The 72089-nt window shown below is 39.6% G+C and overlaps 3 protein-coding genes and 1 pseudogene across 5 annotated transcripts in view; 2 read left to right on the forward strand and 2 right to left on the reverse strand.

The window, feature by feature from the left end:
• LOC126595167 (histone-lysine N-methyltransferase, H3 lysine-9 specific SUVH4-like) overlaps nt 1-1664 on the reverse strand; it is a 5591-nt gene extending 3927 nt beyond the window's left edge. Inside the window, exons 1-5 of the mRNA XM_050261546.1 lie at nt 1497-1664; nt 985-1406; nt 489-518; nt 133-213; nt 1-16 (exon numbers count right to left, since the gene is read on the reverse strand). The exon at nt 1-16 is cut by the window's left edge and continues 41 nt beyond it. Coding sequence (XP_050117503.1) covers nt 1-16; nt 133-213; nt 489-518; nt 985-1380 — 523 coding nt within the window. The 5' untranslated portion in view covers nt 1381-1406; nt 1497-1664. The remainder of the gene's footprint in view (nt 17-132; nt 214-488; nt 519-984; nt 1407-1496) is intronic.
• Nucleotides 1665-24044: 22380 nt separating this feature from the next.
• On the forward strand, nt 24045-31239 carry LOC126596358 (protein MEI2-like 4). 3 transcript variants are annotated; one of them, XM_050262914.1, is made up of 15 exons: nt 24045-24623; nt 25118-25190; nt 25341-25386; nt 26456-26770; nt 27092-27519; nt 27619-27777; nt 27941-28057; nt 28143-28294; nt 28420-28517; nt 28593-29009; nt 29105-29777; nt 29881-29965; nt 30068-30136; nt 30214-30393; nt 30519-31239. In XM_050262914.1, the coding sequence occupies exons 2-15, from the start codon at nt 25131-25133 to the stop codon at nt 30681-30683; spliced, it is 2964 nt and encodes a 987-aa protein (XP_050118871.1). In that variant the 5' UTR covers nt 24045-24623; nt 25118-25130; the 3' UTR covers nt 30684-31239. The 3 variants fall into 3 exon arrangements, with proteins under 3 accessions (XP_050118871.1, XP_050118872.1, XP_050118873.1); XM_050262915.1 differs by having other exon boundaries at nt 28605-29009; XM_050262916.1 differs by having other exon boundaries at nt 28626-29009.
• A 252-nt stretch (nt 31240-31491) lies between these two features.
• On the reverse strand, nt 31492-34705 carry LOC126596359 (OVARIAN TUMOR DOMAIN-containing deubiquitinating enzyme 1-like). Its single transcript, XM_050262917.1, has 9 exons — nt 34509-34705; nt 33986-34156; nt 33836-33901; nt 33660-33743; nt 33422-33544; nt 32601-32653; nt 32435-32484; nt 32256-32356; nt 31492-32081 (listed from the first exon to the last, which is right to left on the reverse strand). The coding sequence occupies exons 2-9, from the start codon at nt 34151-34153 to the stop codon at nt 31818-31820; spliced, it is 909 nt and encodes a 302-aa protein (XP_050118874.1). The 5' UTR covers nt 34154-34156; nt 34509-34705; the 3' UTR covers nt 31492-31817.
• Nucleotides 34706-45455: 10750 nt separating this feature from the next.
• Nucleotides 45456-45562, forward strand: LOC126598267 (small nucleolar RNA R71; annotated as a pseudogene).
• The last annotated feature ends 26527 nt before the right edge of the window (nt 45563-72089 follow it).

Raw genomic sequence — 72089 nt, forward strand, 5'->3', positions numbered from 1 at the left:
TAGGTTCATCATCATTCTGAACAGATTTTTAAATATGATAGTGTGATCAGTGGTGTCTAACTCAGGTACTACACTTAATAGATAATCATGTGCCGAATCCAAATATATGACCTAAATTAACTCTTAAGGTACCTTCTTATCAGTTTTCTTGGAAGGACTCATCGAAGGCCCTTTGGGAGGTTTTTTGGAAGGACTCTTGATAGGACTCCCAGTCTGCAAATGATTGTCAAACTAAAAGTAAATGATAATCACAAATGCCAAGATCTCTAACTATACCTGTTTTTGCCTTTTTACAAAATGATAATGAAAAATTGAAAGGAACATTCTTCCTGCAGATAAGAAACATTGAAGCATCCAATAGACATGCCATAAGGTTCATACAGCTTATTTCCTCTTGACCCTCGCTATCATTACCAGTTACATGCATAAGTTATTCCTTCACTCTGCAATGTAATATGGAAAAAAAAAAAAAAAAAAAAAAAACTAACCTCAGGCTTACAACATCTTTTCTCCTCTTCCTGCAGAAAAGCAACAAACTTTGTAAGTTAAGAATCTTAATTGTGGAAGTACTTGAAGCGAACTTGCATTGTCAATTTTCGAAAAATAACCCAAATAAAATTCACTCATAAAAAGTAGATTTTCAATGAGTCCACCTTTTAAATTGCATATAATCATCAAGTCAAAATCCATTACAATACAACATCAACATTTTAGAGGCCCTTTAAACAGGGCACCCTCCCCCCCTAAAACAGAGCTCAAAAGATATCTTCTTGAACTCAATCCATATAGTATCAAACTTCGAAAATGTTGTTTAACAGTAAATAGGAAATGCGGATTAGGCCACTTAAGGCCGTGTGCCGGCCCCCTTGTACCCAAGTTCGAATCCCCATTCCAGTGAATCGACTAGTTCAGAATATCATCGTTAAAAAACTAAATAAGGCTCAATAATCAAATGACATTGATCACATTTTATGAAGATCATACCTGAACATGGTGAAGGTAATGCAAATTGAAAGCTCGGAGTGTCTCCCTCACGCGAGCAGTGTAGCTCACACCGTTCTCATCAGTCAAAGGAAAATCAGCAGCTGTATACCAACTCCAATCCACACAATCCTTGCTCTCGCCACTCTCCAGTGTCACTTTGCTCTCGCTGCTCTCCATTGTCACTTCTCCCTTGCTCGGTTCAGCTTCAGGCTTAGAACTCTGCACTGGCGGTTTAGGGGGTTTCGCAACCTTGGTCTTCTTGGTCCTGATGACGCCGTCCTTGGTCTCATCAGCCATCCGCTTCGGACTCCCGTAAAAAGGCCGTTTCTCCGCCGGAACGTTCTGCAGCCGGGGGCTAACCCTGCGATGAGCGGCGGAATCGTTCAGTTCACCCATCGATTTGCTATTTCCACCCCAAAAACCTGCAACAAAAATACAGAAAATAGTGATTAAAAATTAGGAATCAAGATTTCGGGACGAGAGGAGAGTGAGCTCGACGGCGAGAATCGTACCGATCGGACGACGGAGCGATTTGGAGTGGAACGATAAACTCGGGGAAGACAGAGAGTTCGGAGGGAAGGAGAATACTCGGGGCTCGAGACGTCGTCGCTAGGGTTTTGAAAAGAAAGACGTTGTGGGAGTGCACAGACCGATAGTGGGAAGTTTAAAAAACGATACAGGCGGGAAACTGAAAGGTTAACAGTCATTAGAGATGTAGTTCTGCAATTAGTGGGAAACGATCTGTCGTTTTACTTCTAAGCTTTACCAAGATTGCTACAGTTGACGTTTGTTTGGTGATGATTACAGGCTCGTTTGATAACATTTGATTTTTTTGTGTCTACTTCAAACGGTCGGGGGAGGGTTTAAAAATTTGAAATGCAGTGGGTTGATAATATATATTTTAACCAATATGATAGTCTACCACTTGCACGTTTATTACATATTATGTATTCATTATTTTTGAAACCGACACTAATGAAATTTATTAAGCCACTATCACCACTACCAATACCATTATTGCAAATGCCACAATCACAACTGCCCAATACCCACGAGAAATTTTTATGTATGTTGAGCATCAAATGTTATAATACAATTAGTTGAAAACTTCAAAAAAAAAAATTCCAACTAATTGTATTCTGACACTAAGTGTCCTTTTCAGTATCCACTATCACCACCTTATTAGTGGTGGTGTCCAAATTAAATAGGTGTCGTGGGTACAGGTTTGCTAAATTTAACCCCTAAAGAAAATAACCCCCATAAGCATATTCTATTAAATTAATTGTTTTTACAATACAATGTGTATCATTTAAACTTCACAAGTTTGTGCTGATGACCATTTAATTATGAATTGTAGGCATTTAATTGTACTTTTGTGGAGGAAAATTTGAATTGAAGTTTATAAATAATTATCTTTCATGTCGACACGACACTTCATGTACACACATTCGGTTAGCAATGCTGGTATAAGCTACATCACAAACAAGTTATTTATTACATTCAACATATCGACACAATAAACCTATTTATTTCCGTTGCCACCAAAATTAGCACCCTTAATTAATGGTTTTCCGTATTAACAACTAAACCAACTAGCATCAACTTTGATAGGGATTTATCTTTGATGGTCAAAGTCACCAAGTAGTCCGATTATTTTTTTTTAAATCTTCACCGTTTAATTTCTTAAAGTTAATCTTCATTGTTTATTTTTTGAACTACTCAGTAGTCGCGGACTATAAAACAAAGATTGCTTAGATAGAATAACAAAGTGTACAAACCAATCTTAATTGCAATAATCCACTCTTTAATACTGCTTCTGTCCCAATAGATTAGTGTGTGCTTAATTAAGCTATGCATACAGATTTGCAGATTGCAGATTAGTGTGTTCTTCTGTCCCACAAGACTCTCTGAGCAGTCAAAATCTATGATTGCACCCGCATCCTGATGTCTTTCATTAATCATTCTTTCTAGTTTATGCTTTCTTTTTCTTAATCTTAAGATTTGTTTGATCACTTAATTAATTGTTTAATGCCTTGCTTCCGGCGGACAGTTTATGTTCCTTAATTGTAGTCTAATCTCCAGACAAAGCATATCGCATTCTTGCTGTCCCGGTTTAAGTAGTGATGCAATTGCAAGTAGGCCGATCATCTTAGGAATAGAGATAACATCCCTGCCCTGCTGTACGCCGATAGACTACGTTGAATATATATAGGATAATTTACACTGAATTGTAACCAACTGAATTTGAGTACGAAATTTTAAGTGCAACGACAAATACTCTTAACCAACTGAATTGTAAGTCACTTGCATACATATGATATTTTCAAAAGCCGGCTTATTGCAGTACTTTATTTGAAATATGTGAACATAAAACTAAAGAATGGCTATAAGGCACAGAATGGTGACATGTTCAATTTAAAGTGTCGCTCAATTTAATGAATTTGTGAAAGCAAAAAATGTAGGTAGCTCATTTTATAAGAGAAATTTCAATAAGGTTGTCATATTAGGGAAACTTCACATCATGTCAGAGTTGGACCAAATTACAAGGGTCCTCGTATTTTTGTGAAATATGTTATAAATGACGTGATAAGATATCTTTTTGTATGTAAAACTTTAATTCCAAATGTTAGAATCATTATTCAATAATCCAATTAAAATGAGAAGTGACACATACATCCCAAAAATAGTACTAGTACATGCAATGACGGATTTAGGAATTTTCCTTCGGAGGTGATGGTGACACTTCTAAAATAAACTGTAAATGATACTCCATAACCCCACCATTTGCTTAAGGAAAAAGTTCATCATTGTTGTTTAGCTTTTTCATCGATCGCACTACTCATTGACATGTTAATTTGGAAAAAAAAATAAAAAATCAGTTACAATGTAATACAAACTTTATGAGTTTTCATTGTGTGTGTTTTTCCTTACATATATATTTCTTCTACATCTCCCCCATTGATATATTCTTCTAAATCTATTTCTCTCTTAGACTTCCCCTATAATTCTAATACAAAATGTAAAACAAAAAACAAAATAGACATGTCAAACAAGTTTTTTTTTTACTGTAAAAAAAGGAAACCCTAGCCGCCTCCTTTTCTCTCTCTCGTAGAGATCCCCCAAATTCCTCATCTCTTCGCCGCCGACTCCTTCCTTTGGTTGGGGTCAGCAGGCAGTCCTCTTTTCTCTTCTTCATTTTCCTTTTCTTCTCCTTTCATTATGCCTGTGACCTGCCCTTCCGCTGTCTATGGCTGTCGGATTGTGAGGTCAAGACTCTTTTTCCAGTGTCCTTCGCCGTTTACCAACTCTTATTTATTTTCATCCTACATCTTGCCCTCTTTTCAAACCCAAATTTCAAATCTTCAGTCATTTTCTCTCACATCAATTTCTCCGATTTCCCTTTCCTTCCCTTGGCACCTCCACCTTCAACCTCTCCATCACTTCCCCTTTATTCCTACCAAAAATCAGATCTTCGAGTTTTGGACTCGATTTGGGATGTAGATCTCTACCTCACTGTCCCTTGTTTTACCGGCATGCCGGAAAATTTGGGCGAAGTGTTATGCGGCCTCCGTCGTAGTAAGGGTGTTTTACACATCCCCTTGGCCCTCCTCCCCCACGTATTGTGTCTACTTGGTTCTCTTCTTGCAGGTGTGGTGGTTGGTGGTACAGATCTACATGGCTCGGTCGGTTACGGTACTCTGAGATTTGATTTTTGTTATGGAATTTGTCTTTCTTTATGGGTTACTTTGGTTGTGCTGGACTATTTGCGGATCCACCTTTTGTTTGGTTCCTACATGGTGGTCACTCCGATGGTTGCTGGCGAGAGTATGGCGGCGGCGAGCTGCTACTCCTAGATGGAGATTAGGTTTTCTTTTTGTCGTTTGTTCTCTGTTCTAGGATTTTGTCGGTGTGGGTTGGGCCTCCCATTGTTTTTATCTTGGGCCGTTGGTTGGCTTTGTAATCTGTATTATCTTTAATGAATTATGAGTCTCTGACTCTTTTCCTTCATTTATCTCATATGAGCCTGTGAACACGGAAAATTCCTGAAACGAAAGAGACAAGAACAACGTGCACAAACAAATATTTGTATTTGATGATTTTGGGTTACAATCTCTCTCTATTTTGATCCTTTGATTCGATCTCCGTAAGGTGTTGATTTGTGGATGTTTCGTTGATCCAAGGACCGTCGAGGCTTGATTTTGGATGAACTGTTGGAAGTTTCTTCAAGGAGCCGTTGAGGCTTGATCTTGAGGATGAGTGTTTCTTCAAGGGCCGTTGAGGCTTGATCTTGAAGAACAGTGATGAACGGATCTTTAAGGGCTTTTAGGCTTGATCCTGAAGAACGGTTGGATGTATGGATTTGTCGACGTTTGTTGATCCAAAGGGTCGTTGGGGCTTGATCTTAGGATGAACGGATGATGAACGATGGTGCTTTCTTCAAGGGCCGTCGGGGCTTGATCTTGAATTGGTGGAAGTTCTTCAAGGGCCTTTGGGGCTTGATCTTGAATTGGTGGATTGTTGATCCAAGGGCCGTCGGGGCTTGATCTTGGAAGAACGATAAACGAAGAACGAAGAACACTTTCTTCAAGGGCCGTCGGGGCTTGATCTTGAATTGGTGGATGATTGTTGATCCAAAGGGCCGTTTGGACTTGATCTTAGGATGAACGATGAACGAAGAACGAATAACGAAGAGAGCTTTCTTGATTCTTCGGGAACCTGGATGCTTGAGAGCTTCGGAGTTTCAGAGCTTCAGAGCTTCAAGAATTTTGCCTAATGATTTTGGTTCCCCCCAAATGAATGAATTAGCCTTCTATTTATAGAATTTTCCAAGGCCTAATTTTGAATATAATATTCCAGATGAAATAATTCGTTTCTGCCAGATGTTGACACGTGTTCTGTTTGATGACTTTTCCAACTTATTTCGATTTTTTGTTTAGACACACGCTACGTGTAAAATTTATGTAATACATGAGCGTTGAAACTTTGATTTATCGGTCAACATTTATTTACCAAAATTTCGATGTCTACAAATGCTCCCACTTCAAGGCGCGTCGTATACATGTGTTTGTCACGTGTAGGAGATGCGTTTTGAAGTCCCTTACTGTAGATGTCGATCCAAGGGCCATCGAGGCTTGATCTTGAATTGGGCTGGAGATTTCTTCAAGGGCCGTTGAGGCTTGTTCTTGGACTTTGTTTGAGATTTCTTCAAGGGCCGTTTGAGGCTTGTTCTTGAACTTTTGTTTGAAATTTCTTCAAGGGCCGTTGAGGCTTGATCTTGAAGGTTGAAATTGGACCACAAAGAGCTTCATGTGGTAGATGATCTTTGGCTTTGGTAGTGGATGAATCGGCACGTATTTGTTTTTGCGCTTTGTTGACTTTCCACAGCTTTGATCTTGAACTGGGTTGGAGGATTTTCTGGATTCCTCCAATTGTTGATTTTCCACAGCTTATTCTTGAACTAGGTTTTGATTCAAGAGTGGTAGACACTTGATCTTGAATCGGACTTGTGATTTCCTCAAAGGCCGTCGAGGCTTGATCTTGAATTTGGCTGGAAACTTCTTCAAAGGCCGTTAAGGCTTGATTCTTGAAGGTTGACTCGAACACATGACAAGCAGGCACAAGGTGAAGGTGACGACTTGTTGCTCTGTTCAATCTTTCTAATTCACACCTGAGCAGTTTGGTCAACGGTATGATCTTCAAGATTGATGGGCTCTTCTTCCAGTTGGTGACTTGATCTTTAAGGATTTGATTCAAGGGTGGTGAAACGGCACATGCAGTCCACAACGCCTAGTAAGTCGACCCAAAAATTTGAGGGTCAAAACGAGTTCACCGTCCAAAGTGATTGCAACCCTGATGATATGAGATACTTTTGATTTTGAAGAAGTAGCGGATGAATCAGCACGTGCTTTGTTGCACTTGTCTCCACATGCTTCAAGGTATCATTTTCATTTCCTTTATCTGTTCCTCAGGAAGATGTGGCATCTTCTCGAGTTCCTCATCTCAGACTCCTTCTGCTGAGTTGACTGTGCAGGCTGCATTCTTCTTTGCTTGTTTCTTCTGCACGTTGTCTCCACATGCTGCAAGGTATCATTTTCACTTGCCTTATCTGTTCTTCAGGCAGATGTGGCAGCTTCTTTGGAAGTACAGCAGCAGTGGGAGACGAGTACTCGAAAGCAGTGCTAAGTAGGCAATCAGGGAAGGGTTCCAAGCAGTCGGTTCCTTACCCGAGTTTGAGTGGAGGTTCCGGCATATTGTTTTCTTTATCCTTGTCTTTGCAGGTAAGAACAAGGACAAAGGAAAGGACAGGGAGAAAGCATGATATGAGATACTCTTTCTTTCTACCCTGTTGATATGAGATACTTTTGCTTTGGTGTCATTTGTTTGCAGAGGTACCCCAAGGAATAAGAAACACTAAGTAACTCGAGAGGCTTCGTTGGGAAGGCATTCTCGGAGATGAAGAAAGGTTCTGTATGTCTGCCTTGTTATGGAAGGTGAAGGTGGACAGTTATAGGAAGTATCTTTAATACCTGTAGATGTACTATTCTTTCACTCGTGTCGACAACTATTGAGTGATTGATCAGTATGGCTTCACGTGCTTTCTTCTTCATCAGAAATGTTCGACAAATTGTCCGTAATTTCTGCCAAGCTGAGTGTGCATATGACAGGTGTTGACGAGGCTAAACAAGACTGGCGCCTCTTCGATATATGGGATCGGCGCTTCGACAAATTACCCGTGATTTCCGCAAAGCTGAGTTTGCGCATGACGGGTGCTGACGAGGCTGAAAAAGACTGGCGCCTCTTCGATATCTGGGATTGGCGCTTTAACAAATTGCCCGTGATTTCCGCAAAGCTGAGTTTGCGTGTGACGGGTGCTAACGCGTCTGGAAAAGCAAGATGCTTCTCCAATTTCTGAGCTTGCCTCCTCGATTTTTGAATTGGCCTCTTCGAATTCTGAGATCGCTTCTTCAATCTCTGAAATCCCGTTGAGTGTTGATTTTTATAGAGGCACGCAGTTCGTTTCAAAGCACACTTGAATTTTTTTTTGCTTGTAGAAAACTCCCTTCATGCACTTCTAAGATCTTGATTTTGTCCGACTTCTTATTTCTTCAACACCTTTGAAAATGTCTGGACCCTCCGACCGTCGTTTTGATTTGAACCTTGGTGAAGAGGCAGCCCCGCCTTCTCCAGATAACATATGGCGCCCATCCTTCATATCCCCTACTGGTCCTCTTACCGTTGGGGATTCGATAATGAAGAATGATATGACCACTGCGGTGGTGGCCCGGAACCTTGTCACTCCCAAAGATAACAGACTACTTTCCAAGCGGTCTGATGAGTTGGCTGTTAAGGATTCTCTGGCTCTCAGTGTGCAGTGTGCAGGTTCTGTGTCTAATATGGCCCAACGCCTATTTGCTCGAACCCGTCAAGTTGAATCATTGGCGGCTGAGGTGATGAGTCTCAAACAGGAGATTAGAGGGCTTAAGCATGAGAATAAACAGTTGCACAGGCTTGCACATAGCTATGCTACAAACATGAAGAGGAAGATTAACCAGATGCAGGAATCTGATGGTCAGATTTTACTTGATCATCAAAGGTTTGTGGGTTTGTTCCAACAGCATTTGCCTTCGTCTTCTGGGGCTGTACCGCGTAATGAAGCTCCAAATGATCAACCTCTGGTGCCTCCTCCTCCTGGGGTTCTGCCGACTGCTGAAACTTCTCCTAAGCAACCTTTGTGAAGGCTCCCTCCTGTAAATTTGATTTGACCTCTTTTTTTTAGGTATGTATAATGCAAATTTATGAAAAATTTCCAGAAAAAATAAATAAAATGAATTTTATTTCTCTTAATGCATTTGTTTTTTTTTTGTTTTTTTGTTTTTTTGTATGCATACATATATTATGCGCGCACACACACACATATGTATATATATATATATATATATAATTATTTTTCACGTGGACTGATCCATCATTCCAAATCCCTTTCCCTTTTTTTTTTTGCATGGTGCTGGCCACCAAGAATCTACTCTGTCCATTTATTTATTTATTTTTTTTTTATTATTATTTTTTATTTATTTTTTTTTCGTCTTCTTTCGGTGCCACTACCTTTCTTTACAATTTTTTCTTTCTTTCTGCACACAGTGCCCATGCACCACCAAAAACTTTTGATCTACCATGGGGATGTTCCCCATCTTTGATCCACCATCCCCTTTTGTTATTATATATATTTTTTATATAAATTTGGATGATGGGTGAGGAATTTGCAGGGAAGGACGAAGACGGACGGGAAGCAAGGAGGCCGAGAAGATGGTGCTTCGAGCTTCACGACCGGCTAGTCGTTTGACGACGGTCGTTGAAGTTCTTTGCTATCATGGTGACCATAGTGACGAGCTCGAGAGAGGCCAGGCGCTGCGGTGGAAGATGGGCAGAGAGGGCGGATAATCCAAGAGAATAACAGTGTAGTCTTGAAGGAGTTGTGGTGTTTTGGATGCTGAAGAACCAATTTCTATGTTTTGGCGACCTCGTGTTTAATGGCAGATTCCATTCCATGCCTCAAGTCCTGCGAAGACCTCATTCCTATGGCAGAGGACCTCAAAATCGTACAGAAATGCGTCGATGTCGCCACTTCCAAGGTACTTAACTGTTAATCACGCAGTTTTACGGTCTAATAATATTATTTCGCTCGTAATTTTGTGATTAATTGTTGATTACATATCTCAATCGTAGCAAAATTTCTAAGTCGATCGCCGACTAATTGGTGGACAGAGGAATTGTCGATTTTGGACATTGAGTTCTTCGGCAGAGTTATCTCCGCGATGAAGCTGCGCTGCGGGAAATCATTGACCGTTTTCTAGCGCTATCATAACTTATGCTGAGAAATGGCTCCGAGATATCGTCCAAGACCGCTCTGGACCAGCTGCAAAATTGGCCGCTTCAGACGACTCCGATCTGCGACTCCAACAACGGGAGCTTCTGGAATCGATCGTCGCGATCTTACCGGCTGAGAAAGCTACTATACCGATCAACTTCTTCTGCTGCCTTCTCAGATCTGCTACTTTCGTCAAGGCATCGAACACGTGCAAGACCGAGCTCGAGAGGCGGATCTTGTCCGTCCTGGAGCACGTGACCGTCGACGACCTCCTGGTGCTGTCGTTCACCTACGACGGCGGGAGGCTGTTCGATCTCAAGAGCGTGAAGATGATTATTTTCGGGTTCGTGGAGAATGAGAAGAGCGTCGCGATCTTCAACGCCGATGATTTCAGGGAGGTTTGCTCTGGACCTATCCGGAGAGATCCAACGGGTTGTAGTGGATTGTGTCAGAGGGCTGAGAAATCCCATCTTCTTGAGCCGACCCCATGATCATTTCGAGCTGCTCGAGTTTCTCCGCCACGTCGACCATATCGTCGAACCGAACCTTGTACCCCAAAACGGCAAGCAGCTCATCCGTGTCGATTTTGGACATTGGGCGAGGGAAGGGCATTGACGGAATTCAATTTGGAGAAGAAAGATGGGAATAACCGAGCTTGAGGCAGAGATGGCGGAGGTGAACTGGTGGTGGAGGCCACCTTGCTCCGGGTGTGCGCACCATGTGCAGCAAATGGGGTTTGGTGGAGTGAGGCAGCAGAGCTGATGCTGCGGAGGGAGCGGGGACGAGGATCTGGGAGATCTTGTGGTGTTTCTAGGCTGCCATCGGCGGAAGCGCTTGAGGCTGCGGGTCAAGTACAGGTCGAATTGTGGTGCACGCAAGAGGTCTCGGGACATGTTCTGGCTCAGCCTCTGCAGCTTCTTCTACATCCCCAACAGTCATCCGCATACAGCAGCACTTACTCATCTTTCCAAACTTCTTCTCTTATGCGAGCTCCATCGCCTTTGCCTGCCTTCGAGGTCCAGGAACTTCCTAGTCGCCATTCTCCTGCTCGAGATCCCTATTGCTGTCGCTTCCGTGCTTTGGCAGTTGAAGATTCTGGAATCATTCGAATTGAGATTTGAGGAATTCATTCTGCAATTTAAGCTCTACGACTGTCTGGACGAGCTGATTGTGAGTGTCGCCTGAGTTAATCAAATCGTCCCTGCCCTTGATGAAGAGAAAGAGACAGAGATGATGACAGTGAGAAATTTGGCGAAATGCTGCTACGGGAGTGGAATTGATGACAACACTGGGCTGGCCCGTGGCATGTGGTGAGTTGCAAGTTGAAGGCACGAATGAAGGAGAAAAAGCCAATTGGGCTTTGAGAGCCGGGCCTGGGCCTGAAGGGAAAAGACCTAACAAGATTCTCTTGGAACTGATGATGTTGTTGGTGATGGAGATTTGCAGACTCCGTAATTTATTTATTTATTTTTTTGAAGAAATTGTAAAAATAATTTTTTTTATTTATTTTTTCGAGAAACTGTAAAAAAAATTTATACAAAGAAAATTGCAATTTTTTTATTTTACATGTGCTCCCTGCATTCATGGATTTCCTTGTTGTTTTGACGGATTACGCATGTTCACAATTGGTGGCAGCTTCTTGTGAATTTACAATTAACGATGAAGTGGGCAGGATGTAGGTGTAACTGTCCAAAAGACTGCAGCGGGGATTTGCTGTGTAGTGCCTTTGATCACAATTTTCCTCGACGGTGACATTGATGTGCACATTGACCTTGCTGCTTGCCGTTGCTGCTTAGAGCTGATGGGCAGAAGGGGAGAGCTGCATAAATGGCGGAGTCGCTGGAGCTTGAGGCAGAATGTAAGGCGTCGAGCTTCATGATCGGCTAGTCGTTTAACGTCGGTTATTGAAGTTCTTCGTCGATTTTGATCATGGTGGCCAGAATGCACTGCCGTTGCTGCTTGGAGCTCGTTCCAATATGTCACTTATACCGTGTGGGGTTTTGCAAAAGACTGCAGCGAGTTTATGCTGTGTAGTGCCTTTTGTTACAACTTTCCTCGGAGGTGACGTCACCGTGCACACCGACCATGCCGCCTGCCAACTCATTCATTCGGTTGAGGAGGGATCAAGTCATGACGTAGTTCAAATGAACGATGGATTGCTTTTGGCGGTGATTTTGATGTTGATTTTGCCGTACACAATTTATGCTCTTGGGGCCAGGAGCGTTGGTGTTGCCTTTTATGCTCGTGCAGACCAGGAGCGTTGTGCCATGCAGTTTAGGCTCGTGCAGGCAATGAGTTTTGTGTCTTGCAGTTTAGGCTTTTGCAGACAAGGAGCTTTGGTTCGTGCAGTTTAGGCTTGTGCGAACAAGGAGCATTGGTTCGTGCAGTTTTAGGCTCGTGCGAACAAGGAGCATTGGTTTGTGCAGTTTAGGCTCGTGCGAACAAGGAGCATTGGTGAATTTGTCAAGCAATTTTGGAGAGGCGTTCCTCACAATCTTCATAGCAAGGAGCCTTGACTGAGTGATTGAAGAAGTCTTCGAGCAAGAAATCGCGCATTGTGATGGGGACGGACGATCTTCGTGTCAAAGTTTCATCATCTTCAACACGTTCACGTTGCTTTGAAGGTTGACAAGAGCTGCTTTGCCCCTTTTCCGATTGGCGGACTTGTGGAGGAGACGTATGCTTCTTGTGCAATTTTTTAGGAGTGACCTGAGTCCATCCTTTAACTTTGCTTGTCTTGGAGGATGCCCCCAGCGGTTGAGGTAAAAACCTTGAGTTGGAAGAGCCAGAAGTGATGGTGGTATAGTTTGACTTCACAACATCGTCAAGATCTAGCTCGATGATTCCTTTCTGAGCCAGCTTCATGATGAGATCTTTCAGCACGAAGCATTTTTCTGTCGGATGACTGATAAAGCGGTGGAATTTACAGTATCTTGGACTGTCGGTACGATTCATCTCTTCCGGTCGTCTGCACTCAGGCAAACCGATCACCTTCTTGTCCAACAGGTCATCCAGCATGGCAACCACATCAGAGTCGGGGAATGGATAAGTCTTCTCCTCAAGCTCCTTCAAAGTGCGTCTACGCATCTCTTGATCACGAAAAGCTTCGGTTTGAATCGCCTTGCCTCGTGTAGGGATTTTGACGGGAGTTGTGTTGACCGTCATTGCTTCCTTGGTGGATTTCCACTCAGCCTTCTCCACCTTTGTCTCAAGAACTTTGTCAATCTTGTAGTCAGAGATCGTTTCTTTCTTCCCATGATGGGCGATGCTTAACTCCATGTCATGGGCGCGAGTGGCCAATTCCTCGAAGGTCCGTGGTTTAATGCCTTGAAGGATGTATTGCAAACCCCATTGCATGCCTTGGATGCACATCTCGATTGAAGAGGTTTCCGAGAGCCTGTCTTTACAGTAGAGGCTTAGAGTGCGCCATCTGTTGATGTAGTCAATGATTGGCTCGTCCTTCCACTGCTTTGTGCTCGTTAGCTCTAGCATGCTCACAGTGCGGCGGGTGCTATAGAAGCGGTTGAGGAATTCCTGCTCTAATTACTCCCAGCTGTTGATGGACTCAGGCTCTAGGTCCGTGTACCACTCAAAGGCGTTTCCTTTCAGCGAGCGCACAAACTGCTTGACGAGGTAGTCTCATTCGGTCCCTGCGTTGTTGCAAGTTTCAACAAAGTGGGCAACGTGTTGTTTCGGGTTTCCCTTTCTATCAAATTAAATGAACTTTGGCGGTTGATAACCTCTCGGCATCTTTAAGGCGTCGATCTTCTTTGAATACGGCTTCGAGTACAACCCGGAGGTATTTGAGCTCCCTTCGTACTGTGCCTTGATGGTGTTGGTGATCATCTCTTGCAGCTGCTGGATAGAAAGAGATCCCATGAATGCCGCTGCTTGGTCTAGCTCCGGCTTCGCATCGATTCTTTCCACCGTAAGCTTATCTTCTGGGTTAGGGTTCTCGCCGTCCTATGGCTCCAGTCGGCTGACAAGTGCAGCGATTTGCAAGTCTTTTTCTTCCACAGTTTGGGTTAACCTTGCGATTGCTTCATTCATTTGAGCCAGCTGCTCATCGATTGAAGTTGCTCCAATGGTCATGACTTGCATGGCTGAACTGCCGCTCGAATCGGTATCGGAGAGCATAGATTCGGAGTATTTCCTTGGACTTTCGCCCCTTGGTGCCCTTGGTGAGGTTAAGGTGATCAAAGGCTCGTGCCTTGGGTGCTCTTGTTCCCTTGGCAGAGTTGATGTAGAGGTGAAAGAGGCGGCAGAATTAGCTCTTGCCTTGCTTCGAGTCGTGATGCCTAAAGTGACACCACTTGCGACGAGGACGCTCTTGTTCTTTGCGCCAGTTGCGGGAACAGTTTGAGCCTTCCTTGATGCCATTAATTTTGGAAGTGTGCTCGAATTTCTTGAACGGAGAAAGAGATGAAAGGTAGAGATTGTCCCACTGGGTGTGCCAATTTGTGAACACGGAAAATTCCTGAAACGAAAGAGACAAGAACAACGTGCACAAACAAATATTTGTATTTGATGATTTTGGGTTACAATCTCTCTCTATTTTGATCCTCTGATTCGATCTCCGTAAGGTGTTGATTTGTGGATGTTTCGTTGATCCAAGGACCGTCGATGCTTGATTTTGGATGAACTGTTGGAAGTTTCTTCAATGAGCCATTGGGGCTTGATCTTGAGGATGAGTGTTTCTTCAAGGGCCGTTGAGGCTTGATCTTGAAGAACAGTGATGAACGGATCTTCAAGGGCTTTTAGGCTTGATCCTGAAGAACGGTTGGATGTATGGATTTGTCGACGTTTGTTGATCCAAAGGGTCGTTGGGGCTTGATCTTAGGATGAACGGATGATGAACGATGGTGCTTTCTTCAAGGGCCGTCGGGGCTTGATCTTGAATTGGTGGAAGTTCTTCAAGAGCCTTTGGGGCTTGATCTTGAATTGGTGGATTGTTGATCCAAGGGCCGTCGGGGCTTGATCTTGGAAGAATGATAAACGAAGAACGAAGAACACTTTCTTCAAGGGCCGTCGGGGCTTGATCTTGAATTGGTGGATGATTGTTGATCCAAAGGGCCGTTTGGACTTGATCTTAGGATGAACGATGAACGAAGAACGAATAACGAAGAGAGCTTTCTTGATTCTTCGGGAACCTGGATGCTTGAGAGCTTCGGAGTTTCAGAGCTTCAGAGCTTCAAGAATTTTGCCTAATGATTTTGGTTCCCCCCAAATGAATGAATTAGCCTTCTATTTATAGAAATTTCCAAGGCCTAATTTTGAATATAATATTCCAGATAAAATAAGTCGTTTCTGCCAGGTGTTGACACGTGTCCTGTTTGATGACTTTTCCAACTTATTTCGATTTTTTGTTTAGACACACGCTACGTGTAAAATTTATGTAATACATGAGCGTTGAAACTTTGATTTATCGGTTAACATTTATTTACCGAAATTTCGATGTCTACAGAGCCATAATGTAAACACGTGCTGTACAAAAATATTTGTTGAAAACAGTTATAAGAAATAAAATACTAAGCATTACATTGCACATGATTAAAACATTAATACTTAAGATAAAAAAAATAACATAAAAGAGCGACAATATCCTTGTCGTTATTTGATATGTAACTTGGTAAATCATCTATTCGGTGTTTGAAAATTACAAGCCAAACAATGAAAAGCAAGAACTATTTTTCGCATCATATTGTCCTTCAAAGACCCCTAAAACCATCTTGTCCTTCAAAGACCCCTAAAACAAGCATTATTTATCAAGGAACTATATGAAGTGGATGGTTCTAGAATGACGGTTTTGGTCCACCGTTTATTTTAAAAAATAACGTTTTAAAGACTTTCACTTCATGCATTAAAAGATCCTAATAATATGAGTATTTATAGACAATTACAAATAAATTAGATTTTGATATGCCTTTCCGTCGGTTTTAGTTTTCAACGAGAAAAAATGCTACATTTAGAGGGCTTAGAAAGGCAAGATGAAGCAAAAAAATGGTTCTAGATTTCATTGCATGATGTGCAATTCTCAAACATCGAACCGATAATTTATCAAGTTACATACTAAAAATCGACAACGCAAAAACCTTCGCCGCCGCAAGGGAGCATGCACGACGTCTGCCATTTGAGGTGCAAGAGAAGGACTGGAGACTATTTTGACTAGGGAGAAATGCTGCAAAAGCGAGAGGCATATATCGCCCTCATATTTCTCTGACGGTGATAGCTTTTGAGTTTTGACTGGTGTGAGGAATGTGATAGAGCGAGAGTGGGCTTTTATACCCAATGACATGGCTTTGATATGGAAAGTATTTGGTATGATTTTTTTAAATTCTTTGAATTTTCCCCACCTTTTCATTTGGTACTCCATAGATGGTTTAAGCTCATATGGAAATGCCACGTTCCGAATCTTTATTTCACCAACCAAAAATGGAGAGATAAGGATGAGGAAGAAATTTACAAGCGTTTTTCCTTTTAGTTTGTTTGGGTATACGGGTGGTAGAAAGCTACTCCTAGTTTAATTTGAAGCTTGGTATATTTTATTATAAACTAGTTTATTTGTATAAGTTTGATACATTTGTTGTTAATAAACCGCTTGGTCGGCCCTATAGGCGGTGGTAGCCCTTATAAAAAAACTGCAAACCATACGTTTGCGCCATAAGATCTCTTTAATGAGAATCGAACCTAAGATCTTTTTACAAGTGAAGAAGAATACTAATAGGCCTAATACTAAGTGACGATGTGATATACACTTTTGATTATATGGAAAGTTAATAACACTTGCCTTCGTAATATTAACAAAATAAAGAAAGAAAGAAAAAGAATGTAATCTATGAATTTATGTAGAAAAAGAAAGTAATAAAGAAAGAATGTGAAAGTAATTTACGGATTTATGTTGAAAATGAAAGAAATCTACGAATTTATGTAAAAAGGAAAAGTAATGATGAAAGAAAGGAAAGTAATCCACATATTTATGTGAAAAGGGTTACTGTCCACGAATTTATATGTGAAAAGCAAAAAAACAATCCAATGACATTCAAAATATGTATTGGTCACTACACACAAAAATAAAAAAATAAAAAAAAATAAAAATACAAAATTCAAATCTCCATCTCCAACCCATTTTATGAAACATCATACGATATCTCTACGTAGGCGCTTTCTTTGCTGCAGAATGTATGATCTGATATGAAACTTATTCAACATTTGGGCATTCGTACAAAGGAAATCAAGACTACTGCTTAAGAATTTAACAACAGAATTTGCATATATATAATGAATTCTTCATCCATATTGCTTTTAAGTTTCAACCATGCTCTTCATCCACCGTCTTAGACTAAGATTGTATAAACACCGAACGTAACAATATGATGTAAAACCATTTTGTGAATGACGATAAATTATGCCGAGAATAATTGAGGGAATATTGACTTGGCAATCAAGTTAATGAAATCTCTAAGACTCTCGGTACCTTAAGGAAATAAACATATTGGAGTCTTAATTACATGCGATCAATTATGGACCTTTATTAAGTAAATACAAGGAATAAGAGTCATGATGGGACTCTAATTGATTAGATCTGATTTGGGTTGATATCCTTTCCGATAATAGGGAGGAATTGGTTGAAACCCTAGCTATATTACCAAGAAACAGTCCCTGCTTCCATAACAATTGAAACTCACGAAAACTACAAGCCTATTTCGATAGTAGAGTTCATTGAGAGGTACGGGAAGTAGAAGACTACTTTTGTACAGTCAACCTACCCTTCTCATGACACCGAAAAATGTAACTCATGAGTTTTTAAAAAACTTCAATAAGGCTGTCATATCATAACAACTATCATATCATGTGGGACTAGTATAGAGTTCGGGTGGACAAAATTATAAGAATTCTCATACTTTCGTGAGAAATGTTTTATGAATGACATAGTTAACTATCCATATCTAAGTTTTTGTAAAGTGTTTGAAATTGTCATCACAATAATCTAATGTAGAAATATGACTCATTAAATTAATAATGTACACTGGCTATAATATATATAGGCTTTGACAAAATCAATATGTGGAAGGAATTCTAAATTAAATACAAATAGAATAGTACATTCTATAAATATGAGAGAATTCCGATTTAATTAATTCTACTCTAACATCCAATTAAGATGACAAATGACACATATATCCCAAAAATAGTACGTTCGATATATCCTCTAAAACCTAACTAGGTTTTGCTTCATAGTACTCTTAAGAGCGGAATGAAAAAACAACATATTTGAATGCAGCCTTTGTGTAGCACTAGTACGTGAGTGCATTTGGGTAATTATAAGGATGATGACAATTTTATTCACATGGAAAGCCAAGGAGTGACCGGAACTGTTGAGAAGTGTCCTTATCCTTTCCTGCTTAATTAAAAGTCATGAATTGTGTGCAGCTGCACGCGTACGTATGTTAACCCCCCCCCAGCAGCCACCTGCTACCCAAGAAATCAAGAAAGAAAGATCGAGTTACAACAAACTCACATGCATGAATATATTGCAATTAAGCTGTCAATAAATTATATATGTGTAGCGGGACAGCAAACTAAGCTCATCTGAGATAGCTAGCTTTGTAGATGCTGGCCACTGCACCAGCAAGAAAGGAGCTGCTGTCGTGTTTATTTGGTACTGACTTGGTACCTTTTTTTACTTTGGAGAGAGAGAGACCCGAAGCCGATACACCATTTCATGGTTTAGGGTTGCTTTTGCTAGTTACATATAGCAGTTAGAGGCGATGAATTAGTTGTGTAGCGGTATTGGGTGCAGTGTGCTCAGAGATTAGGGTTTGTACCCTTCAGATTGTTTTAGTTTAATTTTATGCCTAATTCGCTTGTAGCACTAGTACGTGAGTGCTTTTGGCTAATTATAAGGACGATGACAATTTTATGCACATGGAAAGCCAAGGAGTGACCGGAACTGTTGATCAATGCAGTGTCCTTCATCAAACGTGGTTGCCCTTGCCCTTTCCTGCTTGAAAGTCATGACTTGTGTGCAGCTTCATGCGTACGCACGTTAACCCGCCAGCAGCCACCTGCTACCCCAAAAAACCAAGAAAAGGAAAGATCGAGTTACAACTTACATGCTTGAATATATTGCAGTTAAGCTGTCAATATATTATATATGTGTAATGGACAGCAAATTAAGATCACGAAACTTATATACCACGACCTAGCTCATCTGAGAACTGCTGTCGTGTTTATCAGGTACTGACTTGGTACCTTTTAATTTACTATGGAGAAAGAGACCCTAAGCTGGTACACCATTTCATGGTGTAGGGTTGCTTTTGGATAGTTACATTATATAGCAGTTAGAGGCGATGAATTTCAAGTTGTGTAGCGGCATGTGCTCAGAGAGTAGGGTTTGAAGCCTAGTTCGCCTGTAAATTAGAGTTAAATGTGTGTAGTGAGTTCCATTTGACTCAATGTATACCGCTACACTTTTCTGTCACTTGTTGTTGCTCTTTGATGTATTTCAGAATCAGAGTGTGACAGATATATATATATATATATATATATAAACAAGTGGAATTTCATCATTTGTGCTCACAACTACGGGGAGCAACAAGTATATATAGGTGCACCACCTTGCACCATGCAATTGCAAACCATAAAAAAACCAGAACCGTGGTGAGCTGACCCCCGAACTCAGTGACTGTTCAGGGATAACTTGAGTGTTGATCTTCCGAACTTTGGTGAATGTCCATAAATGACTTGGGTGCTGCCCCTTTAAAGGTTGGAGTTGCCCTTCAATTGTTTGATAAAATTCATTAGAGAGGTGTTGCCCCCTTTACAGTATAGTTCTAATATTATTTACCTCTGGCTTGTTTGTTAATTGTGATTACAATTGTAGGTAGAAAAAAAGAACCAAGTAAAAAATTATCCAAAAATGCAAAGTAAATGAAATGGTGATCTTAGAGAATAACAAAGTTAGAGTGTTCAAGATAAGTGTGTTTTTTTTGTTAAGAATTCATATGGGAGCAGCCTTGGAACATGTTAGTTACCCACGCAAGTGAGGTGTTAATAGGTGTGCAGTATGTCTTTCCGAATGATTTCAGACCCACCAAGACTCTATGAAATAACGATATGCATGCTATTTCTGTTAAAAAAAATTGCACGATACGCACACTATTCTTATTGATCCCCCTAATATTATTTCCTGTTCCTCCATTGACACATGCATCTGAGTAGTGAGCTGTAACGGCTGATCAAGTCTATGACCGGGTCAAGAGGACCACATACATACAAATGAGGAAGTACTCATGCTGATCTCGTGTAGCAAAGTTGTGGTCGTCAATGTACCTACAACTGTACATATCCATTTACAAGACAACATCACTATCGGAATTTACAAAAATTACGATTTGAGATACTATCGTAATTTACAAAAATGAGAATTTAAATGGGAATTACAACGTAAAGAGGAAACTATACTTCTTTGGTCCACTGACCCAACTTAGAACAACCGACTCTCTATGTACTTTATACAATCAAAAGAATTTACCAACTCACAAATATGTATTCATCTAAAAAAAAAAATTCTTGCGCTTTTCCGACGAGCATGAAAGGTTCTTGGTTTTTGATTATGATTTTTAAATATAGTTTATAATTTGATGCCTTTTGTTAAACGGGACATTCCACTTTACTTTGGAATTAACTAATAATTAAAGAAAATATATTTTGGTACCAATTTTAGAGTTAGATATTGTTCATTCTTTTAACTGCTCCTAATTCGTATTTTAATTTTTTTCTTCAACCTCCATCACAAGTTTAACTGTGTTAAACTAATCTATGTTGTAAGTGCTGTATATATCAGTACTGTATATATATTAGTATGAATTTATATATCACTAATTCAATCAAAGTACCCATTAATATATCACTAATTGAAGAAGTCACGATAACTACATGGCATGCTAATGTTAGATGAAGTCAACAGTTGGATACCACCAACGTTTCTTGAGGAGTTGTGCTGTGCTTAGAAGTCTTATCTCCTTGTTTGTAGGATTTCATTTTGAATTATTATTGTAACTAAAGCTGCGTGTAATCTCTGTAGATTTCAGTTTTGTATTTTTTGAATTGTAAACTTCCTTTTAAGTAGGGTTTTCAAACCCTGTTTGTAATCTGAAAGAGATTGTAAATGTATGCACCCCACGATTGAATGGGTATGCAATTGAAGTGAAACTACCTGTGTCTCCTAGTTTTACAGCTAATCCCACATAGAAGGCCCTGCTTGATCATGAGAGTGCCACTGCAACTGAAGATTTTCTCTCTCTGGAATGCTAATCCCACGGTAAAAGTCCTTCCGATCCTACATTGAAGACGTCACGATAACTACATCGCATGCTAATCATACTTTCTTCAGGAGCTCTTTAGTAATTTCCCATCAACGAAATGATAGGCAAACGCATATATGGACACGCGTCCATCAGAGCAGAGGGGTGACGTTTTCTGTTTGTACTATAATGGCCACTTAACTGCCAATGCCATTATGCCTGCCGCCATTTTATCAGGTAAAGCGAATCCTGATTGCATTTTGCGAAAAGAAAACAAATACAGTAACATAATCTGATAATATTTTTTTTCATTTGAAAGTGAGAGATATTAAGTTTGAATCTCGTGAATAGCGAATTCGATACCGATTCAAGCTGCTCATGAATTAGTTGAACTCCTCATCGTCCTCTTAGTGTAAAAATATTGATATACTGAAAAATATGCAGCCAGTAGTAGCTGGACGCGTGTCTGTTAAATCGTAAAGTACCTTTCTCGTCCACAAAACCCGAAATAACAGCGTGTTTCATGTTGTAGGAGATTAGTTTTTCCCCATGACGGTCACGGTTTAAACCGCGCACGCATCTCCAGGCGAGGGAAGGAGCGTTTCCCGTTTCCGTTTGCTACCAAACGCAACCAGAAGTGGATGCAATGGACCACATTGGATACACCTATTTATATTTGTGACGGTTTTCTTTCGATTATGAGTTGATCAATACATATGATAATATAAAATTAATAGAGATAAATTTTGAATGGTTCTTTAAACTTACATAACGGGCATTATTGTTTTAGGTTAACGTTAACTTTTGACAGAGAATATGTTAGTATGATATATTATATATCACATGTGAGTTTTTCATATCCAGTTTTAAATATCTGTTCAATTGCCAAAGCAAAATTTAGAAGGGTGTATTCAATTTCAATTTTGAGGGATTTTAATTATTTTAATGAATCTAGGGGTATTGAATCAGGATTTTAAGTGATTTTCTAAAATTCAAAGTGTATTTAATTAGAATTTTAAGATAGTATTCACTTATGATTGTAAAAGAAGTTTATAACATTTCAAGTGTATTCAATAAGAAATTGATTTTAAAGAATTTGATAAAGTTGAGGAATTAGAGGGAATTAGAGATATTTCATAGTGTATTTTAAGCATCCATAAATCTCACCTTTTTGTAATGTATTTTAAGCATCCATAAATATCATATATTCCAATTAGATTTCGAGGGAATTGAATCAAAATTTTATATGGAATTTCTACAAATTAATTAAACTTCATAAAAATCCATTAAAGTATCTCAAATTCTCAATTGAATACACCCCCTTAGTAATTGTGAATTTTGTTAGAAGTCATGTTATTTCATGTAATCAAGTTACGAATCCTGAGTCCATTGACCAAATCAAATTTAATGAACTAATTCTGAAATTTACTCACATCACTAACACAAAAAAGGATAACTCGTACTATTTATTGGGAGATTCAAACCTTAACCATCCTAGTCTGAACCCATCGCCTTACTCTCCATTACCACTCAATTAGTTGAAAAGTATTAAACATGTTATAATAGTAGCAGGGCCATAACGTGAACTTCACAACCGTATGTATATTTGTTTGTGTATTTGTGTTTATCCTTATAAACAATTAGGGAAAACTTAATAGGGTAAAAATAAACTGAATTAGAACGTCTTCCTCCTCCTTACTCATCTATTTTCTTATATCATTCATTTGTCTTCGCTTTCTCTTTTGTGTGTGACTTTATTGTGCAACCAAGAGCTTGATGAGATGCCTTTGCTGAAAGCTTTGCTAGTGTTCAATCATACTTGACATTTTCCTGCCGTTATCCTCAATAAGCCTCTAAAAGTCACAATAATAGTCGACATCTATTGGCATGTGCCCACCAGATGCTCAACGAAAGGTTCTCAATGGAGTTTATTTAGTATACACCAAATGTTATATTCATTAATTTTTGATGTGTCATAGTATTTCGATGTGTCATGGTTTAGAAAAAGATTGGCATGTAACATTTATATTATCATTGTAGCGTTTTTAACTAATAATACAATGCTATGACACATAATCAATGTCATAATTAATTCCCCTTCTAAATTGCTCACCCCGAATAAAAAGTCTGGAGTCTGGCCGGATCACGTGTCCTTGCAGAACTTAGAGACAAAATCCCTTAGCCAGTTTGTCCCTCTCAACAAATTACCTGAAAAGTAATAGCCGTTTCAACAAAATCAATCTCAAAACAGATTAGCATTTCATCATTTTAGACATCTCTAAAGGAGATATCAAATATAAAACATCAAAATGATATTTAATAATTTATATGGCAATTTGACAGTGTGTACAATTTGTTGCTCCCACCAAATATGCTAAATAAGAATGTCATTTTGTAATTTTTTTCATCTCTTCGTGAGGTCTAATTATTAAAACAATTAATCAAATACTTCATACACACAATAACGTTTATTATGAATTGCATCGAACCTATTAAAAAAATCATTATATCATTTTGACAGTAGTGTAAAAAATGACGCCAAAGGGCTTTACCTTCAATTGATTCAGCTCTACACTTGGTTACAAAAACCTTTACTGTCATTTTTTATTGTTATATATCTATACAACAGTTTTGACATCTCTTTTGTAGATGTTCACACAAAATACCGGCTCCACATATGCTCAAAGGCATCAATCTCTCTCCCCACTTTGCCAGCGTGGCATCGACAGAGAGAGAGTTGCAAACCAGCAAGGCCCTCCTTTACTGATACCACACAACGGATTGGGGTATAACGCCGTTAAACAGTTTTAACGGCCACGTCCCCCTCGTTTCTCTCTCGTGTTTTTAGGAGCCTGGTCCAAGTCCGTCCGGTTTTCTATTTCTCTTCCGTTCGCCCTGAAGAAAACAGAAGAATCCACTAAACCCAAAAAAAAAAAAAAAAAAAAAAAAAAAAACCCCAAAATCCTTCTCTTTCGCTTTCTCTCTGGCGAGAGGGCTCCGCATCTCGCCGGAGAATTCCATAGATTCCGATGACCGGCGGAGCTGAAAGAGCAGGAGAGGGAGGAGAAAACGTGCAGCAAAGAGAATGAACAAGGCATAAAGACAAGAAGAGAAAAAAAAAAGGTTAACGTGCAATGCAGGGAAAAAGAGCATCAAAGAAGCTTAAGAGGATCTTACACGGCACAGATGCCTAGATGATCCCTTCTCCAATCCCCTTGCCTTATGCCGTAATTTATTCCTTTTTTTATATCCTCCTCGTCTCTCCCTCCACCTCCTCTGCATCTTCGTTTTAAATTCCCCTCTCGTTCTCTCCTCCTTCCATCTCTGGCTTTCTCTCTCTTTGTTCCTCTGTCTGGTCCGGACTCCAATTGCGATTTCAACGTCCGAGTTTGGCTGTTCGTCGTTTGATTGGCGTTGTCGGCAGCTGAGCAGCTCGGACTTCGATTTTGCAATCTGCAACTTCACAGGTGAGCTGAATTCCTCCTTCAATTTTCGCCTGAGTGATTTAAATTTCCTTTTTTTGTTGTTGTTGTTTAATTATTGTTGTTCGTGATCTCGCTGATCTTCGTGTGAATTGCTTGCGGATTTGGTACTAAATGAATTGTGTGATTGTTTTGGATTCGGTATTTACGATAGAATTGCATTTCTATCTTTCTTTTTATTAAATGCGGTTTGAATTTCTCTGAATTCGTCATAATTGAGCTGCATTTGTTCGAGATCTTGAGCTCATTCCACTTGTAGACTGTTTTCCCCTTGAATTCCAGCTCATAAATTCACCCAAACTCGTACTTCGGAGAAGCGTAATCGAAATTGTCAAAGTGTGTTGTGATTTTTGGCGTGCCATAATTTTTTTTAAATGCTGGAAGGAGAATTCTGAATAGGTATCTAGACGTGGCTGCTGGAGATGCAGCTTCGTTTTATTTTTATTTTTATTTTTTTGAAATATTTTTGGTTTGTGCAGTATAATTTTCGTCATGCCATCTGAGATAATGGACCTCAAGGGTTTGTCCTCCTCGTCGTTCTTCTCCGATGAAGTAAGGAATCAACAATTGTGCATCCTTCTGTTCCTATCTGCAGTAAAATTGAGTGAATTCGCAGTTTTATCATATTAACGAGGTTTTATTAATTCGTTTTTACTGTTTAGTTCTAGTCTTATTTATTCTATGTATTGAAAACTTTGGCAGAGGCAGGGTGGGTTTTGGAAGTCAGATCACTTGCCTGATAATCATGGTCAGTACCATCAATCTATAACTGCTGCCTTACCATTTTGGCCCACAACTTGCATACTTTTGCAGTCTTGCCCTTTAATTCTTATCAAACTTGTTGCTAAACCATTCACTAGAAACCCTTCGGTTAGAGGCTGTTAATGATTAATTGTGAGAAATATTTTGTTTTTGGTGACCACTAACTACCATATATTGTTGAACTAAGAGTCTAAGATGTCATCGCAATTAATCCACAGCTGCGACAAATTACCTGACAGTTATAACCTGTCAAGAAGTTTCCATTACTGCTTTATATTACCATTTCAGTACAGAATTTTCCACTTGTGTTCATACTGAAAGTAATTTTGTGCCATCAGCTCTAGTAATCATCTTAGGTACCTATCCAGTAACTGGATCTACCTTGAGTTTTTCAGAAGTTATTCTTACCTTCCCTGAAAAGAGATGGAGGATATGGATATGTGGTGTTGAGAGGGATTTTAATGTGAGGGTATGTTTTATTGTTAAGTGAAATAGTTCCGAATTTCGAGTAGGCGATAGGAGGAGCACGACCTGATGGTGTCGATCCACATGATGAAATGTATGATTGCAGTGATATATATAAGGAGTGGAGGAATAAATGAGAGGATGATTGCAGTAACAATTTGCTATTGAGCTAGTTAGTTGAAGATCTACAATGTTGATTGAATTCCATCTGAGATTCTGGGTGTGGATAATATTAATTTCATAACCTTTTGCCTCTTCGGAAACATCTTTCTCCCATGAATCTAATATTATGGATTAGAAGAGTCCATGTTTTCACTCTTGCTAACGCATTTAAAATTTTTCATGTTCATGCCTAATAGCCTATAATTAAATAGGGTGTCACATAGTGCGCCCTCAATGCTAAGTTCGGTCACAACTAATAACTCAAGTTCTATTGGGATAATTCATGAGTAATTATATAGTAATTCGTGAATTAATAACAAATGTATGAATTAGAGCTGTCAGCCCCCTTTTGTACCTGGAAAAAAGAAGTGTATTTGTTATGCCCTTTCATTCTGACAATTGAGTTTTGCTTCTAATCTTGTGAACAGCCAGCAAGAAGTCACTTGCTTCATCATCTCTGGAGACGTGTCAGACAGTGAATTCTCTGGACCATCCCAAATTTTTCATAATGCAAGACCAGAAAGTGCATCCCGGCTTCAATAAACAGGCAGTGGGAGCAGAGAGAGCCTTAAGTCATTCCTTGAATTTGTCGAGAACCATGAACCATGATTCAGGAGCAAGATCTAATGTAAATGTTGAGACAGCATCTTATTTTGGAGAAGGTGGTAAAGTCAATATGATGGGAGCTCAGTATGAGAGTAGCCTTTTTTCAAGTTCATTGTCGGAGCTATTTAGTAGGAAGTGTAAGTCCTCTGACTTCAGTATTCCTTGCGTGCAGTTCTGTTTCCAATGCCAGCTAATGTGCTTGAACCTTAAATGAAGTCTTATTCAAATTTCTTAGTGACTAATGTGTTCTATGCTGTAGTTGTTTTGGTAGCTTCAGTTTCATTGCACATTTGCTACATGATTTTTGTTGAATTTCAGATGCAGTGAGATTATTGTCAAACAATATGGCCATTCCGCTGATATCCACTCTGTTCTAGGCTGTAGTTTCTTTGATTGATTCAGTTTTGTTGCTTATTTTCTATGTGATTTTTGTTGAAAATGAAAATCTTCTGATGCAGTAAGATTATCGTCGAACAATACACTACATGGCCATTCTGTTGATACTGTTGCCCCCCACTATGATGAAGAGGAAGCTTTTGAATCCCTTGAAGAAATTGAGGCCCAAACCATCGGAAATCTTCTCCCAAATGATGACGAGTTGCTTTCTGGAGTTACCGATGGGCTTGACTATTCGGTCCAACTGAGTGCTAGGGATAATATGGAGGAGTTGGACCTTTTTAGCAGTGTTGGAGGGATGGATTTGGGAGATGACGGTTTGGCAACTGGATTAAGGGACTCTGAGTATGCTGTAGAAGTTTCTAATGGTCTGTCGTGCAATGGTTCAGTAGTGGGAGAACACCCTTATGGTGAACACCCTTCCCGGACTTTGTTTGTGAGAAATATAAACAGTAACATTGAAGATTCTGAGTTGAGAACCCTGTTTGAGGTATGCTAGACGTCTTAGTTGTGGGATTCGTATTCATTTTCAGCATTACATGTTCTTTGGGCCATTGAGTACTGAAATTTTGATAACTCGAATATGCAGCAATATGGAGATATTTGCACTCTTTATACAGCCTGCAAGCATCGCGGTTTTGTTATGATATCCTATTATGACATTAGAGCAGCTCGTAATGCGATGAAATCACTGCAGAATAAACCATTGAGGCGCCGCAAGCTTGACATACATTACTCAATTCCAAAGGTGAGTACCCACGATGTTATCCCTCTAGATATCGATATAACTTTGTTATTTTACCGGGCATGTGGTTGCTTTGAGAGGGTCAGTATTTTTCGTGATTATTGTTATACAGTTGGATTTATATTGGTAGTCTATACATCGCTTTATTTGGGTTATCTCTTGTCAGGACAACCCTTCTGAGAAAGATGTTAATCAGGGAACTCTTGTTGTATTCAACCTGGATTCTTCTGTTTCAAATGATGAATTACGCCAGGTTTTTGGTGTCTATGGAGAAATCAAAGAGGTGAGTATTTCATGCCGTTTCTTGTAGTTGTGCATGGCAAAAGCATAAGCTCTAATGCGTTGTCATTCTTGAACCTGGATTGCAGATCCGTGAAACCCCAAACAGAAGTCATAACAAATTTATTGAATTTTATGACATTAGAGCTGCAGACGCTGCTCTTAATGCCTTAAACAAGAGTGATATTGCCGGGAAGCAAATTAAGCTTGAGCCAAGCCGTCCTGGAGGTGCAAGACGGAGGTATTGTCCCAGAACAATTACTTTGCCTTCATTGCTTGAATTTATTTTCTGCGTTTTTTTTACTCAAGCTGTGTTTGAAAATTACTAATCTCTTATAATCTGGTAATTATTATTTTTCACTGCAGCTTGGAGCTACAGTTATCTTCAGATTTTTTAGAGCAAGATGAATGTGGCCTATATCTGCAGCAGACTAGCCCTTCTGACTCTATCATTGGATTTTCTGGTAAAGTATTTGTCTAAAAAACCCTCGTCGAATCTAGTTTAGAAGCACAGATTCTCTTTATTAGGTCTCATAAAGAGTCGTTAACAGGACCAGTTCCACATGGATCAGTTACGTCCAGTTGCACAGATAATGGAACTATCATGGCTGTACACGCTGCAGCACAAGCTGCGTCCCTTGAAAATGCATTCCACTATGGGGTCTCTTCTAGTGTTCCTAACAGCTTACCTTCTGTTCTGAGAGCTGAATCTGTTGGGAATCAGTCTGGCTTTGTTGAGTCTGTCCATTCACCAGGCTCGCTGAAATTTGACATCCATGGCTTGCCAGCTTCCCATCCTCATTCACTTCCAGAGTATCATGATGGTTTAACTAACTCAGTCAACTGCAGTTCACCGGGCAATGTATCTATCAATGCCAGACCAACAGAAAGAATTGATAACAGGCACTTCCCCAGAGTAAGCTCCAATGGGCACTCATTTGAACTAAATGAAGGTGGTAAGTGAACGATTAACAAACTACGCACTTCTTTAATTTTCTCCAGTTTGATATCTTTTCTTATCTTGATCCTCTGTTTTTGCTCTCTTCCTCAGTTTTTGGCTCTGCCGGCAATGTTAACTGCCCTATTCCTGGACATCATTACGCATGGAACAACTCCTATCACCCTCAGCCTCCTGGAATGATATGGCCAAACTCACCATCATTTGTCAATGGACTTTCTTCAGCTCATCCCTTTTCTGCAGTCCATCCCCCAACGCGGGTTCATGGACTTCCTAGAGCACCATCTCATATGTTAAACCCAGGTTTGCCCATGCATAACCATCATGTGGGGTCAGCACCAGTGGTTAATCCTTCTCTGTGGGACAGACGACAATCATATGGAGGGGAATCCCCCGAGGCATCTGGGTTTCATCCAGGCTCTCTTGGAAATATGAGAATCTCAAATAACGCACCACACTCAATGGAATTTGTTTCTCATAACATGTTTCCTCAGGTTGGTGGAAACAGCATGGACCTGCCAATTGCTCACAAAAATGCAGGACTGCAGCAAGCCCATCATCAGAGGTGCATGATGTTTCCTGGAAGAGGCCAGATGATTCCCATCATGAGTGCATTTGATCTGCCTGCTGAGCGTACAAGAAGTCGTAGAAATGAAGGCATGGTTAATCAGGGAGACAATAAGAAACAGTATGAACTGGATGTTGACCGCATTATGCAAAGAGAAGACAACCGAACAACACTTATGATAAAGAACATTCCCAACAAGTAAGTAATTCTGAATAGAAAGAAAGTTCATTGTTAATGGCTCCTTTTATTACTTTCTTGGCTCTTAAATAATTCTCGGATCAATGTGTTTGAATGATGATAGGTATACTTCAAAGATGCTATTGGCTGCGATTGATGAACGCCATCGAGGAACTTACGATTTCATTTATCTGCCAATTGATTTTAAGGCAAGTGACGTTCTGTGTGGATTATTTCCTGTGATATTGTGGCAGATATATAATCTCACACTTGTAGCTGTATGATGAACATGGTCTTCATATCTGTTGCAGAACAAATGCAATGTGGGCTATGCGTTCATCAATATGACTGATCCTCGAATGATCGTTCCATTTTATCAGGTTTGTTTTCTGTAAAGCTTTAAAATAATAAAACGCATATGCAAATTGAAGCTAAAAAGAATGTCCAATTGTTGCAGTCATTCAACGGGAAGAAATGGGAGAAGTTCAACAGTGAGAAGGTGGCATCACTCGCATATGCTCGAATTCAAGGAAAAGCTGCTCTGATTGCACATTTCCAGAATTCAAGCTTGATGAATGAGGATAAGCGATGCCGTCCCATTCTCTTCAACACTGATGGCCCAAATGCCGGTGATCAGGTACGCGGATGGTGAAATTCAAAATGGAAATGCAAAATTTTAAAAGATATCCAAATAAGAACAAGCGGATAACAGTTATTAACGCAAGATGGAGAGATTACATGCTGACAGTTCCTGACCAACAGGTGCCCTTCCCAATGGGGGTTAATGTTCGCACAAGACCGGGAAAAATTCGAGCAGTCACCCATGAGGAGAGCTATGTAGGGAGTCCACCAAGTTTTGGAGACGAAGAGCATTCTTGCAATGGAGAGACATCTGCAGGTTCCCGTTCTGCTAAGGAGTCAGACTAAGCGCCACATATTTTCCCGGGCACTAACCTTACAGTACAGAAGATTCTAATTTCCTTCCACCCGAATCTTCGGTGATGCATATTTAGGGTGGCTAAAGAGAGGGCCAAGGAAAGATCTTGCGGTGTTTCTTACAAGCCCGTTTAAACCTTAGAGGACAAATGCTTAGCCAATGCTAAGCGATTTTCCAGGTTTTTTTCACCATTTTTCTTTGAATTCCGAAACAGTCAGCACAAAAGACGAAAAGAAGGAGCATCGGCTGGAGCTTCGAAATTTTGGATGATCTTAAGAGTAATTACTTAAAGAGAAACAAAAATATAATTTATGTACAGGAGTTTCTGAGCAGGAAGAAGAGACTGTAAACTGCGGTTCGATGAGGTTAATAACTGCTCCATTTTGTAATTTTTTTTCTTCTGGTTTATGTTTTATTTAGTTCTTTGGGGGAACGCATTTGTAACTATTAAGACATCATAAGAGCGTTAATTTTTTTTTTTTTTGAATAATTAAACTCGTTGTATAGATTCTGTGCTCAAATAATGTGTGGCTGGATTCCATGGGATGCATAGCTTCATGTAATTGATCGGAAACCGCCAATCACTCATCGACAGCCACCCGCTCGTACATTATGGTAATGGGTTGTGGCTCGATATGAACTTTCTACATTAACGAGCCGAAGTACTCAGATTGCGTGGAATTGAGTACTTCGGCTTGTAAATCTCTCCGGAACACTTAATCGTCTACTTTCACTTATTTATTTTCAAAATATTTTCGTCGCAAGAAATTGACTTGGATACAGCATATACCGTAAAACTTGACCAAAAACTAAGACCTTGAATTAAATTTATAGGACATAAAGTTGACTTAATGACCCTAAGCATGCGCATGAATGAAGTAACAACCATTACAGAAATCAAAGCACAAATTGCAAACATCCATTACAGAAGCAACAGCCACTTTTTAAATTGCAATTTCTTATCGATGGCACAGTCCTAAACCGATTTCCCTTTTTTTTTTTTCAGGCAATGTTGTGTTCCTGGTCTCACTCACTTTCAACAGTTCAGAGCAAAGTTACATTCTCCAACTAAATGAGAGCCCTTGAACATATGCAAGATGTACTTACAGGAACATGTGAGAGCATCACTTCGGGTAGAGAAGATCGTAGTGGCCTGGGCGATATAGCAAGGTAATAAAGGGAGTCACTTTCTCAGAGCCCTCACTAGCTTTTGGAGCATCGCTTCCAGCAGGAACGAAATCATGATGATTCACGCTAACACCACCATTATCACATGAGCTACGGTCTAGGTACACCACACGGATTGGCACGCCAAGTGCATCTGACAGGGCAGTGATGTGCACATGGTCACTTTCTTCACCCATTGGCTCCACGGATGACTTGCAAAACTAGTAAGAAAAATCACATATGAGAAACACATCACTATATCTTACATAATATATGATTTAATCATTTTCATATTCTTTCTCAAGAAACTTTGCGCAGTACCTTGAATTGAATAATTTGGTCAACCACTAAAGAACAAATAAAATCATTGGTTGAAAAGTTTTCATTGAACAAACCTGCTCTACAGTTGCATTGGTCAATCCGAATATAAAAGGTTCAAAAAACTCTGAGCGTTTCCGTATTTCGCCAGAGGTAACAAATCTGAAAAACATCACAACTAACCAACCAAATGTGTCAGGTAATTGTAGCGGGATAAAACAGCACACTAAGAACTGTTTCATTTATAGCCACTCACCATAGTCAGATACTGACTGATCTCGGCTCCTACGTATGAGCTCATCATGACTGTAAGAAATAACAAATCATGCTGATTACAGTTAGGCACACAACTCAAAACTAGCATCAAACTACTTTCAATATTTAATAGTCAACAAAAAGCCACGTAAAGGAACTATCCACACCTTATGGATTCTTCATTTCCTTGAAGAACACTGTCCAGCTGCTCAAGGAATAACTGAAATGTTTCCAGGAATTTGAGATCATAGTTTTTTTTGTTTTTTTACAAGTGGATATTCATGATATTATAAATTCAGGCCAAGTTTATGGACAGGAAAAAGATCGGAAGGAAACTAACTGGAACAATATGGTGACTGACATACTAACTGGAACAAATCCTTATTTCCTGAAATTGACATGAAGACCCCCACGTCGACCAAATAACTATATGTAAGAAAGTGAATATCTCATTTTCTTTAAAAGCATAGATGTATCATCATTCTTGAATCTTGCCTGACCAACTTACACATGACAGGACGACACCAGATTCTAGATGGTTTTATCACCCCTCAATGGATGAAATTCTTTGGTAGCTTTCGTATATTTTGAGCATCAAACCATAGAACCATGGGCCTATGAGTTAGCTATGCATGGTTGTCCAACTTGATTCTATGTGATCAGATTTATGTGAATGCCGAGGCCTTTAAAATTCTATTATATTTGGGCTACAACTGCTCTGGAAAATCGGGTAGTAAAATATGTGATTCCCTGCTGATATTCTCTAAATGCATGAAATATATGGTGCATATATATCAGCTATCATGTGACTTCCAATAGTTGATCATACAAAAAACTTATTCATCTGCAAAGCGTCAAGCCATGTCCAAATCCAAAAGGCTTACACATAAAACCAGTGGCTTTACTGAATATCACATATGCATTTGGAATAGAAGAAGAGAAATGAATAAACCAACAATACGGTGTAAAAGTGAAAGTAGGGAGTTACCGCAAAAAAATCCTCAAAAGTAAAGTCTGTGTAACCCAAGCTTTGAAGTGTTTTTCTGCACTGTTCAACATTGGCCTTGATACGGTCAACTTCACTTTGATCTTGTGATTCCAAAATATGCTCCTATTTGGACAGCTAAAAAATTTATTAACAGCTAAGAGACCAGAATACATACTTGCGTCACGCTTACAGGTACACCCTACATATAAAAAAATGAATGCAGTTCCAAGGGACATACAAGGTAAGAAAACATAAAGCTTCGGAAGAAGCAGTTCCCATCTCCTCTTGTTCGCCGAATAGCAGCATATTGTTCACCGAGAACCTGCATAAAGGGTAGTTACAATTTGTTCCATAAGAACCTAATATCATAAAGAATGGAAGGACAAACTAGAGAGCAGACGACAATTAGCAAACCTTTATTTTCTCCAACAAGATAGCGCTGCCTGATTGATATTCAGATGCCAGCGATGAGAGTGGTTCCTGCACATTTAACACACAACAAAAGGTTCAAAACCCGGTTGCATAACATTGAATGTTAACAAAGTCTAGACTTTTGAGTATTGCCTTGTCCCCAAGAAAGGGAATTTTCTCAGCCTCCTCTGCTCGAATCGCCGAGTGCTGCTGCATGATATCTTGGTCCCCAAAATTTGCCCACTCATCAAACTCGGGTGTTGCAACCGATGCTGCAGACTCCACTTCCCCATCCACTTGGACCCCATCATGATTCTGCATTCTCTATTCACACACAAAAACAAGCAACAAACAACACTCACATTCAAACAAATCCGTAACCTAATTCCTCCATCACTTCCTTTATCCAAAATTCAACATAATTGAACACCCAATACTATCAAGATTCCAATACCAACCAAAAGTTCCAATTTTTTTTCAGAATACTGAAAATTTGTTAGTCCAAATCAATTGATCAAAAACAAAAATTAAAGAAAGAAACCGGGTTCTCATGATTTGTGGCTACAACCCAATAAAACCCAAGAATCTACTGGCGGACAGCAATTGAAATTTGCGGTAAAGAAGTAAAATTGAGGTGAATACAAAGAAGCTGACATGTCAGAGTGTAGGGGCATACCTAGGGGGTGAAACGGCTTCGTGAAGCCTGGGTGTGCGATCGAATTGGAAAATGGGAGTAGAGTGGCAGCCGTCTGCTTCTTCTCTGGTTTACCTTGAAGATTGACGAAGCAAAAGGGAATTGGAAAAACGCTTCGCGGTGGAGTCCAGCAAGCGTGTTCGGTTGATTGACGTTTTCTTTCTGTTTGGATGTCAGTTTTTGTACTTGCGACCGGTTTTTCCCTTTTTTTACTCTTTTTTTTTCGCTCATTCACTTCACCACATCAAATTTGCATGCTTCAATTTCATTTCCAACTCATCCAATTCACGCATGAAATAAACAAATATCGTTATAAAGTAAAATTTGTTGTGAAATCGATGACATTCGCAGTTAGGTATAAGGTAAATAAGAGATAGTATTTACAAAAGTTTGATAATTGTGTCAACGTCTTCAGGGCTGCAATAATATTTTTTTAATTATCTAAAATAATACAAGTATAAAATAACTCTTAGTACTTTCTCTCATCCTCTCTAATCTTGGTATAGCTAACTTGTATTTTTTTTCTTCTCAATTCCCTTCTGTCTCTCTCTCCTCTTCTCTTGCCGTGCATATCTCCTCTCTTGCTTGAATGGTTGTTTTATAGGCAAAATGTATTTCAACCTAACAAACTTACCAAACCATTTTATTTGACAATTTTATAAAGATACGGATCATTCTTTTAGACCAAATAATAGATAAAAAGACACAAGAGTATTCATATTTACAACAAAATCGTACACCCTTTAACTAAAGTACCAAAAATTTTCTTTGCCCAAAAGGTCACAATTGGTAGGATATACGGTTATTGTCACTTCAACCTTCAGGTACTGTAGTTTAAATATTGTTAAATTTATTTGCATGGTTTTATTGGAGGCAAATTGTCTGCTATCCTTTTCCCATACCCTTCCTATACTCTTCTATTTGTGCGGTCAAGGTTAAGCCACGTCAATATTTTATATTCCTATTACTTTTTGTTTTATTATCTCTATTAAAAATTTAATATAAAATGTTAGCGTGGTTTAACTGTGATCGCACAAATAGGAGGGGATGGAAAGGGCATAGGAAAGGGAGGGCAGACAATCTGCCTCCGGTTTTATTAGTACTAGTTTTGCTCAAATGTGCAAGTAGGGGTGGGCACCGTGCGGTTCGATGCGGTTCCATCCCTAAACTGGAACCAGAACTGGAAAATATCAACGGTTTGGTTCGGTTTGGTGTGGTTGTGCTTAAATTTATTACTAGAATTGTATGGTTCGGTCTACTCCGATTCCGGTTCGATTCTTGCCGGTTTACGGTTCCGAATACTAAGCGTAAATGAAGACAATATAACATTTGATAGTAGCCTTGCTCAATTATTAAAATTGAGTTGGAAGACAGATACCAAAGAACAAATATACAGTAAAACTGATTAAGTGGGAACATACAAGTAGCAAAACCAAAAGATGTAAAAAATCTCAAGTATAAAAGGAAGGAGCACACCAATAAAACATAAAAACCCAGGGCATACACATGGAAGAAGCATTGCACCTCATTTCAACAATTATCTGTATCAATAAGCCCAAATGATATAAGCTAAGGAGCATGCCAACTACAAATTAAAAAAGGGAAATTTTATTTAAATTCATCTAACTTATTTTTACACCCAACTTACTCTTTGCACACATTTAATTTTTAACTAAACTATTAATATCTTTTTAAACCCAAATTTAATACCCAATATACTCCTATAAACCCAATTCAATATGTGAATTTATTTTTACACCCATTTGATTTTTAGAAGTTTGGCGAAGAAAGAAACCACCCTGAGGACGAGGACGTTGTTCTTGTTTGTGAGCTTCCTTTTGCAGTTCAGAGGAATGATTGGGTGGTGACAGTACGCCATCACGAGGACAATGCAAGTGGAGGTACCGAGGAAGTCTCTGTGGAGATAGAAGCTTGGAAGTCTCTGTGGTGACAGTACACCATCCGTCAGGGTTCCAGACCCCAGAGCTGTAGAATTACATGACAAAGGAAGAGATCGATCGTTTGCCAAAGTACAAGTTCCGCAAGATACCTGATTTTGACAAAGTTAATGGTGAGATCCAATAATCTTTTGGAGGAGTAATGACTGAATGCGACACTACTACACCTACCGAACATGTTCTCTCCCCAGAGGATGCTGTAAGTTCCATGATACATTCTTGATATCTTTTTACTAGAAAGTTCCATAAAATAGTTAATTGTTTTTAATGGCATGCTGAAATAGGTTTTTGTATTACCAACTGGAATTCATACATGTACTTGTTCAGCAATTGAGCCTTTCAAGTCATGTGTATGAAGATCCGGGGCACCAGATCCGAGGTTTCAGTTTCTCATTGCCAAATTAACCCTACACCAAATCACTAAGTGTGCTTATTATGTGAGTTGTGTTAATCTTAGGAATGTTGCATTTGCCTTTGTGCCTACGAAGATGGAACTGAACTGCGTGAACTTCCTTGCTATCACCACTTCCACTGCACCTGCATATATGATGGTGATTTTTACCACTTGTAAAACAAAGGGTTAAACCATAGAAAATTCTTGCAAGAGAACAAGTGTTGTAGTATAGAATGACTCAAGCAAGGTCAATCTCCTCAGGGACCGGTATAAACAATTTATGAGCTTTTGTGTATTTAACTTAGTTAACTCTAAGAACTACACTAATTCAATGAAACTAAATACTACTGTACGTGACTTAAACAAACATCTAAAAAGGGAAATGGCTTATAGAAATAATGATTTAACTAAACAAAACAAGTACATGAGGAAATTCAAGATAAAATAAATGATTGAAGAAAAATAGATTGACAATATGCTAGAGTTCAACCTTTACCAACAACACTCCTACGAAGATCTTCCAATTGCTTAAGTAATCGAAAACACATATGCTTCGAAGGTTGGGTTTTCCTTGTGTATGTTTTACTTGTGACATTCAAGTTAAAACGCATACCACTACATGCAATTTATCCATGACATTTGGATTAAATATAAACATGATTGATTCATTAATTTTGATGAAAATCCTTTTGTTAAACCAGGTAATCCCTAAGAGTATGATATTTACCTTAGGAGAAATTACAATCCTCAATCACAAAAAGCATAACCAATTTTAACGTGACATTCGTTCAAAATTGCATCCAATGACTTTTCTAAGCATCCTAATGGTGATCAATCATCAAGACACATAGATAGTTTAATTTAGAGATTGAAAATATCAAAGCAAGCATGTAACAACACTTAAGCAATTGAAAGAGAAATCTACGTAATCATGTTGCGGCTCATGGCCTCACTCTAGCAAAAGGAAATTAGTTATACATAATTATTTGAATACATAAGAAATTATCCATGAAGAATCAAAGAAAGAGACAACCTTTTTTTTTACAAGGAAGTTATCTCTTGAGCTCTCCGATCCTCTTGGAGCTGCGGCATCCCTTCTGCTTTCTGCTATGTTGCTCGATGCAACTCTGTCCGTTCTCCTCTTCTTCTTTGCCCTCCCTCATTTTACTCTCTGCCGTGTGTTGCCTTAAACAAAAGGCAATGATTTTTCGAAGCACCAAGGCCAGAAATGGAAGGCCATCATTGTTGTCCCCCTTCTTTACCTTATTTTATTAGACAAAGGAATAAATAGCCGTGTGTTCCACTTTCCTCCTCCAAAAGCTTCTGTTTTTATAATGCTACAAAGGCCAAATGAGTAGGATTGAAAACCCCATTGTCTGCCGAGTGATGATGACAAAGTAAAGCACAAAACAAGTGCCTTTACTTTCTTATTTTTATTAGCCAAATGGAGTGGGCAAATTTGGCCATAACGTTTAGTAGACCAAAAGTCCTTAGATTTCAATGAATGAGATGTCCTTAGAAAGCTTGAAAGGTCAGCTTCAAAAGCTAAGAAGGAAGTTTCCTCAATTTAGGCTTTAATTATGTACTTATCTCTTGTGCAACCTTCAGAGGTCCAAACTGCCTTGTCAGCACACTGACCTGTCTTCATTCTTAAGCTGGGAACAATTGGCTGGGAATTTTGAGCTGAAAATTTGATATGATCATCTTCGATCTATTGTGAATCAGCTCCAACTAGAATCACTAAAAAATCCAACGTTTGCATACTTTTCCACCAAACTCAATCTTGCTGCTCCTAGAAACATAAAATGGAAAAACTCATAAATACTCAAAACTTCCAACTAAACTAGACAAGAAAAGAAATATAAAAAGGGGAAAATATATAGTATAAATATTGGTTCATCAAAATACCTCCAAACTTACATTTTTGCTAGTCTTCTAGCAAAACAAAACACAAAACAAAACAAAACTACTCAACTAAGACTTGACTCAACAACTTAGCAGCTAACTTCTCAATTCGATTTCATATATAAGTTCCAACCATGCAATACACTACCAAGAAGTAAGTAACATGTGCTCAATACATCATCCAATAGTTAACTAGATTTCCTTCAAACAAAACTTGAAATGTCATGTGTGAGCTAGTCTAGTCAATGCAATTCCAAGCTCCCTTAAATCATCATATGCAAACATGTAAGCTTCTCACAAGACATAAGCTCATTCACTCATATGTTTCACTCAAGTATCTCATTGTACATGCCGCCATATGCTTGCATATCCACCTAACTCGCTATCAATATTTAAGTAATACCTTAGATCAATAGGACTTTATTACGGTTGTAATGGGGCTAAAGGTGATAGGATAATGAAAGAAAGGATATGGAAATCAAAAATTTTGAGAAAGTACACTTTGGTAGTTTTCCAACACCTCAATATCACACCACCTCAAATTGAAAGCAAAATAATAAAACCTCGAGCACCTGTTACTCCTCAAATTCAACTTCAAAAGGAAATTTATACTCTGCAGACACATTTTCAACAAATCAACACTCTCCAAAAAAAAAAAATTTCATTTTTTTAATTTTAATTTTTTAGTTTAATTTAACAACACTTGCTCCATCCATCTTTCTACATAAATGAAACCTCCAAGAGCACAACCCATGTAATACTTTCTCAAAACAATAAGGAATCGCTTTTTGTGTATAGGCTCAACTCCAATATCGGAGCAAGGTAAAGAGATGTGTCTAACAAAGAAATAGCTTAGTTAAAGGCTCAACGGGCTACTACGGATAAACATAGCATATAAGGTAGGCACGAAAGGCTCAAACGATCCAAAGATGGCCTATATCACTTCCAAGTTATTACATGAATTGATTAATGAATCGAGAAGTATAAAGCAAGTTCTAGAGATACATGTACAATGAAATCATACGCATAAGAAGGAATGAGATTGATGCATAATGGTTCAATCATGTAAAGGCTCAAAAGCTCACAAGGTTTACAAATCTCACATGATTCACATATGAAACGTTAAATCATGCTCAAATTTCACATTGACAAGACTAGGCATATTTATTTTTCAAGGATGCTTGCTAGAAAGTACAGTTAACACAAAGACAATGAAAAGAACTTAGACTTCTTGAAAGTAAGAAGGAAATTAAGATCAAATCTCATCATTGAATTGAGAAGTAGCTACAAACAACAACAAAAATGCAAAAACTTTTAATTTTTTTTAATTTTTTTTTATTTTTTTAAACAAGAAGTAAACTAACGAAATATATTTCCACCCCCAAACTTAATTATAGCATTGTCCCCAATGATAATGAAAGGAATTTTGAACAATAAGACATAAAAATGGAAGGAAAGAAATACAAAATGAAATAAAGACACATAAAGAAAAGGAAAGAACACACCAATTTGTGTATGCGAGGAGAGCAGCAGTAAAAATGCATTTTTTTTTCATGGTAGAATTCCAAATCATCCCCAAACTTGTTTCAACACGTCCCATTATGCATAACAAATGTGTGAGTAACCCGTGGGATTAAGAAACTTTGCAAGAAGTTGTGGTAGAGACTGCAAAAGCATTACCTGCATAAGGAGATCAAAAGTAGGGCTTGAACACACAAAACCAGAAATCAAGGGAAAAAACAGAACAAGAACATTTAAAATTATTCAAAATAAAGATGAAAGATAGAAAGCTTGGGTTGCCTCCCAAGAAGCGCTTTAGTTACTGTCTAAAGCTAGACATTTTGTTGGCAGTTTGATTCAAATAATAGGTTCCTTCAAAGTGATGGAATCCTTAGCAAGAGACTCCTTGTATAACTTCAAGCGATGCCCATTAACTTTGAAGACAAAACCAGTTTGCATGTTTTGGATATCCACAGCCCCATGAAGATAGACCTGTACAACACGATATGGACCATTCCAACGTGATTTGAGCTTTCCTAGGAATAGTTTCAGTCTCGAATTAAAAAGCAAAACCTTCTGACCCGGTTGAAACTCTTTACGAATGATGTGAGCATCATGAAATTTCTTGGTCTTATCCTTATAATTCTTTGCATTCCCATAAGCATCATTCCTTATTTCTTCCAGTTCATTCAACTGCAGCTTCCGCTTCTTTCCCGCTGCTTGGTAGTCAAAATTGAGGTGCTTAATAGCTCAATATGCCTTGTGCTCAAGTTCCATAGGTAGATGGCAAGCTTTCCCATACACCAAACGAAAAGGAGATATCCCAATTGGTGTCTTATAAGCTATCCTATATGCCCACAAAGCAGCAGTAAGCTTTAAACTTCAATCATTTGAGATGAACTGACAGTTTTCTCAAGAATCCTCTTGAGCTCATGATTAGATACTTCAACTTGTCCAGATGTCTGTGGATGGTATAGGGTGGCTATGCGATGGTGAATATGATACTTGGCACAAAGGGCAGCCATGGTGCGGTTTAAGAAATGCGTACCTTCGTCACTGATGATAGCATGAGGTACTCCAAATCGGGGAAAAATAGTATTCTGCAAGAAACCTAACACCACGAAACTTTTGCATGTTGGAGAAGCTATTGTCTCCACCCACTTAGAGACATAATCAATCGCCACCAAGATGTAAAGATTGCCATGTGAAGAAGGGAAAGGTCCTATGAAGTCTATACCCCAAACATCAAATAGTTCAATCACCAAAATACTTTGTTAGGGCATCTCTTTTCTCTGAGAAAGATTTCCAACTCTTTGACACTTATCACAAGCTTGGCAGCATAGGTATGCATCTTTGAATAAAGATGGCCAAAAGAAACCACTCTGTAAGATCTTGGTCGCTGTCCTTCTTGGTCCAAAATGACCACCACATGCATAGTGGTGAGCAAACTTCAAAATGTTTTCTTGTTCTTCTAAGGGGACACACCAACGAATGATTTGATCTTGGCAATGCTTGAAAAGGTATGGCTCATCCCAAATTTAGTGTTTTACAGTGGAGAGGAACTTCTTCCTTTGTTGGTAACTGAACTCTGATGGTATTTCTCCAGATGCCAAATAATTTGTGATGTTAGCATACCATGGTACTTGATGAGTAACCGCTAGAAGTTGTTCGTCTGGAAAGCTCTCTTGCAGGGGCAATGAATCTACCTCATCAGTGCTTGCATTTACTAATCTTGAGAGATGATTTGCCACAACATTCTCACGTCCATTTTTATCTAGGATCTCCAAATCAAACTCTTGCAAGAGAAGGACCCATCGAATCAATCGTGGTTTGGCCTTTTTTTTAGACAATAAGTACTTGAGAGCAGAATGATCAGAATACACAATGACTTTAGCACCAATTAAGTACGATCGAAACTTTTCAAGAGCAAATACCACTGCAAGTAATTCTTTTTCTGTAGTGGCATAATTCAGCTGAGCATCATTCAAAGTGCGGCTGGCATAATATATAACATGGGGGAGCTTGTCACGTCGCTGACCAAGGACAACACCCACAACGTAATCGGAAGCATCGCACATGAGCTCAAAAGGAAGGGTCCAATCTGGAGCGGTTATAATTGGTGCTGATGTGAGAAGATCCTTCAATTTGTTGAAAGCATCATGACAATCTGCATCAAAATCAAAAGTAGCATCTTTAGCAAGTAAATTACAAAGAGGACGACTAATTTTGGAAAAATCCTTGATGAATCTTCGATAGAAACCTGCATGTCCCAAGAAAGATCTCACACTCTTCACAGAAGTGGGTGGTGGCAGATTGGCTATCACATCAATCTTGGCCTTGTCAACTTCTATTCCTTTGCTTGAAATTAGATGTCTTAGCACAATGCCTTGCTGAACCATAAAATGACATTTCTCCTAATTTAACACAAGATTAGTTTCCCTGCATCTTTCCAAAACCAAAGACAAGTTATCCAAACATATATCAAAAGAATCACCTAAGACAGAAAAATCATCCATAAAAACCTCAACAATATTTTCAACCATTCTAGAAAAAATACTCATCATGCATCGTTGGAAAGTGGCAGGGGCATTGCACAATCCAAATGGCATTCGCCTGTATGCAAATGTACCAAAGGGGCATGTAAATTTTGTCTTATCTTGATCCTCAGGGGCAATGGGAATTTGGTTGTACCCTGAATAACGATCTAAGAAACAATAGAAAGGATGACCGGCTAGTCTTTCGAGCATCTGATCAATGAATGGCAGCAGAAAATGATCATTTCTAGTGCTGTTATTAGGCTTTCTATAGTCAACACACATTCGCCATCCGGTGGTCATCCTTGTAGGCACAAGCTCGTTGTTATCATTCTTCACCACAATAATACCAGTTTTCTTTGGAACCACTTGAGTCGGGCTCACCCATTTGCTATCCGAGATTGGATAAATGATACCTGCATCAAGCAACATCATCACCTCAACTCTTACAACTTCCTTCGTGATCGGATTTAGCCGTCTTTGAGCTTCAACAATTGGTTTAGTCCCAGCTTCCATAAAAATTCTATGCATGCACAAAGCTGGACTAATGCCCTTTATGTCAGCAAGTGTCCACCTTAGAGCATCTTGATACTTGCGAAGAACTCTTAGTAATTTGTCTTCCTCTGTGTCATTAAGATCAGCAGCAATAATAACATGCAAGGTCTCATTCACCCCGAGATGAGCATACTTGAGGTGGCTCGGCAGTAGCTTAAGCTCTAACTTCGGAGCTTGATCACTTGAAGAAAGAAGGGGCTGCTTAGGCATTCCAAGGCTTTCATAAACATGTCGCCACTTTGGATTATGAATTGGTGCACTATCCAAAGCAGCAATGACGTCCACTATATTTTCTTCCATAGATAAAGTAGCATCATGGTTGGTGAGGCAAGTTAACAGCTCATCATTAGATGATCGTGAGGCAAAGTTTGCATGCACAATCTCATCCAAAACATTAACATGAAAACACTCTTCAAGTTCGAGAGGATGCTTGATAGCTTCAAAGAGTTTGAATACAACTAACTCTCATTGCACTCTTAAGGTTAAAGTACCTGCTTCCACATCAATAAGTGTTTGGGCGGTAGCCACGAACAGTCGGCCTAAAATGAGAGGCACTTCCTTGTCTTCCTCCATGTCACGTACAATGAAATCAGCTGGGAGATAGAATTTATCCACTTTAATAATCACATCTTCCAGAATACCCAAAGGATAGGTCATGGACCTATCTGCCAATTGAAGACTCATAGATGTGGGCTTGAGTTCTCCTTCACCTAATTTTTGAAAAACAGAATAAGGCATAAGGTTAACACTTGCTCCTAAATCAATCAATACTTTATGAAAATCAAGACTACCGATAGTACAAGAGATAGTGAAACTCCCCGGATCTTTCTTCTTGGGTGGCAGCTTATGTAAGAGGACAACAATGCATTGCTCAGTTAAAATCACCTTCTCGTATTCCAAGAACTTTTTCTTTTTAGAACATAGCTCCTTCAGAAATTTGGCATATGATGGGATCTGTTTAATAGCATATAATAGAGGCAAATTAATTTGAACCTTAGCCAACGTTTTCATGAATTCAATGCATTGTTGATCCTTGGAACGTTGTTGCTGTCGTTGTGGAAATGGCAAAGGTGGCTTGTCAGAAGGTGCAAATAAACTACCGAGGCCTTTTTCCTTGTTTGCATCAAAGTTGGGTCGAGATTGCACTTTGTCACTTGCACTAGGATCTGGAATACCTGCTGCAGAAATAGCCTTTGACCGAGACTTTGTAGCTAACAGTGCACTTTCAGTAAGCTCTTCTTCTTCCACTTCGGCTTCATGGTGCACCACTTCTCTGTTGTCATAGCTCTTGCCACTTCTCAATGTCCATATTACTTTGCAATGCTCCATCCCTCTTGGATTTTGCTCAGATTGGCTCGGGAACTTTCCTTTCTCTCTTTCATTGAACATGGTAGCAAGCTGTCCAACTTGAGTCTCCAAATTCCCCACTGATGTCGTGAGATTCTGAATGCTAGTTTGCGTGGATTGGACAAAATTGTTGGTGCTATTAGAGAGAGCGGACATATGTTGAGCTAGCTGTGACATTTGGTCTTCAAGAGATGGTTTCTTAGTCTTACAAGTTGATTGGTAAGACCATTGGTATTGACGTGGCTGTTGGTTGCCACCCCAACTAAGATTGGGATGGTTCTTCCACTCAGGATTATATGTATTGGAATAAGGGTCACTTCTAGGTCTAATGAAATTATTCACCAAATTCACATGCTCTTGCACAAGCTCAGGGTAGCTATCCTTGTTGGGGCATTGAGTGATGTCATGAGTTGTCTCACTACAAATGATGCAAGCTTCTTGGGCATTGGGCATGGAAGAGACCTGCATTAAGGCAGCAAACTTGGCATTAAAATTCTTCTCCATTTTAGCAATTTGAGCAGAAACATTAGGAGAACTCTGAGAAATCTCAAAAACTCCCCTCTTTTGTGTTTGTTCTTCTGTCCATTGTTGGGATTCAGAAGCCATCATATCAAATAACTCAAATGCTTCCCTTGCTGATTTTGACATTAGTGACCCTCCAACAAATGCATTCACTTGACTCTTGGCGGTGGCATTAAGACCATAATAAAATATGTTCATTTGAAGGTTATAATCAAACTCAGCATGAGGACATTTTGTGTACATCTCATTATACCGTTCCCAAGCTTCATGGAAAGACTCGTTTGGCTTTTGAGCGAAAGCCAATATCTCTTTCTTGAGTGCAAGAGTCTTGGAAGAAGGAAAAAACTTATTAAGAAATTTTTCTTGCAATTCTGTCCATGTTGTAATGCTATTGGCAGGCAGAGAATGTAGCCACCCCTTGGCTTTGTCATTCAAAGAGAACGGGAACAAGCTTAACTTGATAGCTTTAGAAGAGAAACCTCTGATTATGGTGTTGTCACATGCCTCAATAAAATCAGCCAAATGCATGTTGGGATCACTATTTGGCAACCCATGAAAGGATGGCAATATGTTGAAGATGTGAGGTTTGATTTCAAAGGTTGTCCCATCTTCCACATCTGGATATATAATGCACCTTGGCACTGCATTGACTCTCGCTGCCAATGAATTCCTTAAAGGTTGACCTGCTGCAGGTAAGGTTAGGGCCATGTGTGCAACTGGTGCCAAAGGTTGGAAAATAGATGTGCTGCTCTCAAGATCACGGAACAAATCCTTAAGAAAAGTATCACCAAGGTTGGAATCTTGTGCTAAATATTTTTCTCTAGCTAACTTCCTTGCACTTCTCTCTGGTTCAGGGTCGTAAGGAATAAGCACTTGATTCTTGGACCTTGTTCCAACCACCATATACTACACATGAACAAACAACAAAAATATTAAGCCACAATAAAAATAAAAGTAAAATAAAATAAAACTTAACAGAAACTAACTAAACAACAAAAAGGAAAAGAAAGTAAGTAAACCTAGATGAATAAAAAACATAGTTTATGCAAATTGGCAACCACTAGTTGGTTAAACAAAGACAAAAATCTCACACCACACATCCACTGCACTTAATCAAAGATCGAAACTCAACTAAATTAATTGCTGGTTTTTTTTTAATGATTAATAAAAATAAGACATAAACATAAGCATAAGAAAAATAAACACAAAAGCTCGGGAACTGTTGGCACAGTCCCCGGCAACGGCGCCAATTTCTTGATGGTGATTTTTATCACTTGTAAAACAAAGGGTTAAACCATAGAAATTTTTTGCAAGAGAACAAGTGTTGTAGTATAGAATGGCTCAAGCAAGGTCGATCTCCTCAGGGACTGGTATAAACAATTTATGAGCTTTTGTGTATTTAACTTAGTTAACTCTAAGAACTACACTAATTCAACGAAACTAAATACTACTGTACGTGACTTAAACAAACATCTAAAAAGGGAAATGGCTTATAGAAATAATGATTCAACTAAATAAAACATGTAAATGAGGAAATTCAAGATAAAATAAATGATTGAAGAAAAATAGATTGACAATATGCTAGAGTTCAACCTTTACCAACAACACTCCTACGAAGATCTTCCAATTGCTTAAGTCATCGAAAACACATATGCTTCGAAGGTTGGGTTTTCCTTGTGTATGTTTTACTTGTGACATTCAAGTTAAAACGCATACCACTACATGCAATTTATCCATGACATTTGGATTAAATATAAACATGAATGATTCATTAATCTTGATGAAATGATTCATTAATCTTGATGAAAATCCTTTTGTTAAACCAGGTAATCCTTAAGAGTATGATATTTACCTTAGGAGAAATTACAATCCTCAATCACAAGAAGCATAACCAATTTTAACGTGACATTCGTTCAAAATTGCATCCAATGACTTTTCTAAGCATCCTAATGGTGATCAATCATCAAGACACATAGATAGTTTAATTTAGAGATTGAAAATATCAAAGCAAGCATGTAACAACACTTAAGCAATTGAAAGAGAAATCTACGTAATCATGTTGCGGCTCATGGCCTCACTCTAGCAAAAGGAAATTAGTTATACATAATTATTTGAATACATAAGAAATTATCCATGAAGAATCAAAGAAAGAGACAACCCTTTTTTTTACAAGGAAGCTATCTCCTGAGCTCTCCGATTCTCTTGGAGCTGCGACATCCCTTCTGCTTTCTGCTATGTTGCTCGCTGCAACTCTGTCCGTTCTCCTCTTCTTCTCTGGCCTCCCTCATTTTACTCTTTGCCGTGTGTTTCCTTAAACAAAAGGCAATGATTTTTCAAAGCACCTAGGCCACAAGTGGAAGGCCATCATTGTTGTCCCCCTTCTTTACCTTATTTTATTAGACAAAGGAATAAACAGCCGTGTGTTCCACTTTCCTCCTCCAAAAGCTTCTATTTTTCTAATGCTACAAAGGCCAAATGAGTGGGATTGAAAACCCCATTGTCTGCCGAGTGATGATGACAAAGTAAAGCACAAAACAAATGCCTTTACTTTCTTATTTTTGTTAGCCAAATGGAGTGGGCAAATTTGGCCATAATGTTTAGTAGACAAAAAGTCCTTAGATTTCAATGAATGGATGTCCTTAGAAAGCTTGAAAGGTCAGCTTCAAAAGCTAAGAAGGAAGTTTCCTCAATTTATGCTTTAATTATGTACTTATCTCTTGTGCAACCTTTAGAGGTCCAAACTACCTTGTCAGCACGCTGACCTGTCTTCATTCTTAAGCTGGGAACAATTGGTTGGGAATTTTGAGCTGAAAATTTGATATGATCATCTTCGATCTCTTGTGAATCAGCTCCAATTGGAATCACTAAAAAATTCCAAAGTTTGCATACTTTTCCACCAAACTCAATCTTGCTGCTCCTAGAAACACAAAATGGCAAAACTCATAAATACTCAAAACTTCCAACTAAACTAGACAAGAAAAGAAATATAAAAAGGGGAAAATATATAATATAAATATTGGTTCATCAATAGACAAATGGTTACAGATCAATGCCACCTGCCGACTCTGCAAGTTCAACATTTTGAAGTCCGTTAGCCAAAGCAATAGCGAAAAAAAGTCTTTTCTCTGGCACAAAACGTGCAAGCACTGGGGAAGAGAAGAAACACTGGCTTCACCTTCTTCGGTTTTCTAGGGTTTTAGCTAGTAGGGTTTAATTATAATGTTTGGGTTTATAGATACATTTAAGTTTTATTATTAATTTCATTTTGTACTTAATAGTAATTATGCAATAAGGTAAAATAGACAATTAACATTCAAAATTTTAAGTTGGGTGTAAAAAGAGATTGCATGGGTTTAAATAAAATTACCCATTAAAAAAACCACATAAGCTATTAAATACCTGCCCATTTATTTGGAATGGCAGAGAACTTCCAAACTCCTCATTTAATAGGTTATTCCCTGAAGTTTGTTGTTCAAGGGGAACTCTAGCATAACTAACTTGGTGAAACTAATTTTTCAACCTATTATACCATGTCATGTGTGTGTGTGTATAATTATTTTATTTATTATTAATAAAACGGTTCGGTTCGGTTACGGCCGGTTCTTGGTCATTTGAAATAGGAATTGAAACCGGTTTGAACCGTCCGGTTTGGTTGTTGACTCAAAGTTGACTTTTCCGGTTCTTTTCGATTTTTTTATACGGTTCGATGTGGTTTGGCGGTTTTTATGCCCACCCCAATGTGCAAGTGCATAATTTTTGTAAAAGTGACTTTTGGACCTCATTTTTTCTGTTTTTCTAGCGTTTATTAAGTACAACAACATAGTTAATTAATACACGTCCCTACATATATATTAAAAATACTCTCGATGAGCCATCCATTTGGGTGTCAAAATGTTATATTAAGTGTGTTGTCGAATCTAAAATTTTATACTTATAAATAAAAAAGATACCCGAAACTACTAAGCACCGGTCAACATTATATCGCCAAGGACCCACAAGAGTCTCCCTCCAACCAGGAGGCTAATCACAACGCGACACATGTCAACATTAGAGGTCAATCATAGCGCGACACGTGTCGACATTAGAGGCCAATCATAGCACGACATGTGTCAATGTCAGAATGAAACTAGAAACTCTCTTCTATAAATAGAGATCATTCTCTCACAATATTTCCTAATGTCATTTGTACTAAATCAATCACTAGTACTCACTAAAAGAGAGCTTGAACCTATGTACTTATGTAAACCCTTCACAATTACTGAGAACTCCTTTACTCCGTGGACGTAGCCAATCTGGGTGAACCAAGTACATCTTGTGTTTGCTTCCCTGTCCCTATCCATTTACATATTTATCCACACTAGTGACGGGAGCAATCTAGCGAAGGTCATAAACTTAACACTTTATGTTGTACCAAAGTCCTCACTGATTTTGTGCATCAACATTTGGGGCCGTCTGTGGGAACGACACTTATTCCCACTCTCTTCAGCTTTGTCAAGCTGGTTTCCACCATTCGTACACTCTCTTTTAACCAGGTATCTCTCTCCAACATAGGGAGCGAAGGAAGCCACAACACACAGAATGACACCCATCTTGCACCTAGTGCGAAGCAATGAAAAAAAGAAGGAAAGAGGGTTGCTCTTCAAGCTAAAGTCGATGAGCTAGAAGTTCAGAACAACAAGATAGCAATGAAGAATGAGGTCCTCCAGGAGCAGCATGAGAAGCTTTTTGAGACGCTCCACGAAACTAGGCGTACTCAAACACACGAGCTCGTTGCCCCTGTGGACATTAACCATCATCTGGGTGCCCTCAACACGGAGGGACACCTTCCTTCAACATGGGTATCCCTGATGATGAGCGAGCTAATCATCAAAACATTGATCAACATGAGACTTCTCTCAACCCAGTTGCTTCGACCCGAAGCAGGAGCAGTGGAGGAAGACACCTCCTTGCATAAGGATTGGAAGGATCGAAAGCCGTTTATCGTGACTGCCGAGACTTCTTAAAGCAACGTCGAGAGAATCCCCTCCACATATGCTCAAAGATCAATGACCCAAAGGTTTCTGAAATACTCGGTCCCCTCCCACGACCCAGGCCAGTTGCCAATCTAGGGAAGGAACGACAGGTCCCATAAGAATATGAAGGTACATGGGACTCTGAGGTATTCTGACAGACTCGCCCTAGAAGTCAGTACGGCGAGTCCAAGGAAAAATCACACGCCCTTACTCAAACTTTCCTACTTCTAAGAGGCGATGGAGACTTATGAAAAATAATCCCAATGGTACATGACTCCACTCAAGACTCCCTTGTCCTACGGCTCATTGAGGAAGTAAATAAGTTGAAAGCCGAACGTCAAGTCGAGATACCTAACTGGAACCAACCTAGGCTTGGCCCTCTCACAATGAGGATTCTCGACACCCTCATTCAAGCAAAGACAAAACAAAAGCTTGGTTTACAACTCTATACTGGAAGGGAGGACCCAATTGAACACCTTAACCTCTTTGAGTCTACCATGACATATCGGATGCACGCCGACGAAGAGCGATGTCTTCTCTTCCCTTCCACCCTCTCTGGCGGAACTCTAAATTGGTATTGTCGTCTTCCACCTGAGACAGTAGACTTATTTAAGGAACTAAGGAAACTGTTTGTCTCTCAACACATCTTCCAGACCGATCGCTTGCATTCTGCAGATGACTTGTACACTATTCACCAGAAGTCGGACGAGTCACTACGAGAGTATGCCGGTCGTTTTAGCCATGAGTATTCTCACTACGCTGAGGCAGATGACAAGACCGCCCTCAAGGCCTTCACGGCAAGCCTATGTGATTGTTTCTTCAAGTACACAATCAATGTCAACACTTGGAAGACTTACTCTGAGATGATGGCACATGCTTATAACCATGCCTCCGCCGAGGCAAGGACATATTAAGGGAAACCCCCCACAGCCACCTATTATCAGCAAGTAAGGAGTGAAAGCCAGATCCAACCAAATAAGAAAACCTCGACCTTCCAAACGGCAGCGGTGCTTCTCCCTGCCTTACTTAATACTTTGCCAAGTCAACAGACATATCAATCTCAGGGCAAAAGGAAAGATTTTCATTCTCACTAGTCTCATTTTAGTAAAAGGAGTAAGGGACGCGGTACAGACATATCAATCTCAGGGCAAAAGGAAAGATTTTCATCATCACCAGTCTCATTTTAGTAAAATGAGTAAGGGACACTACTGCGATAACCAAGAGTATCGCCATGATAATCCTCGACCTCAGGCAGTCAACACAATGGGTTAAACACGTGTCAGGACAACCCTTACCCCGAGGTATGAGGCATACACACTTTTGAACGCCATATGCGTGGCCATTTACCCCAGCATAGCATACCTGATACCGAAGCCAAAATCGAGGCACCCGGATTACAAGCCCATGAAGAACACGGGCACGTTTTGCTGCTACCACGAGCATAATGGCCATGACGGCGAGAAGTGTATCACCCTTCGTGATCATATTGAAGTTTTGGCACGTGAAGGAAAAATTGATCAATTCCTCCTTCACCCTCCAAGGGGTAACCGTAACCAACGACAGGTGAATGTGATATATTCCATAAGTGGTGGCACACCCATATTTAAATCTTCCAACATGGCCATGAAAAATAGTGAACGAGTTTTAAGGTCTGGCCACCAAGTGTTTCACGTGGAAGACATCAGGGGAGGTAAGTATCAAAAGCCTAATTGGGATCCAATATGCTTCTACCCTGAGGAAGAAAGAGGTATCATCTACCCTCACGACGACCCACTGATTGTGGAAGCTCACATAGCCAACTTTGAAGTACGACGAATCCCGGTAGACACGGAGGCTTCGGTCAATATCATGTTTGCTGAAGCTTTCAGGGCACTTAATGTAGCTGAACACTTGCTCAATCGCTCGATTTCCCCTCTAATAAGCTTCTCCGGTGATATCGTGCAACCTTTGGGGAACATACACTTACTTTTCACCATTGGTACAGGTCCTTACACAGCTACCATTACCACTAACTTCCTGGTGGTTGATTGCCCAACGACATATAATGTCATCTTCGGACGCACATGTATCAATGATCTCAAGGCCATGGTATCCACACATATGTTGTTGATGAAATTTCCAACCCCCTATGGCAATGGTTACATCATAGGAGATTAACTTAGTGCACGATCATGTTACAACACTTCGGTCAAGCAACAACACCTGCCTGTGCCCAAGGAAACCCTTTCTATACATGACTGAGTCATAAAGACTAGCCCAGACGAAGCCAACTTGGATCTTCACGATGCTAACAGTCAACTCGACGATCATCGAGATGACTCTTTCACCCAGCATGCACAACCCACTGAAGAGTTGGAGAAGGTCTATGTCTCAAAAGATTATCCGGATCACATGGTGAAGATTGGCACCTCCTTGTCACCACTCATTCGGTTGGCATTGATCTCATTTTTGCAAGAGAACACTGAGGTATTTGTCTGGTCATACGAGGACATGTTAGGCATTTCTCTCGATATTATCTGTCATCGCTTAAGTATAAGACCAAGCTAGTGAGACAGAAGCGAAGATCTTATGACGTTGAACGGTACGAGGCAATGAAGGCAGAAGTTGAAAAACTCAAAGGTATAGGCTTCGTCCGCGAAGTCAATTATCCAACGTGGGTAGCAAATGTTGTCCTTGTTAAGAAGAATCCGACCAAGGAAAGTTTCATGCTCCAAAAGGTCTTGTGGAGAATGTGTGTCAATTACACCGACCTAAACAAAGGATGCTCGAATGATAACTTTCCTCTTCTTTTCATAGACAGACTTATAGACTCTACGGCAGGGTGTGAACTTCTGAGCTTCATGGATGCTAACTCAGGATACAATCAAATCCTCATGAACCCTCCGGACCAATAACACACAACCTTCACTACTGACACGAGACTATATTGTTATAAAGTCATGCCCTTTGGCCTAAAGAATGCAGGAGCAACTTATCAGAGACTGGTCAATTCAATGTTCGCCGAACAGATTAGGAAGAGCATGGAAGTTTACGTTGATGATATGTTAGTCAAGAGCAAACATGATGACCAACACATCACCAACCTATTTGAAACTTTCACCATTCCGAAGAGGTATCGAATGAGGTTGAACCCCAACAAATGTGCCTTCGGCGTAAGCTCTGGCAAATTCTTAGGCTTCATGATAAGCCAACGAGGCATTGAGGCTAATCCCAAGAAGATCAAAGCTATCCTCGACATGAAGGAACCGGTAACTTCAAAAGACATCCAGAGCCTTACTGGTAAGGTGGCAGCCTTAACTAGGTTCATCTCTAAGGCCACAGACAGATATGCTCCTTTCTTCAAAGCATTTAAGGGAAGTAAGAAGTACATTACATGGACTGATAAATGTGTTGAGGCATTCAAGAACCTCAAAGACTACATGAGTAAAGCCCCTCTGCTTTCCAAACCTGAGGTTGGTGACACTCTCATTATCTATCTGTCGGTATCGGCTTCACCAGTAAGTTCCGTTCTTATTCGAAATGATGGTAATGTCGAACGACCTGTCTACTACACTAGCAAGGCCTTATAAGATGCAGAGACACGATACTTCAACATTTAGAAATTGGCTCTAGCATTGGTCATGCTGCTCGAAAACTTCGCCCTTACTTCCAAGCACACTCCATTATCGTGCTTACCAATCATCCTCTTCAACATATACTCCAAAGTCCTGACACTTCCGGGCGAATGATCAAATGGGTGATAACATTGGGTGAGTTTGACATCTCCTACCAACCAAAGCCAGCTGAAAAGGGCCAAGCAGTGGCAGACTTCATTGCCGACTTCACATATCCTGTTGACATTGTTTCTACGCCTGAAGAAGTGGTATCATTACCCTTGGAAGCTAAAAAAATAGAACCAACAGCCTTAGCATGGAGTCTATATGTTGATGGCTCGTCCAACCAATAGGGTTGTGGAGCAGGAGTAGTCCTTACGACCCTTGACAAAGTGGCGATGGAGTATGCTCTTCGTTTCAAATTCAAGGCGTCGAACAATGAGGCCGAATATGAAGCCTTCCTAGCAGGCTTACGTTTGGCCAAACACCTTGGGGTTAAACGAATTGATATCTTTAATGACTCCCAATTGGTGGTTAACCAGGTCACCAACAACTTTGACGCTAAGGATAGCTCTATGGCAGCATATCTGGCACAAACACAATTATTGCTCCAACACTTCCACTACCATATCACCTAAATTCCTTGAGTGGCAAACAGTCATGCAGATGCTTTGACTCGCCTCGCTTCAGCAGTGGAAGATAAGATTAGGAGAAAAATTTAGGTCGAATTGTTGGCAGCACCAAGCACCATGGCTGCGGAAGTGTGCAACTTACAACAGAGGGATAGTTGGATTACCTCGATTTATAGATTCCTTGCTCATGGCACCCTTCCAAATGACAAAGTCCAAGCTAAGCAGATTCGATACAAGACTACCCGTTACTTGATCATTAATGACCAACTCTACAAACGGGGCTTTAACCTACCATACCTAAGATGCCTTACACCCGCAGAGGCGGAAACTGTCATTTGGGAAATATATGAAGGAGTCTGTGGAGATCATGCTAGATCTCGATCCCTATCACACAAGGCTTTTCGTCAAGGATATTACTGGCCAACACTCCACCAAGATGCCATCAAAATATCCCACTCATGTGATAAGTGTCAAAGCTACACAACTATTCCTGACTCCCTTTCCGAGCTGCTAACTCCTATGATCAGCCCTTGACCATTTGCCCAATGGGGATTTGATTTGATCGGCCCAATGCCTGCAGGGAAGGGCAAGGTTCGCTATGCAATCGTTGCAATTGACTACTTCACAAAGTGGGCCGAAGTAGAACCCTTGGCAACCATTACTGAGGGAAAAATAGAAGACTTTGTATGGAAGAACATCCTTTGCAGATTCGGCATTCCCAATGCAATAGTCACTGACAACGGGCGACAGTTCGACAACGATAAGTTCGGGATGTTCTGCTCTATGTTCAACATCAACTTATGTTGACTCCACAGCTCATCCCCAGTCTAATGGACAAGTTGAAGCCATCAACAAAATAATCAAGCGAACTTTGAAAACTAGCTTAGACAAGGCTAAAGGTTGTTGGCTAGAATTTGTACCCTAAGTTCTTTGGTCATACCGCACTTCGTATCAGACATTAACAGGAGAAACCCCATTCTCACTTGCCTTTGGTACAGAGGTAGTTGTCCCAGTTGAGTTTGAGCAAGCAATGTTCCGAGTCCAGAACTACGTGCAAAGCGAAAATGACAAACAACTTACCCTCAACTTAGATCTAGTCGAGGAACACAGAAATCAGGCTCACTTTAGGAATGTCGTCTACAAGCAGCGCATCTCCAACTACTATGACTCAAGGGTCAAACCTCGTTCTTTCAAAGTGGGGGACTTTCAAAGTGGGGGACTGGGTATTGAAGAAAAGATTACTCTGCGACAGAGTCCCTAGTGAAAGAACACTTAGTCCAAACTGAGATGGACCGTTTGAAGTTGTTGGCATCAATCGCCCTAGCTCCTACAAGCTTAGAAGCTCCGATGGCAAGACCCTTGGCCATCTATGGAACGCTGATCACTTGAAGTACTATTACAAGTAAACTCACATTGTACAAATGTTAAGCTTCAGCTGTTCGGCATCCTATGTAACAAAGAATATTTGACATGAATTCAATAAAGAGGTGATTTAGACAACTCGATCATAATCCTCTTACATTCCTAGCAATGAAACACTCGGGTTCAAAGCTTCAACATGAATGCTTCCAACATAAAACAAAGTCTAAGTATATGTCAACAAGACTATACAAATAAATGAACAGCTTCACAGTATATTCATTCAATCATACATTCCAACACATTCATACATAAGCCAACTGTGCTTTGAAAGGGTTCAACATACTTTATGTCAGTCGACACTTGCTACAATGTGCCTAGACACTTTGCCCTTATTTTCACCAACCAGGTGATGAAATGTGAAGAAGAAACTCATCATCATGCCACCAACCGGGTGATGAAATATATAACCCGTACTCTAGTATCATTTGCCAACTTGTCATTCATGTCACCAACCAGGTGATGAAATGTACAACATGTACTCTCCTTCATGCCACCAATCAGGTGATAAAATGTACAACCCATACTCTAATATCATTTGGCAAATTGCCACTCATGCCACCAACCAGGTGAGGAAGGAACTCATCTTTATGCCACCAACCAGGTGATGAAATGTACAACCCGTACTCTAATATCATTTGGCAACTTGCCATTCATGCCACCAACCAGGTGAAAAAGGAACTCATCCTCGTGCCACCAACCAGGTGATGAAATTTGATGAAAGGTGATGAAGGAAGTCACCTTCGTACCACCAACCAAGTGATGAAAGCAACTCACCATTTATTCCACCTACCAGAAGACGAATGGTACAACTTGTACATGTGAACTCCTAGCATTCACAAATAATCAAAAACCCTCAAGCTTGACAACTCAACTAGGGAAGCACTTATGCCTAACAAGAGCTTCATCAAAGAAGTATAACCACAATTCTCAAAAGCTTCACACACTCTTGATCAAGACAGTGTGAAGCAAAACCAATTTATGGTGCTAACAAGAGCTTCATCAATGAAGGTCAACCACAATTCTCAAAAGCTTCACACACTCTTGATCAAGATAGTGTGAAGTAAAACCAATTTATGGTGTCAACAAGAGCTTCATCAAAGGAGTTCAACCAATTTTCTCAAAAGCTTCACACACTCTTGATCAAGATAATGTGAAGCAAAACCAAGTTATAGTGCCAACAAGAGCTTCATCAATGGAGGGCAACTACAATTCTCAAAAGCTTCACACACTTTTAATCAAGACAGTGTGAAGCAAAACCAATTTATGGTGCTAACAAAAGCTTCATCAAATGAGTTCAACCACAATTCTCAAAAGCTTCACACACTCTTGATCAAGACAGTGTGAAGCAAAACCAATTTATGGTGCCAACGAAAGCTTCATCAAAGGAGTTTAACCACAATTCTCAAAAGCTTCACACACTCTTGATCAAGACAGTGTGAAGCAAAACCAATTTATGGTGCCAACAAGAGCTTCATCAATGGAGGGCAACCACAATTCTCAAAAGTTTCGCACACTCTTGATCAAGACAGTGTGAAGCAAAACCAATTTATGGTGCCAACAAAAGCTTCATCAAAGGAGTTCAACCATAATTCTCAAAAGCTTCACACACTCTTGATCAAGACAATGTGAGGCAAAACCAATTTATGGTACCAACAAGAGCTTCATCAATGGAGGGCAACCACAATTCTCAAAAGCTTCACACTCTTGATCAAGACAATGTGAAACAAAACCAATTTATGGTGCCAACAAAAGCTTCATTAATGGAGGGCAACTACAATTCTCAAACCTTTGAAGCAAATTCAAGATTGTTCGAAGCAAATTCAATTTATATGGTTCATCCAAACATTCGACTACTACAAAGTGTGGCTTGCACACAATCTCTTGCTCAATAGTGTGGAAGCAAAATTTGTATATGTTGTCTCTCCCACATTTTCAAATTTCTAGTTTCCCAAAAAAAAAAAAAGGAAATTCAACAAAGCTTCATAAATGGAGGACAACTACAAATTCTCAAAAGCTTCACACTATCTTGATCAAGATAGTGTGAAGCAAAATCAATTCGTGGTACCCAACAAAGCTTCACCACAACAATTTCACCAACAAAAGTTTCATCAATGGAGGACAACTACAAATTCTCAAAAGCTTTACACTATCTTGATCAAGATAGTGTGAAGCAAAATCAATTCACGGTACCCAACAAAAGCTTCAACTCCAAAGCTTCACCTACAAAAACTTCACCCACAATAGCTTCACTTACAAAAGCTTCACCCATAAAAGCTTCACCAACAAAAGCTTCACCCACAAAAGCTTCAACTCCAAAACTTCACCTACAAAAGCTTCACCCACAATAACTTCACCTACAAAAGCTTCACCAACAAAAGCTTCACCCATAAAAGCTTCACCAACAAAAGCTTCACCCACAAAAGCTTCCCCCACCACAAAAGCTTCACCTACAAAAGCTTCACCTACAAAACTTCAACACAAAAGCTTTACACTATCTTAATCAAGATAGTGTGAAGCAAAATCAATTCATGGTACCCAACAAAACTTCAACCTCAAAGCTTCCCCTACAAAGCTTCACCTATAAAACTTAAAATATATATATATTTTTTTTCTGAAATTCAAAAATTCAAAAATTCAAAAATTCAAAAATTAAAAAAAAAAATCAAAAATTCAAAAAAATTGCTAGGCCTCATTTTTTTTTGGCCTAACAACTTTCATAACAAATATATATGAAGGAGGAGTTTTGGGCTACCACTTAGAAAGGAAAAAGGTGATGTTTTGTTACTTTGGAAACTTGGCTACTAGCAAGACACATCCTTCGTCAACTCTTTTGACTGGAGACTTGGGGAACTGATGTGAAATTTAACTACCACTCAAATTAAACCCTCTTTTTATCAATTGTAGCAATGTATGTAAGTAGGGATCGTTCTAGACCGGGGATTAGGAGGGATTGCAAAATCACTTGGAATTGACTCAAATACGTAAAAACAAGTTTCAAATACTAAACTAGACTCAAAGAATGCAAAACTAAACTTTAAAACACCAAAACAAACCAAAAGACTCAAAACAGCACCAAAACACTCAAAACTGCCTTAAAAACACAATATGGGCAGTTTTGGACACTAAGCACCAAATTGGACGAATTTGGGTTTTAACTTGAATCAAAACACTTAAAAACACAAAGTAAAACACTTACTAACTAATTTGACACTTTAAAACAAAGGGGGATTGGTTTTGGACGAATTTAAAAACAAAACAAACTTTGTAAATTAGAACAGATTGTAAAAACGAATTTGATTTAAATGGGTGAATGGAAGGCTAGCTAAGGGGTTCATCTCCACACATGTTATACTTGCATACAAAACGATTTCCAATTGCTTTTCAATAAACCATGAATTCTCAATGCCCCAAGTTAATTAGGTCCGCTTAAATTAACCCTCAGATTTTCCTAACGTTATTGAATTGGATGATTGCATACGACAACCCAAAATTCCCCACAAGTCCCCTACATGATTGCATAATAGAGATACAAGCAAGAATCATTAAGTTCTATGAAAACCATAAGCATTGACGAAGCAATTGTTACTATGATTGCATGAAACTTATGCCAAGAATTTACTTAACGCGATTGAGATCATCAACCTTTACTACTTGTGAATATAAGTTCATAACGATTAGGTGAAATTTCCTTATATCCTAGCATTCAATTTATGCATGATAATTAAGCGTGCACTCTCAACCAACACACACAAATCAATGTAATTCATATAGATAAGTAAATTGAATTCACAACTTATGAAACGCAATTAGAAGTAATTAAATCATAACGCAAGCATAAACATGTATTTCGAATCCCCCCTAGCCAAGGGGGGGTTTAGTTCCTCATACGCACAAAACAAAGAGAATTGAATTTAAACATTGAAATCAAAGGAAAAGAAACACCTAGAAATTCCAGCGACGCGAACTTGAATTGCACGAATCTTCCGAGCTTCCTTCTCCCCCTCCTTGGTGCAGCAAAGACTTTGGACAGGTTCTTTGGGGTTATGGATGGTGTAGAATGGATGGAGGATGTGTGATGGTGTTTAGGGTTGATGGGTGGTGCGGCTAGGGTTGTTTTTGGGCAGAAAATATGGCATATGGTGGTGGAAGGGTGCGGCAAAGAGCAAGGAATGATTTCTGGCGTGAATTGTGAATTGTGGTGAGTGGTGATCTGATTTAGGGGTTAATAGGAGTATATATAGGCACTTAAAACCCTAGGGTAATCAGATATGGACTTGGATAACCCAAATCCACAAGGAAATAGGTCTAAACAATCAGAAATCCTAAGGGATAAGGAATAGGGGTGCGGCAGGATTTATGGGACATGGATAGGCCTTCTAGAATGCCTTGCAAGGCAAGGAACTAGGGCATCTAGAAGCTAGGGTGCGGCACCAATGTAGGGATTAGGGATAGGGCTTCTAGAAAGCCCCAAAACTGATAGGAAATGTAGAAACTCACGGCAAGGAGGGGAATTCTTCTAGAAACTTCTCATTTGTGTCCTACAACACTTAGGAGTCCTTCTAGCATTAGAAAAACATGTCTCAATCCTCCATTGACTTGGAATTCTTCTCCTTCTTCATCTTGGATTCCTTTTCCTTCTTGGACTTGGAAAACTTCTTTGTTGCTGAAACTTGATGCCATTTGGATTTAACTTTCCTACTTCGAGTAGGAAACCTTGTTTGAGTAGGAATCTTCATCTTCAAGGAATCCTAATTCAACTAGGAAACCCATTTTGACTAGGAATCCTAATTCAACTAGGATTCCATCTTCACTTAGGCGCTTTCCTACTTCGACTAGGAAACCTTGTTCAAGTAGGAAACATCATCTTCAAATCTTCAATTTCGTCCATCCTCTTGGCTCCAAGCATATGACATCCATTCCAAGCTCAACTTTGCTCCAAAAGGCTCCAAAATGCATCCTTTTTCATATTTTGCCCTTAGAACCTGAAAACACATAAAACTAGCTTAAAAGACTACTTTACTAAGCAAAAACACTATAAATGTACAAGAACAAGCTAAACTAAGGCACATAAATATGCTCCTATCAAATTCCCCCACACTTAGCTTTTGCTAGTCATCGAGCAAAACAAAACGAAACAAAAGAACAAAACGAAATAAAACAAGTAAAACAACCTAAACCTTCCAACAATCGCCTCAGGGATTTCCAATGCACATGACATGTTAAAAATCATCATTCCCACAGATTTTAGCCATCTTTACACTTAAGCCCATACTTAATCATAGTCACTACTTACTAGTTCACATTTAACCAATTAAAATAATGTTTTGAATGTGGTAACATGCCTTAGAGAATCCCTCAATTCCTTACTAGATATGCACTCTATTTTCACTCAGATTTTCTAACTACACACCCTACACTAGTTATATGTGAGAAGATTGATGTAAAAATAAAAACGAATGCTCACATATATGTATAACAAAGAAAGCAATTTTCGGAGTTAATAAACATGTTTATCAATATGATCTCATGAATGGAATGCTACTACTTAGATGCGAGAACCAATGACACCATATGCTCAAACCAATTTCAAACTCCACAAATTGAAATACACAACACTCAAGATTAAAGTCAAGGGTTGTAACGGGGCTTAAGGTATTGGCTAACAAAAACGGATATGGAAAACAAACGTTCTTTAAAACAATAGTAAGCAAAGTATGGAAATCGAAACTTAGAATTCACTTTAGCATGCCGAAATCAAATTCAAAACAGAAGGGAAGACTCAAACAATCAATTAGGGCCGAATGCAACTCTTTGGACCCTTTCTTCAACAAACAACACTTTGGAACTCTTTTTCACATGCATTTCAACTATTTTGCATGTTTTTCACAATTTTTCTTTTTTTCTTTCTATTTTTCATGAATTTTTTTCTTTCTTTTCTCATTTTTTTCTCTTCTTTGCCGTGCCTCATTCAAGACTTTGGCACATCCCTATATCACTAATCCTTCCCCCACACTTGTTTCCCGCACACATTGATCAAAAGGAATTCATCTTGCGTTATGCTTTACTACATTTTAAGAACAAGGGTGTGGATGGTCCTAATCTAGGCTAGGTGAGGATAATGTGGTTAACAAGGGAAATAGGCTAAACGAGGCTCAACGGGGTTAACACCTACAAAACATAATGGAATAGGGATATACGGCTTTTGGGCTATGGTGGACACTACACAACTTAATCTTGAATATGTGTTATGCAAATCAATGACATGTTTTGAATGAAATGGGCATGAGTTCTAGTGTTTGGTTCTAAGTGATGAAACGCCTTCTAAGTAGCAACCAAGCAAAGAATAATGAGATCATGCAACGACTTTAGAAAACCAAGAATGCACAGATTTTAACTCTCCAAATGAACGTTTAGGCTCAAGTCTCACAAGGTTGTAGCGTTAGTTTGAGTTACTTCCTTCAAGCATGTTACAAAAACTAATTTTTTTTCTTTATGATTACATGTGAATTCATAAGTTATAACCACAACCAAGCATACACAAAGAGTAAATCAAACTTTCATCCATGTTTATAACTCTCTTTAACAGTCATGCAATTACAAACCGAATCCTCATCATTGTGTTGGAAGGTACCCTAAGACACAAACAAACACACAAAAACGACTCTTTTTGGGTTTTTAAAACAAATTTTTCAAATTTTTATGGGATTTTCGGATTTTTGACTCAAAACACATTAAAACACACCAAAACAGCTTTAAAAGGCTTAAAAACAGCAAGAAACAACATTTGAAATTATGGGTGACAAAACCCTACGAATTTGCATCAAAACACTTTGGTTACCCCCCCACACTTAAATCAAACATTGTCCTCAATGTTTCAAGCATAGACTCACACAAATAACAAACAAACAAACAAAACAACATCTAAACAACCTAACATAGCAGAAACGAAATTAACAACAAAGAGAAGAGTGTAGGAACGCAAATCTGGAATTGGAGTGCTCTCTATGTCCTCCTTTGTTAAATGCATGGGTTGCCTCCCAAGTAGCGCTTGCTTTAACGTCGTACAGCCGGACGAAGACCTCATTCACTCCTTACTAGGGCCCACGGCATCCAAGGGTAAGTCATCCACGGTATGCTCCACAAAGGTGTCATAATAGGGCTTCAGACGATGCCCGTTCACCTTGAATTCCTGTCCTGTTTTCAAGCTTTGGATTTGGACTGCACCATGAACAAAAACATTAGTAATAACAAACGATCCAATCCACTTAGAACGTAACTTACCAGGAAACAAACGTAAACGGGAATTGAACAATAGCACTTTCTGCCCAATTGAGAATGATTTCCCACGGATCATGTTGTCATGGAAAGCTTTGGTCTTTTGCTTGTAAATGCTTGCATTATCGTATGCCTCGTGCCGTATCTCATCAAGCTCATTCAATTGCAATCTCCTTTGACTTCCCGCTTCATCGAGGTTCATGTTAAACTTCTTGATGGCCCAAAGTGCTTTGTGCTCCAATTCAACGGGAAGATGGCACGCCTTGCCATAGACAAGTCGGAAGGGGGACATCCCAATGGGGGTTTTGTACGCCGTACGATATGCCCAAAGTGCATCATCTAACCGTAAGCTCCAATCCTTCCCTGTTGGCCTAACGGTCTTCTCAAGTATTTGCTTGATCTCTCGGTTGGAAACCTCGGCTTGGCCATTCGTTTGAGGATGGTAAGGTGTAGAAACCTTATGGGTGACACTGTATTTCCTCAATAACACTTCAATGGTCCGATTGCAAAAGTGTGACCCTCCATCACTAATGATCACCCGTGGCATTCCGAACCTTGCAAAAATGTTAGTTCTAATAAAATCTGCAACCACTTTAGAATCATTAGTCCGGGTGGCCTTGGCTTCCACCCATTTCGACACATAATCAACCGCAAGCAAAATATACATGAAACCATACGAGGAAGGGAAGGGACCCATAAAATCAATACCCCAAACATAAAAAATTTCAACATGTAGGATAGAAACCTGCGGCATTTGGTCCCTTGCACTAATTCCACCCATTCGTTGGCATTTATCACATGTTAAGCAGAAAGTTTTAGCATCTTTAAAAATACTAGGCCAATAGAATCCACATTGTAACACTTTGAGGGCTGTGCGTTGTGTGCCAAAGTGCCATCCACATGCATATGTGTGACAAAAACTCAAAATTGAATGACATTCAGAATCGTGCACACAACGACGTATAATTTGATCGGGGCAAAATTTCCATAAGTACGGATCATCCCACACATAAAACCGTGCATCATGCCTAAGTTTATCACGTTGGTGCCTAGTGAACTCACTTGGAATACGTTTTGACACCAAAAAATTAACAATGTCGGCATACCAAGGTGCACTAACCTTAATGGACAGCAATTGTTCATCGGGGAATGTCTCCAAAATCGGCAAAGACTCCTCATTATGCACCATTCGGCTTAGGTGGTCAGCCACCACGTTTTCACTTCCCTTCTTGTCCCGAATCTCTATGTCGAACTCTTGAAGTAGCAACATCCATCGAATTAGCCGTGGCTTGGCCTCCTTTTTAGTGAGCAAGTACTTCAGAGCTGCATGATCAGTGAAAACAATTACTTTAGTACCAATTAGATATGATCGAAATTTATCTAAAGCAAAGACAACGGCAAAGAGTTCTTTTTCCGTAGTGGAGTAGTTCAATTGTGCATCGTTCAACGTCCGTGAGGCGTAGTAGATGACATGCGGCTTTTTGTCCTTCCTTTGTCCCAAAACAGCTCCTAACGTGTAATCGGATGCATCGCACATAAGCTCGAAAGGTAAGCTCCAATCCAGTGGCACAATGATGGGTGCCGTGGTCAACAACTCCTTGAGTTGGTTGAATGATGCCGTGCACTCCTTGGTGAATTCAAACGCCACGTCTTTTTGTAGGAGACGGCAAAGAGGCTGTGCAACCTTCGAGAAATCCTTGATAAACCTACGATAGAATCCTGCATGGCCAAGAAAAGAACGAACCTCTCTAACCGAAGTTAGAGAGGGTAAGTGACGTACAAGATCTATTTTCGACTTATCAACCTCAATACCATTTTCAGAGACTATATGACCTAAAACTATGCCTTGTTTAACCATGAAATGGCATTTTTCCCAATTAAGAACAAGGTTAGTTTCAACGCAACGTTTTAAGATTAAACTAAGATTATGCAAGCAACCGTCAAAAGAATCACCAAATACACTAAATCATCCATAAACACTTCAATGATTTTCTCAACATAATCAGAGAATATGCTCATCATACATCTTTGAAATGTAGCCGGTGCATTACATAAACCAAAAGGCATGCGACGATATGCAAAAGTACCGAAGGGGCATGTAAAAGTGGTTTTTTCTTGATCTTCGGGTGTTATGACAATTTGATTATAACCAGAATAACCATCAAGAAAACAATAGAAAGCATACCCGGCTAATCTCTCAAGCATTTGGTCGATGAACGGCAATGGGAAGTGATCCTTCCTTGTTGCGGCGTTTAGCTTCCTATAATCGATGCACACCCTCCAATCGGTTTGAATGCGTTGAGGAACAAGTTCATTCTCGGCATTTGCAACCACAGTCACTCCAGATTTCTTCGGAACGCATTGAACGGGTGAGACCCACTTGCTATCCGAGATTGGATAGATTACGCCACAATCCAACAGCTTGATTACCTCCTTCTTCACAACTTCCATCATCGGAGGGTTGAGACGGCGTTGAGCCTCTCGGGATGTTTTGGACCCCTCCTCTAGAAGTATGCGATGCATGCATGTAGTAGGGCTAATTCCCTTGATGTCGGCCAATGTCCATCCAATTGCCGTTTTGTACTCCTTAAGCACTCGCACCAATTTGCTCTCTTCTTGTGCCGTGAGTGAGGATGAAATAATGACGGGCAACGTGTCATTCTCGCCCAAGAAAATGTACTTCAAATGACTAGGTAATGGCTTAAGTTCAAGTGTAGGTGGCTGTACCACTGAGGGAAGCATTTTATTAGCCGAAACTGAACTTAAAATAAGGTCCGAATACTTACCCGATTGTGATGGCAATGACTCAAGGGCAGCCACCATCTCAAACACTTCTTCACTAGGGAGCACGGCAATGGACTCCAATTGCATGCCGTGGGCTTCCTTGGGGTTTGATTCCATGTCCTTCAACGTCTTTCCTTGTGCAATGGCCAAATCAAGTGCGTCATCCTTCAAATTGTCCAAATGGTCCTGCGACAAAGCATCAATTACATCAATAGCAAAACATGAATGGTTTTCATTAGGAAACTTCATAGAATCAGAGAGATTGAAATTAATAACTTCCCCATCAAATTCCATCGTCAGAGTGCCATTATAGATGTCAATCTTCGTCTTAGCAGTCTTCATGAATGGCCTTCCAAGGAGGATGGGTAATGAAGGGGCATGGTCCGATTCATCCATCTCAAGTACGTAGAAGTCCGCCGGGAAGATCAAATGATTAACCTGCACTAACACATCTTCCAAAACTCCCTTTGGATATGCGTTAGATCTATCGGCTAATTGTATGATTACACCATCATTTTTCAACGCTCCTAGGTTCATAGATGCATAAATTGAATATGGCATGACATTTATAGATGCACCTAGGTCTAACATGGCATATTCAAACCTAGAATTACCAATAACACACGGAATTGTAAAACTACCCGGATCTTTGCATTTTGGGGGCAGCTTGCGTTGTAAGATGGCTGAGACGTTTTCACTTACTTTGACCACCTCCTTGGTCAAAATCCTCCTCCTATTGGTGCAAAGTTCCTTCAAGAACTTGGCGTACCTTGGGACTTGCTTGATTGCATCCAAAAGGGGGATATTGACTTGAACTTTCCGAAACGTCTCCAAAATGTCTTTTTCCGCTTCTTCTTTCTTTGTTTGCTTAAACCTACTAGGAAAAGGAACATTTGCAGGGAAATCATTAGTAGAAACTGAACTTGACACGTTTTTACCTTTATTGGATGAATTGGACGAATTGGGATCACTTGGAACTTGCGGCACATTTGGTTCCACCTTGGCCGTGAGTGGCCTTTGTTCCTCCTCTTCAATTCTCAACTCTTCCTCCTCGTTGGAACGTGGCTTGGATGGGTTGACGTTAGATCCGACTTGCTTTCCACTTCGCAAATGCATAGCTTTTGCAGATTCAAATCCACCTTTCGGATTGACCACCGTTGAGCTAGGCAACCTTCCTTGCTCACGAAATTGCCCCATGAACTCGGCAATTTGTCCCACTTGCTTCTCCAAGTTGTCCACCCTCTTGTCTTGGATTTGCCTCTCTTTGTTTTGAGTTTGGACTTCCTGCGTCAAAGTAGTAAGTAATTGAAAAATCTTATCATTATCACTTGAATTACCTACATTGCTTTGGGCAGGTTGTGCTTGGACTTGTGGTGGTGCCAACGGCTTTTGATAGAACCCCGGGGGTTGTTGCCTAAATCCGCCTTGTTGTTGGCCTTGTTAGGGGTCTCGCCATTTGAAATTCGGATGATCACGCCAACCGGGATTGTAAGTATTGGAAAACGGATCACCACGTGATTGATATTGGTTGCCATATCCCACGGCATTGAGTGTTTCCCATCCTCCATTCTCGATTAATTGTGGGCACTTGTCCGTAGGGTGTCCTTGCGTGGAGCATACGCCACAAGAAGCTACGGTTTTGACTTTTGGACCTTCCACCACCTGAGAAAGCAACGTAGTAAGGTTAGCCATTTGATTTTGAAGTTCAGTTATGGCACTTACCTCATTGACTTGTTGTTGTCGTGGCATGCTCCTTTGTCCAACACCTTCGTATTGTTGAGCGTTCAACGCTCGATTAGCAATCAACATCTTTGCAGCTGTAGGGGTCTTATCCACCAATGCTCCTCCCGCCGAGGCATCTAGCATTTGACGTTCAATTGGTAGAAGTCCCTCGTAGAAGTATTGTAGAAGTAGTTCTTCCTTCATTTGATGCTGTGGACATGAAGCAACAAGAGATTTAAAGCGTTCATAATAAGTAGGAAAGGATTCACCTTCATCTTGTTGAATGCCACTTATCCTTTTACGTAGGAGGATGACTCGAGAAGTTGGGAAAAACTTCTCCAAGAAAGCTCGTTTCATGCTCTCCCATGATGTGACAGTTTCGGGAGCCAATTCGTACAACCAATCTTTCGCCTTCTCTAGGAGAGAAAAGGGAAAGGCCTTCATCTTCAAGATGCTCTCATCCACGTTCACTGGAGTCATGCTTGAGCAAACGACTTCAAACTCCTTCAAGTGCTTGTTCGGATCTTCCATGGACAGCCCATGGTACTTCGGAATGTGATGTAACAAGCTTGACTTCAATTCGAACTCGGCAGTTTTGTCCGGAGCCGCCCTAGGGTATTGGATACATAGAGGTGCGGTATTATCCAATCCCGAAGCGGAAAGCTCCTTGATCATTCGGTTGTCCGCTGCCATGACTTCCACTTCCTCTTCAAATACAGAAACGGACTCGGAACTTGCACTTGATTCACTAGGTTCCGGGTTCTTCCTCTTTCGTCTCAACTCACGCTCAAAATCGTCGTCAAAGTTTAAAATATGTTCGTGAATCGGATTAGAACTCCGAGTCATAAACAAGTACCTAAAACAAGAAACAAAACAACATAAGAATCTGATCTAATAAGAAAAAAACGAAAATAACAATTCAAGGGATTAGCAAAGTTGCTAATCCCCAGCAACGGCGCCAAAATTTGATGTGAAATTTAACTAGCACTCAAATTAAACCCTCTTTTTATCAATTGTAGCAATGTATGTAAGTAGGGATCGTTCTAGACCGGGGATTAGGAGGGATTGCAAAATCACTTGGAATTGACTCAAATACGTAAAAACAAGTTTCAAATACTAAACTAGACTCAAAGAATGCAAAACTAAACTTTAAAACACCAAAACAAACCAAAAGACTCAAAACAGCACCAAAACACTCAAAACTGCCTTAAAAACACAATCTGGGCAGTTTTGGACACTAAGCACCAAATTGGACGAATTTGGGTTTTAACTTGAATCAAAACACTTAAAAACACAAAGTAAAACACTTACTAACTAATTTGACACTTTAAAACAAAGGGGGATTGGTTTTGGACGAATTTAAAAACAAAACAAACTTTGTAAATTAGAACAGATTGTAAAAACGAATTTGATTTAAATGGGTGAATGGAAGGCTAGCTAAGGGGTTCATCTCCACACATGTTATACTTGCATACAAAACGATTTCCAATTGCTTTTCAATAAACCATGAATTCTCAATGCCCCAAGTTAATTAGGTCCGCTTAAATTAACCCTCAGATTTTCCTAACGTTATTGAATTGGATGATTGCATACGACAACCCAAACATTCCCCACAAGTCCCCTACATGATTGCATAATAGAGATACAAGCAAGAATCATTAAGTTCTATGAAAACCATAAGCATTGACGAAGCAATTGTTACTATGATTGCATGAAACTTATGCCAAGAATTTACTTAACGCGATTGAGATCATCAACCTTTACTACTTGTGAATATAAGTCCATAACGATTAGGTGAAATTTCCTTATATCCTAGCATTCAATTTATGCATGATAATTAAGCGTGCACTCTCAACCAACACACACAAATCAATGTAATTCATATAGATAAGTAAATTGAATTCACAACTTATGAAACGCAATTAGAAGTAATCAAATCATAACGCAAGCATAAACATGTATTTCGAATCCCCCCTAGCCAAGGGGGGGTTTAGTTCCTCATACGCACAAAACAAAGAGAATTGAATTTAAACATTGAAATCAAAGGAAAAGAAACACCTAGAAATTCCAGCAACGCGAACTTGAATTGCACGAATCTTCCGAGCTTCCTTCTCCCCCTCCTTGGTGTGGCAAAGACTTTGGACAGGTTCTTTGGGGTTATGGATGGTGTAGAATGGATGGAGGATGTGTGATGGTGTTTAGGGTTGATGGGTGGTGCGGCTAGGGTTGTTTTTGGGCAGAAAATATGGCATATGATGGTGGAAGGGTGCGGCAAAGAGCAAGGAATGATTTCTGGCGTGAATTGTGAATTGTGGTGAGTGGTGATCTGATTTAGGGGTTAATAGGAGTATATATAGGCACTTAAAACCCTAGGGTAATCAGATATGGACTTGGATAACCCAAATCCACAAGGAAATAGGTCTAAACAATCAGAAATCCTAAGGGATAAGGAATAGGGGTGCGGCAGGATTTATGGGACATGGATAGGCCTTCTAGAATGCCTTGCAAGGCAAGGAACTAGGGCATCTAGAAGCTAGGGTGCGGCACCAATGTAGGGATTAGGGATAGGGCTTCTAGAAAGCCCCAAAACTGATAGGAAATGTAGAAACTCACGGCAAGGAGGGGAATTCTTCTAGAAACTTCTCATTTGTGTCCTACAACACTTAGGAGTCCTTCTAGCATTAGAAAAACATGTCTTAATCCTCCCTTGACTTGGAATTCTTCTCCTTCTTCATCTTGGATTCCTTTTCCTTCTTGGACTTGGAAAACTTCTTTGTTGCTGAAACTTGATGCTATTTGGATTTAACTTTCCTACTTCGAGTAGGAAACCTTGTTTGAGTAGGAATCTTCATCTTCAAGGAATCCTAATTCAACTAGGAAACCCATTTTGACTAGGAATCCTAATTCAACTAGGATTCCATCTTCACTTAGGCGCTTTCCTACTTCGACTAGAAAACCTTGTTCAAGTAGGAAACATCATCTTCAAATCTTCAATTTCGTCCATCCTCTTGGCTCCAAGCATATGACATCCATTCCAAGCTCAACTTTGCTCCAAAAGGCTCCAAAATGCATCCTTTTTCATATTTTGCCCTTAGAACCTGAAAGCACATAAAACTAGCTTAAAATACTACTTTACTAAGCAAAAACACTATAAATGTACAAGAACAAGCTAAACTAAGGCGCATAAATATGCTCCTATCAGGAACTCCTACCATATGCTACTGCACCTTGATACTCGGAAGTCTCACGACCACTCAGTGACTTGGATTTTTTCAAGTCTCTAACCGAGAAGTTTTCCTCACTCAGGAAATTAAGGGAGCACTACCTCAACCTACATGCTTCACTCACAAAGCTTCAACATACAAGCTTCAACAAAAGGAAAAATTCAAAGAACTTAGTGAAGAAGACCTTGGTGTATTTAATACAATACGTTGAAATGAAGCAAAACTTGTTTATTGATATCTCTGATAAGTTAGAAATATGTACATATACATGAATCAAAATAAACAAACAAAATGGAGCCTTTACAAAGGTTGCTCAGGAGAAGTCTCAGCAGTCGGCAAAGCCCCAGAAAGAGGAGGCACCAGAGGGTGATTATTCAAAGCCTCAATACTAGGCAAAACCCCAGAAGGAGGAGGCACCGAAGGTTGATCATTTGGAGCTTCATTACGCGGTACAACCCTAGAAGACGAAGGCAATAAATGCCTTTGGAACAAACCTACAAACCTCTGATGATCAAGTAAAATCTGACCATCAGATTCCTGTAGCTGGTCGAGCTTCATCTTCATGTTTGTAGCATAGTCATGTGCGAGCCTGTGCAACTGTTTATTCTCAGGCTTGAGCCCTCTGATATCCTGTTTGAGACTTATCACTTCAGCTGCCAATGATTCAACTTGGCAGGTTCGAGCAAATAAGCGTTGGGCCATATTAGACACATAACATGCACACTGAACACTAAAAGCCAGAGAATCCTAAACAGCCAACTCATCAGACCGTTTGGAAAGTAGTCTGTTATCTTTGGAAGTGAGAATGTTCCTGGCCACCACCGCAGCGGTCATATCATTCTTCATCATAAAGTCTCCAACGATAAAATGACCAGTAGGGGATAAGAAGGATGGGCGTCATATGTTGTCTTGAGAAGGCATGGCTGCCTCTTCACCAAAGTTCAAGTCAAAACGACGATTGGATGAGCCAGACATTCTCAGAAATGATGAAGGAGAAATGAGGTGCAATAAATCTCTGAAGTAAGGGGAAAATTCCTATAAGTAATAACTCTTTAAATGTACTTCTTGCACACAATTAGTGTCTTTATAAAAGAAAGGGCAACATGGTCATTGGTTCAAAAATCGAAGAGGCACCATTTTCCACAAGCAACATCAGCTCATCGGGTACCACTGATAACTTTGCC

The sequence above is a fragment of the Malus sylvestris genome, chromosome 13, assembly GCF_916048215.2.
Source record: "Malus sylvestris chromosome 13, drMalSylv7.2, whole genome shotgun sequence".
Lineage (NCBI taxonomy): Eukaryota > Viridiplantae > Streptophyta > Magnoliopsida > Rosales > Rosaceae > Malus > Malus sylvestris.

Coding starts and splice junctions, on each gene's coding strand:
- LOC126596358 (XM_050262914.1), top strand. CDS start 25,131: ATGCCATCTGAGATAATGGACCTCAAGGGTTTGTCCTCCTCGTCGTTC. Junction 28,295..28,419: donor CCTGGAGGTGCAAGACGGAG/GTATTGTCCCAG, acceptor TTTTCACTGCAG/CTTGGAGCTACAGTTATCTT. Junction 28,518..28,592: donor CTCTATCATTGGATTTTCTG/GTAAAGTATTTG, acceptor GGTCTCATAAAG/AGTCGTTAACAGGACCAGTT.
- LOC126596359 (XM_050262917.1), bottom strand. CDS start 34,153: ATGCAGAATCATGATGGGGTCCAAGTGGATGGGGAAGTGGAGTCTGCA. Junction 33,744..33,835: donor TCTTGTTGGAGAAAATAAAG/GTTTGCTAATTG, acceptor CCCTTTATGCAG/GTTCTCGGTGAACAATATGC. Junction 32,082..32,255: donor CCAATGCAACTGTAGAGCAG/GTTTGTTCAATG, acceptor TTTTCTTACTAG/TTTTGCAAGTCATCCGTGGA.